Source organism: Amphiura filiformis, chromosome 15 (assembly GCF_039555335.1).
Source record: "Amphiura filiformis chromosome 15, Afil_fr2py, whole genome shotgun sequence".
Taxonomy (NCBI): domain Eukaryota; kingdom Metazoa; phylum Echinodermata; class Ophiuroidea; order Amphilepidida; family Amphiuridae; genus Amphiura; species Amphiura filiformis.
The window spans coordinates 38,580,171-38,651,457 of NC_092642.1; the positions used below are offsets into that span (position 1 = coordinate 38,580,171).

Below are 71,287 nucleotides of genomic sequence, written 5' to 3' on the forward strand. Positions count from 1 at the left end.
TCTGAATTTTTTATTTTTGACCAAATTTCCTGAATTCCGGTAATTTCTGTAAGATTTATATCCGATTCTACACCTTTGCCCCGGGCCCTCGTTACACCATTGTTTCTACATAATACAACACAAGAACAATGTACACACTAAATAGATACACTACAAATAAAACTACAAAAATAGGTGTCAATACTTCTTTGCATCTGTTAGACAGTTTACTATAATACTTTCATATACTATACTTTTTTTTATCTCTACTACTACCAATACATCAATACTTTTTAGCAAAATAGATAAGCAAAGCCTTGTTTTTGCTAATTAAGTCTTGGAGATGTTGCATTGGTTAAAGCCATAATGTGCAATCTTATGATATGCAATTTTTTCAAACCTGATTTTTTTGGCATATTTGTAATGTTTACACATGTCCCAACTTACACCTTAATGGAATCAAGTCCAATTTGTTGTGTTTGTCAGATCAACATAGCAATTTTGACATAATGTCATATTCAGACATTAAGTCCTCCATAGAACTCCATGTAAAACGGACTAAAAAGTCAGTGGGGTTTCTTTCACTCGGCCTTGTTGTATCATCTTAAAATGGACAGAAACATTTCCTGACAGTTATTACTAATATCACTTAAGCATTTTGAGTAAAGAATAGCAAAATTCAAATTTGATGGAAATCGTACATTATGGCTTTAAGAAAAGCTATAACACTTGCAAGTGACATAGACTGATATATCCAACCAGGTCAAAAGGAGGCAATTTTGGAAAATGGAGGTATTATTATGATTATTATCATCTGTATTGATTGCAGATTTATATATTTGCTCCATTGCATTGATACACACTAACCTCCTCTGACAGTGACCGGAATTTGTCCAGAGTGACACCATGTGGTGTCACCGTAGCTGGAACATTTAATACCCGTCTATTTTTTGCAAATTTCAATCAAATCAATGGTACAAAATATAGCCTACACAACGAGCGCCATACAATTTCTACTCGCTGATAACAATATTTTCCTGCGAGTGCCAGTTACACTACAGGTCCATCACAATCCTTTCACAAATTTGCCGACAAAGCAGTCAATCAATGGAATGCAGGCATTTGGTTACCCATATTGTATTTGACCATTTTGCTTACAATAACATCAGCAAGACCTGGGTGGGACCAGTTTAAAATAAGAATTTTCAATACCATCCTGCATAGTTAGCAGGGCAGGGGTACAATTTAAATATACAATTTTCCATGAAATTACAAATGCTAGTTCTCTTTACTACTTTAAAAAATCCCCATCTTGTGACTTTCTTTAACCCCACTTTCTTATCTCATTCCTTGCTTACAGCGCATTTAGCCCATGGTGGCCATCTTAGATATGCGAGTAAGGGAAAATATGTAATATAATTACTTAATAAACATTTCAAATCATTCCTCATTAATAAATTTACCGTTACTGCACATGGCGGCCATCTTGGATGAGAAGGGAATACTCCCCATTTATGGGCTGTGAGCATGCAAGTTATTATTGACAGTAAAATGTCCAGTTTCGCTCAACCTGTGCCTGCAATCTTGGTCAGACTAAGCACCTTAGCGAAGTCCCAAGATTACAAGGCACCAGCGCACCCTTCACTAAACAAACACCAAAGTGGAATCTGTTCCCGTAAATATCAGGTATTTTTTGGTATGATTTCCCCCTTCACTGACCCCTTTATTTGTGACTTTCCCATACCCCACAACTTCATGGAGCTATTCCAACTCCAGACTGGGCTATTCCAGTTGAAATTCATACACCCTGGAAGACATGAAATAATTACACACAAGGAGTGTGAATTTCAATTGAGGTTACCTGAATGGGTGACTCAGGCATGAGATTGCTCTGTCCTAAAAAAAACTGAAAATGTGTGTGAAATTGGGCAAAAAGTACCAAAAACAAACCAAATTGAATTCAGTTTCAAAACTGAAAAATTCTCATGCCTGGTGACTTCATTTGAAATCCATATGAACACCCCCTGTGTGGTAAATTATGGTCATATCTTAATTAGGGGTGTAAGGATTTCAACTGGAATAGCTCATTTATGTCCAATCTCTTTGCTTACAACACCAGGGACTGCCTTTTGAGGAGAGCGAGAGCAATTAAATCTGATATAGGAGAGTGATTTTAGCTCTTCTTAGTTGACCATTCTCTCCTTACATTCTAGTGCTTATGCTCTAAACAGATCTCCTTGAAGGCTCCAGAAGAGCTATTTAATGCTCTCCTGCAAATTCCAAAAGACAGTCCCTGCAACACCTAGCGATGCTCACAACAAACATATCACATTGACAATGACATTCAACGATTATTCTTTATACAATTACACATTAAAAAAGATAAATCTTTCCTCCAATTCACTTCAGACAATTTTTTACCACCAAAAATGCAATCATATTTGAGCTGGTACAGCCAATTTAATGTCCAATATTTAATTGCAAGCAAAAAATAATTTGAAATTAACTTTGACGGGTGCTCTTAAAGCCAACTTCATTTCATACAAAGCTTGATAGCTTAAAAAACTAAAATAATAATAAAACCTGACAACTGAACATTGCAATTGAAATTTTATATTCTTATTATATTTACTATTACTTCTATGTACATCTCTCACACTGAATTTGATTCAGCAAAATTCAAAATGAAATAAAACTTTTCCCACACAAAAAAATAATAACAATCACAACAAAATTACAAGCTCTGTAGCAACCATGCCATGATTGTTCACGGCACAGTCATCGGGCTATTCCACTTGAAATCCATACACCCCTGTGGAAGACAACAACTTAATCTTCCCTACAGGAAGTGTGAATTTCAAATGGGGTTGGTCACCTGAATTGGCGATTCCATTTGAAATTTACACCCCCTGTGTGGGAGATTACGGCCATGTCATCCATATGGAGTCTATGGATTTTAACTGGAATAGTGCATTATATATATTGCAGATCTCATTTTCATATTTTATAAATTGTTTATCAAAGTTTTTGCCATGCAAGTTAGTGGTACTTGTTTTGCTTTGTTATGTTTTCTTATAATTCATTTCTATGCCTCAAGACGAAGATCAACAGCGACGCTATCATGAAAATGAACCACATGTCCCCCTCGTTAGTCTTTCTCGCAGACTTGACATAAAGTGAATTCTTATGGCCCTCGCCACATGCTGCAAGGCAGAAGAATGTTTTTGAAGTACTTTTGAAATTTAAAACATGCCCCTGTTAAAGTGGCAAGAAATTTTCTTGAATTTAACTCTTTCATAACAGGCCTACGGGAACTATAAAAATATTTACATAGGCTTTCTCGACGGGAATTCATACTAAGTATTTCTACGAGTACACCATAGGTTATCACAGTACCGTTGTAGCCAGGGCCTGTGTGAGTGGCCAAGCTTTCCTCTCCCACAATGCTCGTGATCAGTCGTTGGAATGAAAGATGCACTTTGTTATGGCATTGTTTCCAATATTGTTAACATGATGAAATACAGATTTTTGTGGTGTCAAGTGTAAACCCTTCCCTAACCTCCCATCCCTTCCCTTCAATCAATGCAGGGCATTTCTATGCATGCGTGAGCAAAACTGCAGGATTCCACATTGATCAGTGGAATGAGTGTCCTCATTTACAATTGCCATTTTTAAAGTGTCCCAACACTTTTGACGAGCATTGCTGCTGCAACTATTTGGTGCTTACTAACCATACTTAACAGCCATTTTGTCCCCTTATCCTTATGACTAGCCCCAAGCATCCCCTTCCCTGCAGCTTTTCCAAGTAATACCCAAATCCAGCCCCCTTTTCAACATTAATCTCTGATGTACCTAATCTCTGAACATGTACCTAAATGCAGCGCTACGCCATTTATTTCAAAAATTTCACAGGACGGCAGGCCATATAATTATATGCACAGCATAAGAATGCAGGCCACTTTAAGTTGGTTCTTTTGCAAGGAATATAATCAGTCATATAAATAACCCTTCCAGGTTTGCATTATAATTACAAAAGAGAATATTTTTAAGCCACATTGTATGTTCATGATTTCCACAACTTTATGTGAACATGATTTGAACACGATAAAACTTTGATTTGTATCTATACCTTTGATATTCTCAGAAAATTTTCATCAAGAAAATGTGTACACAATCATTAAAGTGAAAAAATATTTGCCCCTGCAAAAAATAACCTCATTTACAGCAAGTACCCATACCACGCTTGTGCGTTTCACTTCACATGCTAAATGACTTGAGGTAACTTTTCATATTGGTCCTAATTTACAATTGGGTCAATTATGTAATTACATTATGTCATTATACTTGAAGTATGATCTGTCCTTCACTTTAATACCCAGTAATATGTAAAACTTTATCTTTTACAGACATGCGCATTTTAATATCAAAACTCGGGCACATCACCAAAAAACCCAGCCTCATTTCCTCACCATATTGACCATATTAAAGGCAATGAACATTTTTTTTTTGGTGGTGGAAAACTCTTTTGGTGAATATTTTTTATGAGGCTATTCAAAGTACAGGGCACAAAAGAAACAAGTATTACGAGTCTTCCTTATCGACTCAGTCTAAGTACAATAATGGTATTGCCTAGCTGTGTTACAACAGAATATAGATACATGGTTGGCAAGGAGAGTGATTCACAGCCTCCTAGAAGACTCACCTTACTCTCCTAATTTACACTCCTTAGGAGTGCAATACAAAGCTCTCCTTAATGCTGCTAGCATATTAATGCACAATTTATATCTTCCTGTTTGAAGAACTCTCTTAAACACTGTCAGGAGAGTAATTGGCAATGAACCCGCAATAATCAAAACCCTGGAATAAAGTTTAAAATCAATTCCTGGACTCACAAACTTTGAATCTCTGGAAATCCAGATCTGAACAATCAGTACTTGCATGTGAAACATGCAGAAATTCCTGGGCTGCCAGATTTGATTCTTTGGATATCCAGACCTCAAAGATCACTATTTGTATGTGAGGCATGCAATAATTTCTGGGCTGCCAGACTTTATTCTCTGGATATCCAGACTTCACAGATCATTTGTAAGCAAGACATGCAACAATTCCTGGACTGCCAGACTTGATTCTCTGGATATCCAGATCTGAGTATTTGCATGTGGGGCATGCAGCAATTTCTGGGCTGCCAGATTTGATTCTCTGGATATTCAGACTTCAAACATCATTATTTGTATGTGAGACATGCAATAATTGGGCCTGCCAGACTTGAATTCTCTGCACATCCAGATCTGAGTATTTGCACGTGGGACATGCAGCAATTTCTGGGCTGACAGACTCGATTCTCTGGATATCCAGACTTAAAAGATCATTATTTGTATGTGAGACATGCAATAATTCCTGGGCTGCCAGACTTGAATTCTCTGCACATCCAGATCTGAGTATTTGCATGTGGGACATGCAGCAATTTCTGGGCTGCCAGACTCGATTCTCTGGATGTTTCAGAATTCAAAGATCATTATTTGCATGTGAGACATGCAACAATTCCTGGGATGCCAGACTTAAATTCTCTGCACACCCAAACTTCAACAATTAGTATTTGCATGCGAGACACACAACAGCCAGATGTAATTCTCTGGTAATCAAACCTTAATGATCAGTTTGTGCATTCGACACATTCAGTAAATTCATCACAATATTCAGATTTATAGATTCTTACAATTATTAATCTGATCGCTGTCTTTCTTAGTTTCTGAATTTACTTTGCAACACTAATGCCCACTAGTTTTGCCACAACTACCTTGGGCATTGGAATATACTTTATATCCAATACTCCCATACTTCAGGAGCATTACTCTTCAACATTCTCTCTAAAATAACAACTCTCTCACAAGTTTAGTGTATACCTTGTTTCAATAAGAGTCTATATATATATATTAATATTATATACAATATAATTGGTTCTTAGACAGCCGTCTGTATGGGAGTCTGTTTGTTGGCTGGTCTCAGTCCTACCGCCTTGCATACCCAGCCGGCAAAGTTCACAGCTTGCTTCTCGGACATCTTGGCAAATTCATGGTTCTACAAAAATACAAAATACAAGAAAGATTTGTCAGCTTATTTACACCAATGAAAGTTAATGTTTTAAATAACTTTCTGACTTTTCAGCATGTTGTCTTTCTGCCATTACTATCCGGACATTGGTTATTATGGTATCGTCTACTGCTTTCATGACCCTTGGAGTCCCAATATCAAACACTCTAAAACTACTAATGTGCCCAGTTTTCATTAATAGTTCGGCGAGTCTGACTACCAGGCACTGTATAGACACCCCAAACATTAAGATAGTCAAAATGAGAACATGACTCTGAACAGCAAGATCAAGGAGTCCATAGCAATCAAGAAAGAAGAACAAGTCAAATTAAACAGAGACTGGGGCTGAGATCTTCCTAAAATTTATGAAAGTCTTCTGGAAACACCAAAACCATCCAGGTGTGAAGAAGACCATCAGTCAATCACTACTGCCTGAGGATGGCAACAGATTGTTATCGAAAATATTTGCAAGGTAAATGAAAATTTTCCTTCACTAGTTTCTCTTGAAAGTTTCAAAACTACTGTTGTCCTTCAAATGTAGATGTACTATAATTATCACTGAGTAAGAAGGGCAAGTCTACCCAGGGACCTTGTATGGAGGGACTGGAAACGCCTTCCATCCATTGTACCATGCGAGTTGCTGGTTTACAAATTATCCTCAGTTGAGCAAGCATGAATAATACGTTGATCAATAGACCCTAGTATGAATCCAAGCACTATTTTTACAACACTGCGCTTGGCTTGTCTTGTACATTGCGAAATGAACCTACATGTTTGCTAGTATAATGACAGACTCTAGAAATGCCAACATAAATCTTCAAAGAACATCATCTTAAGAATTATATCGGTATCGAAATCAGTAGGAATACAAAGCATACGGTGTACACATTCCAGAAAAAATATAATTTTGTTTGTTCTAGCATTCTGTATCTCCACAAAATTATCACATTTTGTCTCCAAAATCCTTTGTAAATGATTCTCGATGCTACACAGAAATTATTTTCGATAAAGGATAGACATTTTACACAATTTGTCATAACTTAAAAAGATATTGGAATACTTTGATGTGTTTTTGATATTTTGTAGAGCAACATGAGTAAATAATAACCGCATACAATCGAAGGTCGTGAAAGATAATCTGATAACAATAGCTTGACAATAGCTATCAATAATCCCGTTTCCAGTCCCTTTATACACGGTCCCTGGTCTACCCCATGAAATTTGATTTCTCATTTTTATCTGCAGAAAAAAATATTCAGATGTGCTAATTCAATTTTTGTCTAGACACCCCACTTGTAAATTACAGGAAGTTTTACTTACCATCAGGTATTTCAGATCTGCTCTTTCTTGTGGATTCTTTATTAGACTGAAAACAACAATAATCATAATAAGAATAAGTTAAAAGGAGAAAAATGAAACACATGCTCGATATTTAGCATAACAAAGTTCATCATATTGGTCTATTCCAGTTGAAATCATACAAGAGAGGGCGAGATGGCCGAGTGGTTAAGGCGTTGCGCTGCCGGCCGGGAGATACGATCAACGAGGGTTCGAGCCTTGGGCTTGCCTTAGGTGAAAATTCTCTTCCTATATGGTCGAGAATCCTTCAATTAGGTTCAGTTATTTAATTTCAGAATTTAATTGAAGAATTTCTTCTCGCCCCCATACACTGCTTAGCACGTGCAGATATAGGTAGTGTATGTGCTTCGTCCGTGATTCGGAAGTCACGTAAAGCCCTTGGTCCTGTGTACAGGAAGAGTCAAACCCTGTGCACGTTAAGTGTCAGAGCTATTTGAAAAGAGAAGGGGACCATCCCCGGTTCTGATATCTGCAATCAATCCTAGGTTCCAGGAACGTGCATAGGTAAAAAAAACTGTGCACGTTAAGCCTGTGCGACAATACTCAATTTGAGGTATGCACGTATATAGGGAGAAGAAGAACCCTATGGAAGATATGACCAGGGGATGTAGACTTCAAATGGAGCCAAATTCTCACTCCTTGTGGTGTGGGAGATCAGGGTCATGTTTTCCATAGGGGGTGTATGGATTTCAAATGAAACAGTCGAATGAGTTAGCAACACCAGATCATAAATCAAGCAATTGCACACAAGTGCAATATCATGGCTTATAAATGACATCGTCGCTGGGCGGGAAAAATCTCATATGACAAAGCTTTATCCATGTTCAAGGGCCAAAAGTACATGCAGGAAACATCTCATTTTTACTTTTGGCCCTGGAAAATGGATAAAGCCTTGTTTGTGTAGACTTTACAGTGATAGGTTTGCTTCATCCATGTTCAAGGGCAAAAAGTACATACGAGGTTTTTCCCGCCCAGTGACGTCATGACAATGGCAAGTACACAAGTGGACATTTTTGATAATCTTTGCCCTTTTCACACTATTAACACGGCAAAAATAAAAACATGCAAACTTTCCCTTTTTATTTAAAAAGTAGAGATATATGTAGAAATCTCCCATATATAAACATAAGTTTGGCGATGTTTCAGGCATAGTCATTAGCATTACTACTAGGTTTAATTGAAATTAATTCTGCATCACTTTCCCCACCAGGTCTACATTAAAGGTTACCGGAAAATATCAAACTTACCATTTGTCCACAAAATCTACAAATTCATCTGAGAACACTTTGCTTGGTAACTTTGGTGGTGACTAGAGGAGAGAAGGAAGAAAAAGAAAAACATAAACAAATTCTCTTCTCAAATGTGCTACTTATTTTAACACAAAACACACCATATTTTGTGACATTAAAAGGATTTTGTCAAATTTTGCTGATGCCCTCAACATGGTACTCATCATAACTGCTTAACCCAAATGTCTTGAACATCATTTGTATATCCACTACACAGCTGAAAACATCATCAGGTGCACATTAGAAGTCAGTATTTACAGGCAAATGGTCAAACCAGTTTTGTCAGGAGCCGTAACATAACTGGTTTACAGGACTGGGGGAATTTCTCCTGGAAGTTACAAAAAGTTGATTATTAAAGGAAGAATAAGGTCTCTCCATGGCACAAATTAAAGCTGAAACATAAAGTATTTAAATCCTACCAATTTCTACATTCTCGATAAAATCTTGATAAATCTCAAATAGCACAACATAGTCAGTTTAGATGACTTCATGTACACTACTAGAAATCATTATACCGTACTCTGATCAGCTCGTAATAGACGGAACTCATAACATCATGGAGTAATATTGAATGGCGTACACACAGCTGGCGCATCGCCTATGCAAATTGCCCTTTGCGTATTGCATGTTTTTGTGAATTTACGCGAGCGTAAGTTAGGGACTTTATTGACATAAAAACGAATAATTCTAAAAATATGAACTGATATACTAGTTTGGACAAAGTAACTGCATCATGCTATATCCAAGGTGGCATGACATTGACCTTAGGCCCTGGTGCTCAATCTCGCCGATTAACTCTGCGTCGTCTCGGAGCATTTCGATGGCTCTCAAATTAATATTGTGTAGCCATATCCCTGGTTGCGAAATCGCGAGCAGTTATGGGCATCGAGTTCGCAACATCTTGCCATCTTCTTGTTCTGCGGTTTGTCATTCATTACACAAAACCTTTATATTAATGTTTATTGTAGTACCTAACGTGAGCAATTTGTGGTTCAGTCAATATAATCCGGCAAAGAACCAACACACTCAAGGACACTAATTTGTAAGGCTATTGTTGTCAAGTGTTATAAGCCGGTTGTGAGAAATGCAGGAGTTGGGTCGATCAAGCCGATGAACGGGTGACTGAACATGGCTTTTCATCGAACAGACTCACATTTTGTTAGTGCATTACTGCATATCGCAACAGTATTTTATTTCTCAGCATATGTGCATCGACGTGGTCTGCGGGTTAGGTTCCAGGCACGCCGAAGAGTTAATCGGCGAGATTGAGCACCCAGGCCTTAGCTGTCACATCAAAGATTACACTTACCTCATCTACAATATATTCAAGTAGCTCAAATATGGCCATTGGTCTTGGTGCATCCCCAATACCTCCCATACCCATACCCATCATTCCTGCACAAACATATAAGCAAATTACATTCAAATATCATTATCTTACTAACAACAATGAGAAAGAAGTTGAAACAACTTTTCAGTACTGCGAGAAAGTACATTTCCTCTTCTGCTCTGCAGTCTGCATAATGGCGGTCATAATGCAATGACAAAAAAAAATCAGGGATTTGAATGTTAAGGCAAGTCATGGTAAATTCAAACAGTGCAAGAATCACCAATGTTATTATTACTATAAGTATACCAAATTTTAAATCAAATTAAAGCCTACATTTTACAAGGAATTACCTAGAGCTTAAAATCGATCAGTCCTGTTGTTGCTACATGTATCGGTTGAAATAGCGAGTACGCGTATCGCGTCCATGCACACATGCTGAACCGTGTTATATCGTGTCATATTACCTCGGGCAAGAACCAATAAGATTGCAGGAACATTCTCAAGTGTTTAAGAATGTTATGTTGTGTCTAGTGGAATTCTTTACTGTACATCAGACTTGTAGTACCCGTACTCGTACCCGTACCCATACTCGAGTCCCAATTTCTGTACCCGTACTGGTACCCATGGCTTCCGACCCGTACCCGTGCTCATGCCCTATCTGCACTACTTACCAGGGATTCCTTGTCTTCCTGGCGCCCTTGGAGTCTGGCTGGCAGGTTTCTTATTGGATGCATCATACGCTAGGTGGAAGATGTGGGCCATTTCTTTCTCATCTGGTGGTGGATAGGGTATCGCCAATTGCCATCTCGACCAGTGACAAGCCCATGCTCCAGATGTCGGATTGTACGGAATAGTGTGTACCTTGTAATCTCTCCGCTATGGAGGGGTGAAGATAAAATAAAAAGTAAATTACATGATACGTAAAATGTGTCCCCACCAAAAGGCAGTTTTCAGGCTTTCACTCCATTTAGAACAACCATTTAAACAAACATCTTTAATACCTAAAGGATAAAATGTTTTGCCGAGTCCTTTTAAGTGTTAGACGTTAGTCCTTGCATATGCACATGGACCATCAAGCATTTGCATATGAAATGGTGCAAAGAAATACATGCTGGACAGTAAGTAGCACGCTTGATTTGGAAAGGAATAGGAACAAGAGCACCAATGGCGCTGTGGCTCTGCGCTTTTTCGTAACAGTGAAAGTAATTGTTCTTGGAGTCGATTGTGCAATGTGACAGATCACATTCAATGGGTACATCTCATTTGCAGAGCATATATGAATACATCAATCAATTTAGGGAATTACAATTTAGCGACATGAATCAAATCGGGTGAAATTGGATAGAAATGGGTCCAAGTGGACCGAAACTGATCAAAATACATAGGCCAATGTCAAAAATAGTGTTGTCTGTTTATACTAATTTGATTAGGTGACCCTGAAATGGCCTTCCAAAACTTTGGCTCTAAATAGTGACTGTACCCACCAGGTTTCATGCCTATCCAACAGTTTTTACTCATTTGACCTCAGATAACCCCTGGTGACCCCAAAATGACCTTCCAAAATGTGACTGCAAATGTTGACTGCATCCACCAAGTTTCATGTCCGTCACAAAAGTTTTTACTAATTTGACCTCAGATGACCCCTGGTGACCCGAAATGACCTTTCAAAAATTTGACTCCAAATGTTGACTGTACCCACAAAGTTTCATGCCCATGTGACAGCTGTTACTAAATTGACCTCAGATGACCCATGGTGACTCTGAAATGACCTTCCAAAAATGTAGCTCTAAATGTTGACTGTAGGCCCTACCTACCATGTTTCATGCTCATATAACAGTTTTTACTAATTTGACTTTAAATGACCCCTGGATGACCTCAGGTGACCTTGAAATGACCTTCCCAAAATTGGGCTCTAAATGGTGACTGTACCCGCCAAGATTCATGGCCATCCGACAGTTTTTACTAATTTGACCTCAGATGACCCCTGGTGACCCCGAATTGACCTTCCAAAATTTGACTCCAAATGTTGACTGTACCCACCCCAGTTTCATGCCCTTATGACAGTTGTTACTAATTTCCGAAAGTAATCGGGTCAAATTATTATTTTTTTGGTAACTTTTTCTGATATTGGGGAATATCTTTTTAAGTATTTTCCCCTCCCCATTCACCCCCTCCCCCCGGCTGTCATTGATTGCTTGACATTCCTTTTGATTTCTCTCAAAAACTTAGCTCATGATTAATATTGCACAGCCTAGAGTAAAACATTAAACTTTGCAACTTTCAATCAACATGATCAATGATTTCTGAAACCACTAATTTCAGTCACATTTGAATTCAATAATTATGATGACACCTGGTGACCCCAAAATGACCACCAAAAAGTTTAACTTCAAATGTTGACTGTACCCACCAAGTTTCATGCTCATCCGACAGTTTTTACTAATTTGACCTCAAATGACCCCTAGTGACTCCAAAATGACCTCCCAAAATTTTGACTCTAAATGTTGACTGTACCAACCAAGTTTCATGCCCATCCGACAGTTGCTACTAATTTGACCTCAAATGACCCCTGGTGACCCCAAAATGACCTTCTTAAAATTTGGCTCTAAATGTTGACTGTACCCACCAAGTTTCATACCCATATGACAGTTTTTACGAATTAGACCTCAGATGACCCCAAAATGACCTTTTAATAATTTTACTCCAAATGTTGACTGTACCCACAAAGTTTCATGCCCATACGACAATTGTTACTAATTTGACCTCAGATGACCCATGGGTGACCCTGAAATGACCTTCCAAAAATTTGACTCTAAATGTTGACTGCACCCACCAAGTTTCATGCCCATACGACAGTTTTTACTAATTTGACCACAAACGACCCCTGGTGACCCCGAAATGACCTTCTTAAAATTTGGCTCTAAATGTTGACTGCACCCACCAGGTTTCATGCCCATACGACAGTTTTTACTAATTTGACCTCAAATGACCCCTGGTGACCCCGAAATGACCTTCCCAAAATTTGGCTCTAAATGTTGACTGCACCCACCAAGTTTCATGCCCATACAGTTTTTACTAATTTGACCTCAGATGACGACCCCTGGTGACCCTGAAATAACCTTCCAAAAATTTGACTCCAAATGTTGACTGTAGCTACCAAGTTTCATGCCCATCCGACAGTTTTTACTAATTTGACCTCAGATGACCCCTGGTAACCCCGAAATGGCCTTCCAAATATTTGACTCCAAATGTTGACTGTATCCACCAAATTTCATGTCCATCCGGCAGTTTTTACTAATTTGACCTCAGATGACCTCTGGTGACCCCGAAGTGACCTTCACGAAATTTGGCCATAACTGTTGATTGTACCCACCAAGTTCCATACCCATACGATAGTTTTTACTAATTTGACCTCAGATGACCCCTGGTGACCCCGAATTGACCTTCCAAAATTTGACTCCAAATGTTGACTGTACCCACCCCAGTTTCATGCCCTTATGACAGTTGTTACTAATTTCCGAAAGCAATCGGGTCAAATTATTATTTTTTTGGTAACTTTTTCTGATATTGGGGAATATCTTTTAAGTATTTTCCTCCCCATTCACCCCCTCCCCGGCTGTCATTGATTGCTTGACATTCCTTTTGATTTCTCTCAAAAACTTAGCTCATGATTAATATTGCACAGCCTAGAGTAAAACATTAAACTTTGCAACTTTCAATCAACATGATCAATGATTTCTGAAACCACTAATTTCAGTCACATTTGAATTCAATAATTATGTACATTTATTTCAACTTTTCTATTTCTGCCACCCCCTTATGAATTATTCATTCATAACTGTGATGACCTTGGGACCGTCCAATCAGAATCAACATGATCAATCAATACGCCGTAAGGTCATGACCTCTGTTTGGTGAAACCAAAATAAACAGTCAAAAATGGCGAGATTGATCGGCACAGTCGATGTAACATCGATCAAATAAACCGTAGTCTTGAATTTCTTAAGAAGTCCTGGCCTAAAAACGATGTTGTTTTTCAGGAGAAAACATATTAATCTTTGATATTCTGAAGTATAAAATTGTTGGGCAAAGTGGAACATCATTTATTTAGACTGTTTTTGCTATGGAAAAATACGAAAAATGTTCAATTTTGCGAAGAGGGGTAAATCAAATTGAAAATATAATTTCTCCTCAGAATCATGTCCACAATATGGTTTAATTGACCGTTTCTAACAATTAAATCTACAAAGAGCGTGATGAAATACGAAGAGCTTGCATGACTTTCGGTCCGTGTTCAGATAACAGGTGCACTTGACTTGCCAAAGAAAAATAGTGCAATCCGTCTATTTCCGTCATCTTCTCGCAACTTAAATTATACAGACCAAAATAACCTCTAGCACACACAGGGAACCAAGCAAAGGGATTGAAATTGCTTGTTTCTCATGACGATTTCGGACTTTTCTTTCATAAAATAACTACTTTCCCCACCTCATTTCAACCCAATATGGAGTGCAATCGATTGAAAAATAACTTATAGAAAGTTAGAACTCAATTTTAAAAGCACATATCGCACACAGAAATAACCTTAGCATAAAAAAGCACCATCGGAAGTGGCCGAAAAATAAAGCAAAATACAGCGTCCACTTAGCGCGATCACGATTTCAACCCAATATGGAGTGCAATCGATTGAAAAATAACTTATAGAAAGTTAGAACTCAATTTTAAAAGCACATATCGCATTTTAGAAATAACCTTAGCATAAAAAGCACCATCGGAAGTGGCCGAAAAATAAAGCAAAATACAGCGTCCACTTAGCGCGATCACGATGGCTCGTCAAGCAAGCTTGGAGCCAAAAACTATAAGACAGGTTTCAAGGCAACAACAAAATATAGCAATGATCTACAACTTACCGACATGTACGATCTTGTGCCCACAAAAGAATTGGCCATGGAGTCGATTAGTTGGCCGCTCACGCCAAAATCGCACATCTTTATCTCTCCTCTGGAGTTGACCAATATATTAGACGGCTTTACATCTGAAAAAGGTAAAATAGCATCATTTTATTATTTCCTCAAATAATAATGATTTAAATATGAACCAGAAGGTAGATTACAGCCTGATCCTTTAAAGACCCATTCAGTGATCCTAGTGCAAGTATAAAAAAATTAAAATTATTTATAAATTGCTTAAAAGTGAAGGACAAGTCATTCAAATTTTTATTTGCTATATTTGAAATGACAAATTTGGCAAAAAAACAAAGAAAACAGCAGTACTGACGAAGTTGAAGCCCCATTCAAATACATGTAGCTAATTTAGATACTGTTAGTATCTAAATTACAGATTTCATGTAAAATGACTTATTTTGTCTTAAATACATGGCTTTCGGCTGAACCACTCGCAGGCTATGTTAGCACATCTATGACAATGACAAAGGTTTATGATTTTTACGATCGTCCGGATCAGCAAATCACTGAATGGGCTTTAATACAATCATAGACATTTTCCTTTTGGTGAGTCTCTGCCCCCACTTCCCCAATTCAAAGTTGTACAAAGCCATGTTGTCAACAGTCATTTAAGACCTTCCAACATTGAGATATGGGGGTGGGGGTGGGGGTGGGGAAGGGGGAAACAGGGTGAAGTTTGTACTTCAATTGGCATACTTGCTTCACTCGTCTTCATACATTTGGAATGTAAATTGTTTTGAACAAGTGTGCCAATTGTTTTGAGCAAGTGTGCCAATTATTTTTTTTCGCTGATTGTAGGTAATTTGGACAAGATAGCAAAATGCATGTTAATCAAAATTCCCCCTCCCCCGCACACTGGGGTGGGGTAGTGTGGAGAGGGGAGGGAGGGGCTGCAATTGATGAGCCACTTTACTGTTTCCATGCTATCTCCATACACCTTTTCAGGAGAACTTTTTTTACAAAAAACACTAATCATGCGCGAGCATCAGAATATATTCAACCAATCGATTTCTGGAGATTTCAGCGTGTATTTGATCACACAGTGAACACCGTCTTTAACACGCTGCATCAAGTAAGAGCAAACGCAGTAGTTTATTGATGGGGCGGTCGCTGGTTTGTAATTTGTTGTGATGTTTTTGTTTATTGCATGTGACATCTTTTTTAACTAATTACCGAAGATTTGGCAAACAGCTGAAGGAAGAAACCACAGGATTGACAAAGGCAGCAATAAAATGTTGATTACCTTTAATGTATGTCTTATAACAACATGAACATTACATTAGTTTTTCCCAATCTCATTTTCATTTAATAAATGGGGAGGGAGGTGGTCAGGCTTGCACTGTAATGTAACATGTTTTACAACTTTTATCATTTTTTTCTTCTTTAACTCCAACATGCTCAGCTGCTTATCAGAATCATTCACACCAAATTGCATCCCAATAGGAAGTGAACCCTTGGCCCAAGATGAAATGGCATGCCTACTTTTGGCATAGCTCCATACAATCACACACATAGTAGCATACCATGGCATTTTCCAAAGCAGGTATAAATATACATTTTGGTACATAAATGAAAAATATTCTCTTAAAACAACACAGCCAAAGTGACAGTACTTATGACAATGATTTGATTAGGTGTAAGAAAAAATATTGTTTGTTTGTTTGTCTTATTCAAAATAACATGTGACAGTTTATGCACATTTCTATGAAAAAAATAGTCAAAACATGAATGTGAAAATTGATCTTTCGAACAAATATAATTTTGTTTTTATTCACTTGGTGCTAGAAGAACTGGAAACGTGTATGTGGGTAAAATAAGCACTCCGTAGTTTTTGGATTGTTATTTTCTTTCTTTTAGGGTTGGTCGAGTTGCAGCAAACAAAATTTTTAACCCCACACCTTGTTGCCGATTCAGTCAATAAGGCAACTAGTAACTTGACAAACAAAGTGGCACTCATATATACTGACAATGATACTATGATAGTGACAGATTATTCAAGTAATCACTACTCACCTCGATGCATTATTTGATGCTTTTCACGTAGATAATTTAGACCTTTCAGAACCTGCAAAAAATTGATGATATTATCAATTAGACAATTAATGTATTAAATTATATAGCCCAGTTTTATAATATCATCAGATTTAAATGCATAGCACATTGCTTGTATGCCTGGAAGATTTTTTTCTCATACGATTTACGGCAACACTTTCAAATGAGTTGGCGAGCTGATCCAGGCTGCAATGGTTATTCTAATTAGGGCACTGCATCTGCTTATGCATTGTCCACAAGCCTTACACCACTGTGATCAGCAATTCCAAATAAATGTGCTGAGGCCTTGTGTGTTTGGTGTACCGCACTACTTTTTGCTTCAAACGTGCAATCAGCTTTCTTTTGAGGAATAGATCACAAAGTGCTCCTTTGATGTAAGATAAAAATTAGGTCACTCCCTGTACTGCTACTGTGACTTTGCCTAAGATCTTCTCTGGTATTTATATTGGGTCTGTCTCTATACTTACTGCTACTGTGACTTTGCCTAAGATCTTCTCTGGTATTTATATTGGGTCTGTCTCTATACTTACTGCTACTGTGACTTTGCCTAAGATCTTCTCTGGTATTTATATTGGGTCTGTCTTTATACTTACTGCTACTGTGACTTTGCCTAAGATCTTCTCTGGTATTTATATTGGGTCTGTCTCTATACTTACTGCTACTGGACTTTGCCTAAGATCTTCTCTGGTATTTATATTGGGTCTGTCTCTATACTTACTGCTACTGTGACTTTGCCTAAGATCTTCTCTGGTATTTATATTGGGTCTGTCTCTATACTTACTGCTACTGTGACTTTGCCTAAGATCATCTATGGTATTTATATTGGGTCTGTCTCTATACTTACTGCTACTGTGACTTTGCCTAAGATCATCTATGGTATTTATATTAGGGCTGTCTCTATACTTACTGCTACTGTGACTTTGCCTAAGATCTTCTCTGGTATTTATATTGGGTCTGTCTCTATACTTACTGCTACTGTGACTTTGCCTAAGATCATCTATGGTATTTATATTGGGTCTGTCTCTATACTTACTGCTACTGTGACTTTGCCTAAGATTTTCTCTGGTATTTATATTGGGTCTGTCTCTATACTTACTGCTACTGTGACTTTGCCTAAGATCTTCTCTGGTATTTATATTGGGTCTGTCTCTATACTTACTGCTACTGTGACTTTGCCTATAAAGATCTTCTCTGGTATTTATATTGGGTCTGTCTCTATACTTACTGCTACTGTGACTTTGCCTAAGATCATCTATGGTATTTATATTGGGTCTGTCTCTATACTTACTGCTACTGTGACTTTGCCTAAGATCATCTATGGTATTTATATTGGGTCTGTCTCTATACTTACTGCTACTGTGACTTTGCCTATAAAGATCTTCTCTGGTATTTATATTGGGTCTGTCTCTATACTTACTGCAACTGTGACTTTGCCTAAGATCTTCTCTGGTATTTATATTGGGTCTGTCTCTATACTTACTGCTACTGTGACTTTGCCTAAGATCTTCTCTGGTATTTATATTGGGTCTGTCTCTATACTTACTGCTACTGTGACTTTGCCTAAGATCTTCTCTGGTATTTATATTGGGTCTGTCTCTATACTTACTGCTACTGTGACTTTGCCTAAGATCTTCTCTGGTATTTATATTGGGTCTTTCTCTATACTTACTGCTACTGTGACTTTGCCTAAGATTTTCTCTGGTATTTATATTGGGTCTGTCTCTATACTTACTGCTACTGTGACTTTGCCTAAGATTTTCTCTGGTATTTATATTGGGTCTGTCTCTATACTTACTGCTACTGTGACTTTGCCTAAGATTTTCTCTGGTATTTATATTGGGTCTGTCTCTATACTTACTGCTACTGTGACTTTGCCTAAGATCTTCTCTGGTATTTATATTGGGTCTGTCTCTATACTTACTGCTACTGTGACTTTGCCTAAGATTTTCTCCGGTATCCTACCATTCTCTGCCTTTTTCAATACAAGATCCAATGAACCACCATCCTGTCAACATAAAAAAAACCACACAAAACCAAAAATTTATTAACAATTACCCCTAGTGAAATTACAGAACTTCTTCCTGCATTGTAATGAAGACAGGTAATCGAAATCTGCACTTTTTTTTACATAATGAGCCATTGTGGATGAATGCAACGATGTGCAATATTATAAATTAGGCCAGTTGTGTTTTAGCAAAATGTACTACCATCAGGGTTATAGGTAGGCAAATTTTAGTGCCAGGTGAAATTTATATGAAATGGTAAAAAAAATTGAAATTTTGATAAGAATTGCTAAATTTTTATACTGATTGTTCATTGATTTTGAAACATTTGAGACTGGAGTGCCGGGTATCTGGGTCAAAATTAACTTCAGTGCCGGGTGGAAATTAAAGAGTGCCAGGCGGGTCCGCCCGCCACCGCCCAGCGTACCTACAACCCTGGCTACCATTAACTTTTATCATTTCTTACTTTGTAAAAAACTTTCTGAATTATTGAAAAAGCCTTAAGGGGAACTTTATAACACATTTAAGACCCCAATTTGATTGTACCTTTAATCACACACATACAAAGACATTGTACAGTCATGTAAATAGTAAAGAGTGATTATATAGGCTCTTCCTGATTAAACCATGTCAGGGTGACACGTTGTTTTAAAATTTTACATCCCCACTTACATAGTCTCTTTCTGACTCACTGAGGGCGAGACAAAATATTAACATAACATTGTCATCAATTAAAATTATTTAATCTCTTATCGACTTATGTATACAACCAAGGCCATTAACGGAGGCCCCCTTCAATTCAGTGTTTCATTTTTTTATTTTTTTTTGCTTTTTGAGTATCAAATCTACATCAACTTTTGAGGTGGTTTTGCTAATTTTTTTAGTAAATTTCTAGTGTTTCATTATTTTTGTTGAAAATCTACATCAAATTTTGAGGTGTTTTTGCTAATTTTCTTAGTAAATTTAAAGTGTTTCATTTTTTTTTTGCTGAAGTATCAAATCTACATCAGGTGTTTTTGCTCATTTTCTTTTATTTGTAATAACTAAAATTTCCATAATTTGGAATCCTATTGACACTTGCAAGTAGGCCCATATACCTGCATTTACCCGAATGTTCAACAAAAATATTGAAACTTACATACAAAGTATATTTACACTGCATGTGTTCAATTACTTAAACACATTGTGTCACAAGTACAATGTAGATTGTATATAGAGCAAGCAATGTTGTGTGCCCACAACACTTTTCACTAAATGTCACAAATCTGTTTGACACTTTTCTTTCCATATACCGTATTCATTCCAATAAGCGCCCATGCCCCAATAAGCGCACACCCAGGCTATTTTCAATTTGCTAAAGGGTATCATTATTTTAATGTAAGTGACAGATAGACGTTGATACAGTGAAATAGCTGGAGGACTGCACATCCTGTGTAAACTTGTAATGCATTTTCAACATCAGAAAAGCTACTAGAACGTGTCAGGACCCTTTTATAACATACGTAAATTCGTCTCTAATAAACGGCCCTCACAAAAAATTCGGTAAACCAGGTAAAAAATAAGCGCCCACCCAAAATGATTTTGTTAAGCCCTGGGCGCTTATTGGAATGAATACGGTACATGATTTTGTTTGAATGTCTCGTTTGGACCTCGTCCCATTAGGACCCAAGTGTGTCTCCACATGGAAAGACCATATAACCCCCTGAGAAATACCTGCAGATCTAACATTGCCTCTGATTGGTCAATTACATGATATCTTCACTTTAATCACCAATCAGAATGGAGGTTTGCAAATAATTCACCCCAATTTTTTTTGCATAGTGAAATTATTCTTACAATGTTGCTGATTGGGCCAATTGATAATGAAAACTTCTTTTTGGCCAATCGGCAGGTAGTTCTCATGGGGTTAAACAAACATAACATTTCATGGTAATTAATGAGAAGTTCCTTGGTCTTACAAGTGTTTGTATTTGATCTCCTTGCATGTACATTGTATGTATGTATGTTAGTCATTGTGAACCTTCACTGTAATGATAATGCTTCAGGTAATGGTACTAATTAATTTACCGGTAGCAGATATTTTTCCTAAGTTGCTGACAACTTTGGCTACAGATCTATACAGAATCCATTTTGCGAGTCTTGGGGACATATCTACAAGTTTGCATCATATTATATAAAATGGATACGGACTTGTGGGTCACAAACAGAAGGTAGGCACCGTGTTCGCGACCCAGAATAGCCCCATTTTACACTAGATTTGTCCAGCTTTGCTTTTAAATTATATTTCACTAATTATATTTCACCAACTGGTTTAAATTTTTGTTTTTTTAAACCACCAATTATAAATCTGTCCGTTTTCTTAAGCACATTTTTTTTAAATATACTTGTTTAAGGTGGGTCAGAGGGGAGCATGACTTAGCTGTGTTTGCACTCAAATATTGAGACAAATAAAGCTGACACACAAGAGTTAAGGTGGGTCAGAAGGGAGCATGTACTAACCGTGTTTGCACTCAAATATTGAGACAAATAAAGCTGACACACAAGAGTTAAGGTGGGTCAGAGGGAGCATGTACTAACCGTGTTTGCACTCAAATATTGAGACAAATAAAGCTGACACACAAGAGTTAAGGTGGGTCAGAGGGAGCATGTACTAACCGTGTTTGCACTCAAATATTGAGACAAATTAAGCTGACACATAAGCGTAATGGTATTGGTTCTAGAAAGGATATCCCTAGGCATAAGGGATGCCATTTCAGCCCCATGTGCATGATTTTTCGGGGGGTGGGGGGAATGGCCAAAATGTGATCATTGGGTTATTTCCTTCATGTAATTTTACACAAAATTAGGGTTAGGGTTAAGGTTAGGGTTAGTTTAGGGTTAGGGTTATGGTTATGATTAGGGTTAGGATTTATAGCTTACACTAAATAATTACATGAAGGATCGACCGATTATTGGCTTCCTTGACATGTGCCCTTTAAGATCAAACAATGTATTAATATTAATAAGTACACTGCAGTTTCTTAGTTATATGGTTCAAGGTGGAAAAAATGTGGCTCCTGACGTCCCACTTGTCTAAATACTATACCCTGAATACCATCCAAATATCTGATAACCTTTACAATCTACTAAACCCGGCCTATTTATAGATAATTTTTTTTCAATAGCACATTGTCTCTATTATTTATGAAGGACATCACAAACTAGTACAATACATTGTTATTGTGAGCACCTGTTGTACTTGACAATAAAAAAGTGTTAAATGCTGGGATGTGAATGCAATTTACAACTGTTTTCATTTTCACACAATATTTTAGTATTTATACATTAATGATTGCACAAATTATTCTGTCCAAACACAAGCTCGCACCTACATACATTTTTTGAACAGTCACATACAGTTGCAAGCAAACATGCTTGCAATAACGCAATTCTGTAAAACCACAGATCTATTCAAGATCTATGACAAAAACATTGGCTGAATGAAACACTGAAAAAAGAATTCACATGCAAGTGAATCATTTTGTTATGTATATGCTATTAAGGGTATACGAGGTATTGTTGGTCGAAGCAGCCAATTCATTATCTGAATCAATATATTATTTAAAAATAACACTTTGGTGTTTTGCAAAAGTTCATTCTACAAATCATATACCGGTACTTTGAAAACTTGCTTAATTTATTGTTGTTAATGAGTTATGTACGTTTTACAATTTAAGTGTTGTTGTTTCAGCCCTCTTTACAACATAACTCAAGAACCACAGGACCTACAAGAGTATATCTGTGATATTTGAATTCTTCTAAACGCTCGCTATGAATTGAGCAATGCAATTTTTGCTAAAGCTCACTACCATTTGCAAGATGCTGTGAACTACATTCTTTTGTTCGACCAACAATACATCGTATACCCTTAAAGCTTCAATCGTGCTGAATGACATAAATTTTACAATATTTGGATTAAGAATTTCTACACTTGCTCAAAGCTACAGGTAAAAATTTCCCAGGAAAAATTAAGTTTCAATTGATTTATTTAGGAGTGCCTGGTCGGAGTGGCCTTGTTTTCTTCAGTCTACAGGTACAGTATTCTACCTAATTTTACCCTTCTCTAGTCTGGGTTCTAGTCTCCTACTGAATTGTTCATGTTCCAATTGTCTACTTGCCCCCTTTCAATGCACCAGTACAAATAATTGGTCAATGTCTTAATGTCATTAAAACCTTCCGGCTTAGGATATGATCATTTTGACTTCAGATACATGTAGTGTAATTCCCATTTTGCTCTCATTTCATCATTTTTAATAAGCCGCCACCCCCTCAAATATCTCAAATAATGTGCGCTAATTAGATTTGACCAGCCTCCCCAATACTGGCTTTAAAGCGCAGTTCCCCTGCTTGTGTTATCTTGTCAAGGGAAGTTATTAAAGCAGTATTTAGAAGAAGAAGGTCACTAATTAGATTGAATATGCTGGTATCTTCGATCAATTCTTTTCTGTCCATTCTTTTTAATAAATTCAATTCGCGCAACCTGCATGTAACATGTAAGTTTTTAAATCTTGGCTTCAATTTGATCAAGTCTGGTCCTATCAGAACCAAAGAGTATTTCCACACAGAATGACCCATTCAAAAGCAAATCATTGCATTTGTAAACATAAAATTCAAAATTTAAATCCAATTAAATTTGAAGTACTGGTAATGAATAATTACACTGCATGTCTTGTGTTGATTTGCATTGAAAACCTATAAAGTGTTACTTAATTGAATTCACATGTTTTTTCAAAAAGCAAATATCTTCATAAAAAATAATAACAAAATAAATTGCAAACTGTGAAAATATCAACATGGCAAATATTACGTGGCGTTGACACTAAATCTGCACTGATATTATAGCTTATTAAAACGTCTCAATATATTTCCCTTAGATGTGATGACCACTTGAAAGAATGCCTTTGGGCTCCATATGGGGCAATAAGGATGTCACTTATATGCAAATAATTGTATTCATATAACGAAGACTCGTCAGTGTTGACTTATAAGCTGCAGAATCACCTGGTCCATAAAACGCAGGACACATACATTGTAACACTGGATTGGGTGAGTCGTTCAAGACTTAGTTCCAACGCTGACTAGTAAATCTTGTTAATAACATTAAGCTGTGACACAGACACAACCAAATTGCATCTAGGAGGATCTAAGTGCACATGCAGAAACACACAAAAATGAGCACATAAAATACATGTCTGCAATGTCAAATATATTGGCGTGATGAGGTGGGGTGCGAGGAAGAGACAGATATTAAGAGATGGGAGGCAGATATTAAGAGATATTAAGAGAGAGGGAGACAAAAAGAGAGAGAGAGAGAGACAAACAAAGTGAGAGAGAGTGAAGATGCAAAGACAGGGACAATGAAAGGAGACATAGAAAGAAGGAAATCTTATTTACAAGCCCGGGATTTACAAGTTGAAATTTTGTCAGGATATGAAAATTATCACCAGGTTTAAAATCCTGCTTTGCTACACATAGAGCCCTACATATTTATAAATTATATTAAAAAATCATAAGATATCAATTTGTGAAAAAGGGAATAATATAATACTACAACAAGCAGCATTATCCAATAGGTACTTTTTTATCTAATTTTTGGCTATTAAAAATTGTACAGAAAAACCCCAATTCAGTATAAATAGGCTTATACAAGAAATGTACAAATAGCTTAATTTCAAAATTAAAAATATTTTTAAAATAAAATTTTGCACTTCACATTACTAGTATATTGTAACACTAAATCAGAATAACAAAGCACAAATTGCACAACATACATGTAATAGCCCTAATGCGTATGACCTATGGAATGCAAAAAATATAGGCATTTTTCCATCTGTCAGATCTCCATCATGCATAAAAATTAATTAATTACTTCCAAAGTACACAATGGTCTACAATGCGAGTACATTTCCCCATGCACTACAAATCAGAAGTCAATCCAGATTTCCAAATTTTACTTTCTGGAGCGTAAACTTGCTGTAAGTAAAAAACCCCAATTAAGACAGATAAAATTTAAAGTACCCCAATTAGGGCTGATATTCGGTACTATCATGACAGTGGGGTTTCCCTGATTTGCTGGATATGTGTCTATTTATGGCTCCTAGATTCATCCAGGTGCTTCCATTTAATCATTCCCAGGGTAGCAGAGCTAATATACTGAGACATATTTATATTGAATTTCCATCTGTTTAAAATGTTGCACACATTGTACACATGACAGGACTATATGTACATATTTAAACAGGTAACTGCGGTAAGCATGAATTTTTCCCCAAAACGATTTCCCAATAAGCTCAGGTTATTGAATTTGGTTATTTTGAGTTCAAACATTTTTGGACAAATTCATGTTTGCAACTATATCATTTACTTATGTTTTTCTTTTATGTTTTATTTTAAATTTCAATTGCAAAACTTATTTACAGATTTTTATGATTTTTAGAGTCACTTGCTACAAAAACAAAAGCCCGGTTGAACCTGTTTGTGCACTCGTAGAACAGGGTGGGGTGTTTTTTGACGCCTTGTGCTTGTAACAGTACCACATTATGGGGTCAGTGTGATGTGCATTACTCAGATATGTATGGTCATAATTTCATTTTGTCACTTTCATATTAACAGTTTTAGTTCCACATCCACATCCATACCCCACCCCTATCATATTTCATTACAAATGAGTGGGTTTATATACCCAAGTCAGTAGGGTACCCTTTAATAGTAAAATAAAAATAGGTCAGCGCCCCTATCATATTTCATTACAAAGGAGTGGGTTAATATACCCAAGCAGTAGGGTACCCTTTAATAGTAAAATAAAAATAGGTCAGCGCCCCTATCATATTTCATTACAAAGGAGTGGGTTAATATACCCAAGCAGTAGGGTACCCTTTAATAGTAAAATAAAAATAGGTCAGCGCCCCTATCATATTTCATTACAAAGGAGTGGGTTAATATACCCAAGTCAGTAGGGTACCCTTTAATAGTAAAATAAAAATAGGTCAGCGCCCCTATCATATTTCATTACAAAGGAGTGGGTTAATATACCCAAGCAGTAGGGTACCCTTTAATAGTAAAATAAAAATAGGTCAGCGCCCCTATCATATTTCATTACAAAGGAGTGGGTTAATATACCCAAGTCAATAGGGTACCCTTTAATAGTAAAATAAAAATAGGACAGCGGTTCCAAATAGGTCAACCGAAGATACAGTGAACACCACCATTTATAGAACAGCTACATGTACATGTATCTCAAGGTTTTAACTTTTAAATAGCAATGATGGATTGAGCGCAAAACACAAATTGGTCCAGCTACATAATGTGTGAGTTTTTAAAGTACAGTATTGGGTGAGAGAAAATTTCAACCTGTTTTACAAGTTGTCCTCTAGAGACCTTTGATCTCAATGCGACCCAGTCTGAATGTGACCCAAAGTCGGTTGAAATTGTATTTTAAATGTTCATCTAAGACTAAATTGGCAGATACAAGATCATGCGACCATTTATAAAATAGAAGAAAATCAAACTTACCATGTGCTCCATGCAAATACTGATTTCGCCATCGCTGTAAAATGCTCCATAGAAACCTACAATATATGGTGAGTTGCATTCGTGTAATACCTTCAACTCCCGGATAATTTGATTCCTGATCGCAGGCTTGATTTCTAGACGAATTAACTGAAAAATACAACAAACAAAACATCCCTAGTATCGCACACACATATTCTAATTAATAATATCAGAGATGTTTAATCAATATTTAGACACAAATGAAGTTTGGTACCCATTGATATTGCTGCGTTTTCTGATGATCTTCTCACCCAAGGTGTGTAGCTAGCAGAAATTGAATGTCAGGCAGCAATTTACAGAATATGCATGATTCAGCAAAATTTCAACAAAAGTGGACAATTTAAGGATAAATTTGGTATAATACACATGTATGTATGGGTTTTTTTTAGCTTGAGCGGTAGGCTCTAGCATCAAAATGAACCTTCAGTGGTGGGCGCCAGAAGTGAGTGGTGGTTTTACCGCCCACTACCACCCACTGTAGCTACAACCCCGTTCTCATGCCTATCTAATTTTTGACTGTTATGTCTCTCTGCCATCCGAATTGCCTCTCTGATCTCTTGTCTTCTCTTGTATCTAGTCAGCAAAAACATCCAGTGGACGCATCACATCAATCAACTTGACCATAAATGGTGAGCACTACGTATTAATTCTGGCCTTGTTTTACCTTCCATACTACAGAGTGCCTTGCATGAATTGCTCCATGACTGCAAACTTGAATGTGTCCAGACTCCAGACCAGGGTTCCCGCTACACCGAGTTTTGGGGTCTTTTAGTACAGTAAAATCATAAGGGACTCCATATTTTTCAAATGTTGAAAATTATGGAGTCCACCTGGACCCCATCATTTGAGACTAACATGTGATAATCGTGTCAAAATTTGTGTCTAATAAAGACCGCCAAAAATTGTTTGGGATCCCATAGTTTTCAAATTTTGCAGATTATGGGGTCCAACTGAACCCCATAATATTTGGACCTACATTTTGTAGCGGGAGCCCTGCTCCAGACTGGTGCTATTGATCACTGATGCTGGAAACACATTCCACTTCCGGACAGATGAAGGGAAAAAGAAGTATATCTCCAAGCGGCAAGGCTGATTAGTGGCTCTGGCTGATCTTTCCATCAGTAATTCTTGAGCTTGATATTGGTTGTTATGTTAGCAGGTTTGTATCCTTCTTTTTTAGAAGTAATTTGGCCACTCCCAATTCATTTTCCATGGTGTTACGGTGTGATAACTGACTGTGGGACATCAGTATTGTCTTGGGAACTCATGCAAGATCCACTACTTAAAGACAACCAAGCAAACTACGGAAGGGACCATCTGGAAAGCATGCCTAAAAAGCTGGTGGATACCAATCATCATCATTATGACAAAGCCACCATCCAACTGCCAAAAAATTAAACTGTTGCGAGTATCAAAATGTACATCACCCAAGTCTCCAGTGTTACAAAGAAAGAACATTGAACATTAATTGTTGGTCCAGCAAATTAAGCTGAGAACTACATGTACTTAAAATGGAACTCGGCCTGGAAAAGGTGTTTATTTTTCTCGAAATGTAAACCAGAATTCCCACAGAATGTATCACTCAAGTCTCCAATGTTACAAAGAACGAACATCGAACATTAATGTTTGGTTCAGCAATTTGAAAAGCTGAGAACCACTTAAAGTGGAAAGCTAGAAACATATGCCTGGAAAACGTGTTTATTTTAAAGGTAACCCAAAATTCCCACAAAATAACAGCTTGTTAAAATTTCATATAAATGTGTTTCTTTATCTGATGAAGCAAAATTTCCCTCCTGATGCCAACATTTGTTTCCCACATTTCTAGGCCTTATATATTCTAGGAAGTTAAAATAAATCTTATACTTCATGTGAAAAGCTAGTTGAAATAGCTCTGCAAAACAGAAAACTTGGTCACAATATCATAACATTTTTTCCCTAGAGTTGGCTGATTCATAATTTGTCACATTATTTTTGTCCTTATAAATTGATATTAATTATAACCCACTTCCATTCCAGTGCAAATTCGTCACATTAACATTCAGGGAACTAGGTGGGTTCATGTAGGTTGTCTGTGGGACCTATTTTTTTCCTTACTTTGCTTATGGCAATCTTACTTTCTTCAATCATGAAAAAAGGGATGACTAAAGGCATCAACCCTCAATACCATGAATAAATATTCAAATGGAATTCCTTTAGAATAATCTAGCACTGTAGGGTTTCAATGTGGGCTTTAAAGAATGGTATACACAATCACAGTAAACAGAATGCATGCTGCTGTTTATATGTTTTAAAATGTTTTCAAAATTATTCGATCATTTCTGTTTCAGAAGAAAGTGCAATAATTCATTATAGCGTGCTACGCTGCGCTGCGCAGTGCGCATGGGCATTAACCCACAAGCCCCAGCATACTTTCCAGTCTTACTTCTTATATCCCTGAACCCTAGTCCTAATTCAAACCCTAAACTCTAACCCAAAACCCAAACCTCAGAATTTATGATAATGCTAAGGTAAGAGGTAGAGCCCACATTCTAGAAAATAATGACCACTGTGGCCCAAGACAGAGCGGTAGCAAGCGGAGCAGCCGGGAGACCATGGCCATGGCAGCCCTACTTTTTGAGAAATTTGTTGTTTTCTAATGTTTATTCCGATTTGGGCATGTTATTTGCATTTTGGCCGCCCCACATTTGTGATGGATGCCCCCCCCCATTTTTCAACCTTGCTACAGCCACGGCGGCCCAAGACATTAAATAAAAACCATTTAGCAACAATTAGGGGCTTGCAGCTAAAACATACCACAATAAACCAACACAGCCAGGATCAGCTCTCTGAGTTCCCGTACATGTAACCAAGACTAAGCAGTTGCAAACATGAAAATTTGAAAGTGGATCCATTAATATACTAATTTTTCAAGAAAGACCCATCGATATACCAAAAGTCAAAATGTTCGGCCGAATTTTACCCAAATTGTCTTAGTTTTTACCAATTTTCCCAAAAATTTTGGTGAACTTTCAGAATTTTTGGCTAGATCCAGGCAAAATTGGGCTATTTGCCAAAAAAATTGAGAAAATTTTGAAAAGAAGGACCCATATCCATATCACCAAAATTGGCCTAGAAAAAGGGGTTATACCAAAACTAAGGCTAAAAATGCTACCCATGTTTACGTCATGTCCCTGTAAGGTCATATGTACTTGGTACCCCCTGGGCACCAATGCATGGAGTGTAATGCCTTACTGACTTAACTTGACTGCTAAATTCAGACTTTGCAAACTTGACTACATGTAGGAGCATTATTTATTAATAAATAAATGGTAGGGTATAAAGTCAACCAAATTTTCTACTCACTTTTCTAGCCATAGTAAGTTTGCTGGGTTTGTGTTTTACTTTGGTGACCACGCCACCATTACCCGCTCCCAACTCTTCTAACTTCTCCAAATCGTCACCGTTTAGCTCTCCTAGCGCTAACACTGTTGCTTTCATTGTCAAGAAGGACTCCAATCTCCATCGTTGTTCTTCATCCATTTCTAATTCATCTAGTTTTTTGGTAAGGGCTTCCACGTTTGGACCGGTCACACTTCGCCTGGAAAGAAAATTAGTAGCAAAATTATTTCACTTAAAACACTGTATCGTATCACCTGAGCATCACAGCACAATTTGTATCATAATTTTTAATTAATGAACGTGTGCATTTTTTGTGTTTCCTACCATAAATACAAAACCCAATCACAAATAAAACAGGGAATCCTGGTCTAAATTGAGCATTCATACATACTCACGATATAACGACGTTTCTGATTGGATTTGGGCCCTTTTTTGCTGGTCATAAATTCCGTTTATGACCAGTACGCAGGGCATAAAAAAGCTGCGTCACGCAGCGTTGGAACCCAATTAACACGATTCACTAGTGTTGCGTACACGTGCATGTCACCGCGCCCATCTCACGCAGAGCGCAAAAGATGACGCGTATCACGCGTTGACTCCCGGCCGTTGACCTCATAAGCCGAGCTGCTTCCTGTAAGTAGGCCTACTCATTTTCTTCCAATTTATGAAGGAAAACGGTATGGAAATGTTATTTAAACTTGTAAACCCTTATTATTTTCATCTGTATTGAATTGCTAAGAATGTTGGGTATGTATGAACGGTCACGCCTCGGGCATAAACAGCGATCATGCCCGAAATCCTATGAATGAACCCCTAATTCACAAGTGCAAATAATGTTTCAAAATAACCAGGTACCCAGGAGATATTTACCCAATGGTCATCAAGGGTCGCGCTAGGCTGCGTTTTTGCATCCCGGACCCACCAAAACCCGAATCTCACACATGAATATTGCAAAAGCAGTGAGTTATTGCGTCCCGTCGTACGCAACAAAAATTCCCACAACTTGCATTATGCACATCATTTTCGAAGCAACTGAACCCCTGAAATACCAGATTATGGCCTCAGGGATTGAGTTTTAAGGCGTGCGAGTGCGATTCGCACGCGCCGCACGCCTGAAAATACGCCGAGGGTGCGATTTTCGCACACCTAAAAAAAAAAAAAAAAAAAAAAATTATTTTTTTTTTAAGTTTTTATTTTTATTTAGAATGTCCCTGAACTTAAAAATGTCCCTGGAAATATTTTTAATTTTTTTAAAACTTGAAAAAAAAATTACAAAAGATTTAAAAAATTATAAATTCATGTTCAAAATAGGCAAATTTATAATTGATGTTCACATTACAACCTATTTATGAAGTAAAGAAGCATACAAAACAAATGCATTTTAAAATCATTCATAGATTATTATGTGAACATAATTTACAAATTTGCCTATTTTAAACAAGGATTTATAATTTTTTTTTTTTTTTTTTTAATTTTTTTTTTTTAATTAAAAAAAAATTCCAGGGACATTCTAAAGTTCCAGGACATTCTAGGGACATTCTAAATCCAAAAAAAAAACTAATTTAAAAAAAAAAAAATTACAAATGACACTAGCAATCAGTCCAAAGTCCAGGGACATCTATGCAGTATACACCATTCATTACCCCAGAGCTTTTACCATGGCCATTTAAAAAAAGTACATGTATGTTGTCACAATTGCTAAGTTTTAGCTGAAAATGAAATCATAGTCATACACCAGTTTTGAAAAAAGCACACCTTGGTTTATTTAGGTGTGCGATTTGCAGCACACCTAAAAGCACACCTCGGGTTATCCAGGCGTGCGATTTACAGCACACCAGTCACATTGCAAAACTCAATGCCTGTGGCCTAATTTACTTCAATAATTAATATTATGCAAAGTAATACTGCTTTGTGATTGAAAATTTTGACAGCAAAACAGCCGTGATATAGCGAAAATACGGCGAGATCTCTGGTTACCATTGTACTGGCAACTACAGACAATAGAGGGCAGTATTAAAAGTATTATTGGGCAGCCAGTGGCGGGCGGTAAATATTAGGTAATTATACTAATTTGATTGAAATAAAAAATTAAATAAAAAAAAAAAAAAGGAAAAGAAAAACAAAAAAAAAAAGAAAGAAGAAAAAAAAAGAAAAAAAAAAAAAAGAAAAAAAAAAAGAAGAAAAAAAAAGAAAGAAAAAAGAAAAGAAAAAAAAAAAGAAAAAAGAAAGGAAAAAAAAAAAGAAAGAAAAAAAAAGAAAGAAAAAAGAATGAAAGAAAAAAAAAATACAATAATATTTAATAAACACCCTGCCCCCCACCCCAAAATAGCATGGTAACACACAAACAGATTGAATTGGCTATAGACAATTAGTACATGTAATAGTTGGGACCCCCGATATTTCTTTAGGGACCCCCCATTTTTGCATTTTCTGTTAGCTCAGGGGTCCCCCCGAGCTTTTGGACCTAGCGCTACCCTTGATGGTCATAACATTTTAGCTCCTGGTCCACACCAAAATTATATGAACCAGGCTCTACATTTTTTTTAAATAGATCTCGGGCGGGTACCCGCAAACCCGCCCGAAAATCTGTGCCTTTAAAAGTGACCAAGTTGCAGTCATTTCCAATTAAGCTTCTAGATGACCTTTGACCTGGTTTGGTCTCTTGTTGAAACTAAAAGCGTATCTCCCACGTCTTCAAATTTATTTCCATCAAGTATTTTTCCAATCAGAACCATTTTTCTGAAATTTCACTAAAATTGTGTATGACCTCTGTGTGACCTTTGACCTTATTGTCATTGATACCTTACATGACCTGCCTCAAAAAGCATGTGAATTTGGGCTTTAAAAATAGGCTGAACAAAATTACTGAAAAGCCTGAAATTCTCATGCCTGGCCTTGACCTCAAGTCCCCCACCCAGTGAACAAATATTGCTACCAAATCTGAGTTCACTAGCAGTCATTGTTTGAAGTTTTTTAAGTGGTTGTCCACCAGACATGCAGATAACAGTTTTTGGTTGCCGCCAACTAGGCCCGTTATCGATTGTCGAAAATATTGATATTCAGAAAATTCATAGACTTCCGACATGTTGGTACACTCAATGGTAGTATCGATACACAAACGATATAACACACATGCTTAGATTATCCCAAATTACCAATCTCCCAATTCAAAGCTGAGCCATCATGTTGTCTCAAACCCCTCCAGAAGACTTTGCAGTCATTTTGTATGTACAGTAGAGGGCCTATTCTACAGAGGTGTTTTGATTTCAATACATCAATGAGTGCAACCCAATTCACTTTAGGCCAAGTAAAAAATAAAACATGTTTCACGTCCGGGTTTTCGAAAAAAAGCAGGAAGAGGGGGCTTTTTATTTTCTATTTTTTATCGCAAAATTGGTGTAAATACCCATACTTGGAGCTGTTTTAGCGTATACATACAATAATGCCTGGAAAAAGGAGGAGGCCCTTTTTTATTTGTTGTTCTGAGAGTTACACCCCTCTAATGATCACAAAACCTTCCTAAAATGTGTCTGGTATCTTAACAAGGCTATAGAAAGCATCCCAACTTCCTAGACATATTTTTTGAAAAGTTATAACTGAATTTCAAAAAATAAAAAGATATTTGAGGAAACCTCTAAAAAGGAAGCGGGAGGGGACGTGAAACATGTTTATTTTTTTATTTGGCCTTATATTGTGTGTTTGGATGCATCGATTGAGTACCTGATATATAGCAAAATTCTTTGTTTAAAATGTTGTTCCAAGCGGAATAATTTGAGACCACTTTGATCAATATCAGAGCATTTTTTACTTTTTTTTTACTCCTGTGGACAATGGTAGAGACCAAAATTTAAAACATTTGATCTTTATGTCTGTGCCAGTAACTCAAACTATACTTTTTCTGAATCCTAGTATAAATGAGAGGAATACATTATTGTATTTGGATGGCTTTAATCCATATTCGCCCCATTTCGCATTACCACTAATTCTGTTGTTCAGGAGGGTGTTGAGCCACTAGCAAGCAAAAACATTGGTGACATTCCATTTTTGTTTAGCTCAAACACAATTGATGACAGCTCAAGGTATTCAAGTTATTATGTAATCATTCCTGGCAAAAAGTGGTAAATGTGTAAGTTGTGTATCATGGGTATGCACTACTCAAGGCTAGCGTATCCATAGCCTTCAAAAATTCTGCATTCAATCAGACGCAGAACTGTAAAACCTGGTCGGGAAATGTGCGTCCCACAAAATTTTTGTGCGTCCGTACATGTTGATATGTTGGGCAACAGGGAATACAATTTTACAAAGCCCCAATTGCCGGTATTGGATTGCATTACATCGCAGTTTGATGCATATATTTGACTATTTCCTTCCACTTTCCTGATGAGATTTTAAAGATTTATGTAAATATTATTGTCAATAACAAATTAATAGAGCTAGGTTGACAAAAATGGGGGTCTGCAGGGACCCCTAAATTTGCAGAAAATTTAAAAACAGGGGGTCCGAACTCTATTTTGGTGGGTCCGGGACCCCAAAAAGCAAATTAGCGCTACCCCTGTCAGCGTGCACAATCGATCGCGCTATTGTGTCATTCCACTAAACTTGCAACATTACAAAAAAAGATGTACATTCATACTCTCATGATCGAGAAACTATTATTTTAGCTATGGTCACGTGTCATATGGTGGGGCACATTTGCGTTACAAACACTGATTTTGATCATTTGTCTTCATTTTCACTTAAATTGATGCATGTCTAAAACTATACATCTCACACCAACAAAACTATACATTTTTGGAAAGCTAATGTTCCAAGGAATCCAACAATGCAAAATTGATGTTGGTATACAGGGTGTGTAAGAAAATATATAGGGTGATGATATCATGAAAAAAAAAATTTTCCTAGAAAATTGATAATTTATTGCATTTGCTACTGATATGGAATACCTCTAATGTAATCTAATTTTGTGGCAGGCAACACTATGAGCTTTAATAAAATGTATACTTTTACTATGTTATGATTGGCCAAAGTGGTGATACAGGGTGTGAAAATGTACGTAACTTTACGCACCAAATGTTGATTACATTTTTGAAAATATTTTCTTTAGAGTGTATCCTACATTTATTTTAACTGCATATTTGGATTCCCTGGGTAAAATGCTTTCCAAAAATGTATACTTTTCCTATCTTAGGGTGTATAATTCTCAAGTAACAACAATTTAAAGCCAAAACGCATGCGTTGTGACTGAAAATCTTGGCATTTGTGTGTAGTGAATAGGGAAAAATTGTGGGTCTTGTGACTTGCGGTTCTCAGTGAGTACTTGAAAACATGAAATAGATCAAACTAATAGTTGAATATGAATAATGAATGAACAAGCTTTGACTTGAGATATGATTTGCATGTATAGCACAGAATTTGGCAATGATAAAATTTAAAATTCAAAAAGATATCATGTTTCCACAACATTTCTCATAGAGATTGCACATACTCCTCTACCGCTTATCCTCTACCGCTTATCCTCCAGGTTTATCCTCGTTAACATTTTAATATTTTTCACTAATTAAACAAATGATAATTTCAAATTGTGAAACATATTTGAAAAGTAGAATAATCAAGCTGTATAATGAGCCCAAACTTTATGCAATTGGACAAAGAATAGCTCTGTACCAACAAGTTAAATCTGGAAGAGGAGAGAAAAATGTAACGCCTCCCACTATTTTGGGGTCCCACCATATAACACATGACCCTATAACAATGAATTTACGAAAAACGGCCGCATGTGATTTGAAAAAGTGAAAATAATAAACCATATAAACAAATGGTATTGGTACACATTATTGTTGTTACTTGGCAGCCGGTCGCCAAGGTTGGAGCTTCAGTATGACTTGCCCTGAACGTATATGTTCGGAAGAGACGGATACATTGCATGAGAGCCTGCCAATTTAAGCTTCCTATATAATATCAAATCAATTGCACATAATATACGAAGTCACAAACTTACAAACTTCAATATGCACTTGAAATACAGCAGACCAGCTGTTAATTATTACCGATCCTGTAGAATAACTTACATAATCGTCCATTTCATGGAATCCTGTTGCTCAGAATTGCCAATTTCATTTTTATCTGTCAAATGCACAGAACATCATCCAGCCATGCCTCTTCTGCTAAAACTGGAGGGAATGTCCTTTAGTGTGAGAATACCCTGTCTCTTGTATACAGTGTGCTTGATGCTATTATAAGCAGCCAGCAGGGATTTCCAGGTTAGATCAGGGAAGGCAGACCATGGTCAGACACATCATAGACCCTAGAAACTAGTCTATGGACACATGAACCCTCAGGCCCCTCTGTGGCCAAAACCAGCATGCTCAGTGCATGCATGGATAGAATGACATCCAAGAATGATTTGGAAATACTTCAGAAAAAACATTGATCTATAAGCAATATAGGCCTTTTATAGTCAATTGGGTATTTAAAGGTTTTGTGTTCAATTTCGAGCAAAAGTAAAGTAATTTTTAAAAAAGGAAGAAAGAAGAGGAAAAAGGCAGAAGCCTTGAATCAAGGCTATGTGATTGGTTGCAAAAGCCATTCTTTGAAATCGTAAGCTAATCAATGAACACAACGGCCTTTTACGGTATTAATTAATGTGACTTGCCAGTAAAGTACGTCTAACCTGATTGGTTTACAAAACTACTTTGATAATTGCTATACAGTCAGCGTGCTCGATGCAACAACCTCATAGAGGTTTTCGAGAGGCGAATTCGCGTGGTGATCCAGCGATCGAGTTTAAATTCAGGTTGACAACTGCTCTCGCGCGAGATCGCAGGTGCAATAACAATACATGGACACAATCAGTGACTTACACAATGGCATAATGAATTATTTATGACATGCATCGGCTGGATTTTACGATCGAGGTAAGGTTTTTGGCCTGTCCCTGCGTGAATATCCTTAGTTTTCAGCATCAATAAAGATACTTGCGATGACCAGTATTTTGCGGACACTTTGATAACAGGTAACTTTTATAGGTCATAGGGTAGAAACTATAGTTGTACAATTTGTACGAAATATACATTTTGTTATAGGCCTAAAATGTTTACAAAAATATATTGGTCCATACGTTGTGCTTGTATTCAGTTGTTCGACGTATACGAGAAGTCTAGCCAAGCATTTGCTCACCGATAGCTTCACATTTAATAGAGACCATTGCTAGGGACAGGCACATCTGAGCGAGGGCGCTATTTATTTTACTTGATAATAAAGCCCTATGTAAATCTGTGCCATTTTGTGCCACTGAAAACACCATTTTTGGAGAAAATGATGAATAAAACCAAAATTAATCTGTTTCAGATGCTCTAGTTTGCATTGACAACAGATTCAATGCTTTAGGAAACAGAATGCAACATTGACTTCACTTCTGAATATTTTTTTCTGTGAGATATGCCTTGGTGAAAATCACCGTTTGGTCAAAAAGGGGGGTCAAAAGGGGCATTTTTGGGAAAAATTCTATTTTGACCCAAAATTCATCTTCTGACAAAAGGGAAACATGGTTTGACAAAAACTTTCATCCTTTTCACATAACAATTCCAGTTTACTTATTTGCTGGGAGAAAGCACTTTTTTGTTATCGCTTGGGTTATCGCTTGGGAAAAAAAACACACTGGTAACAAAAGTTACACATATTATTGGGGCAAGGAATCCAATTATTACACTGAAATTTCAGTGACTCAAAACACTCGGTTCAGTATATATGATAGGAAAAGAGGTACATCCTAGCTGTACCTCATTTCTTATCATAAATAATGAACCGCTTGTCTTGGGTCACTGAAATTTCAGTGTAGTAATTGAATTCCTTGCCCCTATAATATACATAACTTTTGTTACCACTGTGTTATTAGTTTTTGAGAAAAATGCAAAAAAGTCATAAATTTATGGAGGGGTGTACCGTGTAGTACCCCCTTAATAGAATTAATTTGAAATTTTTATGCCTGTCCCTACCATTGCATTCAAAATCTAGTCGGATTCGCTGAAGCATGACACCGTCCGTGTCAAGCAATGGAAGTTCAGAAGTAAACACAGCCAATCACGACAGGCGATTGCATCAAAATTGTTGCTAAAATTACACATCAGCAAAAGTTTAGACTGTCCAAAATAGATTAGGCAAATCCTACTCAAATTTGGCTGTACTCAATTACTTATATCAAAATAACTTTCATTCAAATTTCAAAATTAACAGAATAAATAACCTCTGGTGCAAAAAATTGCACCGCTGTCTGACTGAAAAAAGATAGCAAAGCACTCTAGCATCGCCATTGAATGCGTAACTATCGTGTGCAAAATTCGAAGCTAGAGTTCTCAACTCGAGTAAGACACAACGCTTGGTCATGTTGGTACATTGTCCAAGAACTTAATAAAGTCAACTTAGAATTTATATTTTAAAACTTACTCTGCTGAGCTGCCTGTAGGAGGTGTACTTCCATCGCCATTTGGTTCCGTTACCATTAACGTCAGATTCTTGATGTTCTTTTTCGAAGACATTTTGACCACTGCTGTTGATTTTTCTTACAAATTTACGGAATCAAAACAATTTGTATCAAGTTTCTTTCAGATTCAGTTTCACAAAAGCAGATTTCTGATTCTTAAAAAGGAAGAACTGTCGCCTTGAAGAGACACTTAACAATCAATAACTTAGCTGATCGACTATTATTGGATTAACTGAGCTTGGCACTGCAATGACTGACAGTGCCACTTGTTTCCAACTGAGCTATGTAAATTGAGTATACACAGAACAGTGAAGTCCCAACAAAAATGGCTGTCCAGCCGGACAGCAATGAAAGCCGGCGACGAAAGCGACTCCGTCGTAAAATTTCTGGAGATTCTGAAACTATAGCTATTGCCCGATAATGAACTCGATTCTTCTGAATACAACTATTTTACTAGTTGAGAAAACGTCGATTTTATTGAGCTCATTTTGTTGTAAACATATCCAGATAGAGGAAGCACCGACTGATCCGATCGCTGTCATTGATGATCCAGGTTATAACTTGTTTTTATTCGTTTCATAACTAATTGATTGATTTATGCACATAATTGTTGTTTCCTTTCCTTCTTTACTTACGTTTCAACGAAAATTATCACATAGCTTTTGATACTATATCAATTATATTTAAATGTTGTTCCTTCGATTTCATCATATTTTAGGACACATTTGGGAAATGTTATTTTGACTTTTGTAATACTTGAAACGGATGCAATAAAGACAATTTAGGAAGCAAGGTGTTACAACTTGTAGTAAGGCCGACTATTGCTATTTTAAACAAATTATGCATTTTATGATAAAAGTTTTTACGTTTTCAATTCCGGGTTTGGTGATTTTCTCAGAGCGAAAAAATCCGGGAAAAATGAGGAACTTGAGGAAAAATAAAAACGAAAAGGGGTGCCGCGAGAGAACAATTAAGGGGCTGGCTATTGCTATTTTTAACAAATTATGCATTTTATGATAAAAAAATGTTACGTTTTCAATCCCGGGCCACAAGTTTGCGTTTGATGATTTTCTCAGAGCGAAAAAATCCGGGGAAAATGAGGAACTTGAGGAAAAGAGGACTAAAAACGAAAAGGGGAGCGGTACCAGAAGGGGGCTGGCATTTTCTTCGGAAGGGATGGGTCCCAAATATATGGGGGGGTGTCATACATTTTTGGAGAGAAAAATAGGGGGATCATAACTTGAATTTTTGATGACCAATGTAGTCACAAAATGACCACAGATCCGGGCCACAGATAGTGTATTTATTTTCATAAAGACTAATTTTAATACATACAATTTTAGCCTGTAAGGTGGGGGAGGGTCATTTTGTTGCCGAAATAGGGGTCACAATTTTTGACGCTCGGACTTTTTGTAATTTTACCCCCCCCCCCCCCTTCCGAAGACTGAATGCCAGCCCCCTTAAACTGAGGCGATTTATTTTCAGTAATGAGGCCAAAAAAGTGTTTGGCCTCACCCCCTCACCTCAGCTCACTTGACAAGATAGTAGGCCTATAAATATCAACTTCAGTCAAATGATGAGCTTGTCATCCATACCAGACAATGGGAACAGTTTTGATGGGATCCCGGATACCGTTCCACTATAATTATAGAAAGTCCTCACCTGAGAGCAACTTGAATGATGTATTTTACATACATTTGAAATAATACACAAACACACCATTCACCATGAAAATGGAAAACAATTAGAAAAGAAAAAGAAAAGGCAATTGATTTTCAAAGTTTGTGGGTCGGTCGAGTGAGGTCAAACATATACAATTTTTTTTCGGCCTTTCATATTTGGAACAAACATGAATTTACAAAATTCACAAAAATCGCATTTAGGCCTACATGATCCGTACATCACCGGACTGATTTTGTGAGGTTATAAAGTGGTCCACTTTTCAGCTCCGACTTTTCAGCATGTTTATTGGATCAAATAAGTAGAACGTGAGGGCAGCAGACTACTGCAGACTTGCCTGTAAGGGGGCCGGCCAAGATTGGCTGAATTTTGACGTTGTCATTGGTTTTACACGTAAACACAAAAATGTCTCAAATTATTCCAAAACTGTACGTATGTTATTAAGCACTATTTTATCAGTCTAAATCCGTTGAGGTTCGCCAGTGAACCTCATTGTAAGTACTGTTTTTTTTTGTTTTGTATGAATAACGCACGGTATGTTTATGATATATACCTAAAATTGCCGCCATTGGGTATCACGGTTCGCTTGGTCTAATGGTAACGGGTCTCGCCTGCGGTGCATAGGGTCCCGAGATCGAGTCCCGCTCACTCCCGGTTATAATTTTTTTTTTCTTCACATTTATTTTGAATCCAAAATATTTATTTTTATGTGAAAATTTATACATTCACTGAGAAATATATTTTGTGCATTTTTTTTTTCTGTAACGGGGCCAATAGAGCTAAAAACACAACTCAGCACGGGGCGTCCAATGTCCAGGCAGTGTTGCCGTCATATTGTCTGTTTTGTTTACGATATTGGCTGTTGCCACAGTGAATAATGTAGTCCACCATCGTCTGCCTGTAATTTCTTGTAGCGCCTTGACTGTTCAGTGTATTGGATTCACAGCCTAAAATTTAATGTGCATAGTGATGCTATCATGAGCTTAGGGCCCAATTTGAACACAATATTTATAGCTAAGAACCCCAATTTGAACACAAAGGGGCCCAAGTGTAAATAATAAATTTTAACATTTTGGTAATAGAAATCAGGAAAATTTAATCATATTCACTTAGTTCATGAGAAAGTTGAGTCAAGTATATCAAAAAATATCTTTCATGTAAATTTTTATGTGGGACAAGTTGTCCAAACCTATAATTATAGTCTACCTAAACTTTTTACTTTTATTTCTATACTTACTACAAAAGTTTATTATCACAAGACTAAGACTATCACATTAAGGGGCTGTGCAATAATTATGAGCCCTGGGGGAGGGTAAAATTGGGGGGGGCAAGAAATTTTTGGCGAGCCAAAAGGGGGGGCAAGCAATTTTTGGCAAGGCGAGAGGGGGGGGCAAGCGATTTTTGGCACACATTCATGGGGCGTCTTTTTAATAAAACGCTCTAAAAAGGCTTAGGAAAACAGTACGGAAACGCTTAAATATGCAAATTTTCCTGCTCACAGCTAAGCCGCAACATACATCTAGACCATTTAAGGTTTGCAAATTGGGATCCCAAAAATTGGCATGTTCAAAGGGGGGGCAAAGATTTTTTGGCGGGCCGAGAGGGGGGGGGCAAGCGATTTTTGGCGGGCCGAGAGGGGGGGGCAAGCGTTTTTGGCGAGCCGTTTGAAATTTTACCCCCGCGGGGAAAATAATTATTGCACAGCCCCTAAGTTATCATACCGTAAACGTTCGCCTAATGGCGCTATGGCTCCCTTGATAATTTTAGACACAAACTAAATGTGCCCTTCCATAACAATCCCACCAGCAAATAAGGGCACGTACCCTTAATGTGGCTGTGTACTCTCAGACATGCATGTAGTAAAAGTGCAATAACTTTGTAATTATTCGCGCAAAACATATAAAAGTATACATTTTTATGAAGGCAAGACATCAATAAATCTTAATATAAATACAGATTTGGGGTAAAAACAACAATTTTGAAGAAAATCACAAAAAGTGAGTTTTTGGCAATATTTGTTAGGTACATCATAACAAAAAAACACTCTTTCCAAAATATTTTATTTTGTTTTTAGCTCAATCTTGAGGCTCCATTCCAAAAACGGTTTTTTATTTTTTGATATTGGCCTTATTTTTTGAGATATTGACCATATAAGGCATCAAAATGAACTTTTTAAAATTCAAAAACGCCTATTTGCACAAAATGATGCCCAAAATCGGAAATAGACCAAAATATAAAAAATGAGAAAACCGTTTCTTGAGTCGATCATGCTTTTTACGATGATCATATTTGCTTACCTATAGATGCTGTATTTATTGAGTTATCGTGTACCTAAATCGTCATTTTACCGAGAAAATGAACATTGAAATAATGGCCGTTGAAGTTTAAAGTGGTCACATTTTGCACTTTCATCGAATCTCACAGGAGAATGCGACAGTTTTCGTTTTTGTAACTTATATTACGTGAACATCGGGTAAATCCACAGCCCCTTGAGAAGTTTGAGCGAAATCCATTCATAACTTGATATTTAAATCGGGGAAAGAACTTGAAAAACCCACATTTTATCAGCTAAAACGGAGCCATTTGACCACTAGGTTTTTGTGAAATCAGTGCTTCCGTGGTGTTTCCATAAGATGCGCCGCGCATGCAGATAAGCGTCGCGTATGCGTCGCGTATTTGTGCGTTAACAAATTGCGCGATACGCAACGCGATGAGTTGTTGCGCGCGTGTACCTTGCTGGTACAACAAAGATTTTCTTTCCTTTTCAATTTCAAACACGAGTGGAATAGTGAAATAAAATCCTTAAAATATTGCAGTTGGAGTTTACAAATCTGGATTTTCATTCCTTGTATTTTATAAAAAACATAACAAGGTACAAACATATCAAAAAAACTCAATTTTGAGAAAGAAACAATGGCTAGAGTACACAGCCGCGTTAATAAGGTATATTGCTGATAGCGATTGATAGGTAAAAGTGATGCATGCTGGGAAGGAAAAGGGCTCAAATTTGCAATTTTGGGTGACAAATTCTATAGCTTTTGAGCCCTTTTCAATCCCAGCATGCATCACATTTGCCCATCGATCTCGATCAGCAATATACCTAATTGTTGGGATTTTTTAGAAGAGGGAGCTCTCTATTTGTACATAAACTTTACCCCAAGGCAAAGGAGCCAAGGTGCGCCATTAGGCGAACGTTTGAAAAACCGATGATGCAGCACTTGCTGAATGGGCAATTTGTAAATTGTACTCCAGTTTGAGCATAATTGCTTAGTTTGAGTCAGGCAGCACTGAGTTGAGTACAACGGTTCTATATTGACTCATGTGCTCTGTTCGCTTTTAGGCCCAATCACTTATTTCGAGTGAACTCTGAGTTAGGGTGCAATGAAGGGACCCTTAAATGCTAATATTGCGGTTCCCCCTCCCCACTACTCGGGAGATTGGAAGTTGACAGACTTCAGAGCAGGGGCGTATAGCCCGGGGGTGTAGCCAGCTTTTTTGGTCGGGTGGGGGGCAAAATAAAATTTCGAGGAACAAACGAAAGAAATTACAGTGGCATCATACAATACATAGAGACTGTATATATCTTTGAGGTTCCCAAAAGGCTTTATTTGGATGATGTGCGCGCAAAAAGTTGGTTGTTTACACTATCATGACTATTTCCGCCCATCAGGATGGAAAAGGCTTTATCTGTACAATGTGCGTAATTGTATTTTACACTATTTTGGCCCATGATCGGGCTGAATTTAGGTAGAAAAGGGGCTCCTTGCCCCTTTTCTTTTTCTTTGCCCTGCTGATTTTCTCTTTCATTATATTTTTGTCAGAGGGGCGCTTTTTTCTTTCATGGGGGAACTCTGTCCCCCTCCCACCCCTGCTGGCTACGCAACTGGTACAAGTGAAGAGAGGCGAAAAAAGGGAAGAAAATTTTTCGTTTGCTCAATTTTGCAGCAATCGGCTTTACTACAATGGTAGTTCAAAAAGTTCTGCCAACATCCGCAGCTCCTCCTGTCAGACTCATTACATAGGGGCCTATCTCTCATTATTAATAGGAGCGGTGCATTTATGAGCCCTGGTGGGAGGGTAAAATTGGAGGGAAGACATTTTGGCCGAGCCGAACGGGGGGGGCAGGCGACTGATTTTTGGCACACAGTCATGGGGCGCCCTTTTAAATAAAACGCTATAAAAAGGCTTAGTAAATTTCCCTGCTCGCTGCGCTCGCAACATACCGGTAATCTAGAGTAGACCATTAAGGTTAAAGAAAAATATTTGGGGAGGGGGGGGGCGCACCGCCACTACATATCGAGCTAATCTTGTAGGACTCATATTTTCATGTAAATGTTTTACGAGTTTTTACCGTTTCTTATTTGGGTTTTGCCTGAGGTCACCTATAAAAATAATTTGTAGGTAACCGTGCCGGCCAATGTACGAGGGACGGTCAAAAGTTCGTAGAACTTTGTCACACGGCATTGAATTTGGTCTCATTTGAAAACTTGTTCCTTCAAAACCGATTGCCCCAAAAATATAGATTTTTGCATCACTGTTTATGGGCAGGACACTCTTCTGATATTACAGTGAAACCAATTTAAGAATTTTAAGTCCTATACCTTCATAATATCAGGTTTGCTGGTGATCAATGCTGGTGAGCCTTCCCTGAAGAATGGCTCATGGCAATCATGGAGCAGTCGGAAGACCTCCAATTTCACATTAAGGTTTCAAGAAAAACTTGCGACGGGTGCGTTAAGGTATGCAGTGACCATGTTCAAGAGTGAGATAGAGAATTTGGCTAGTCCTCTTTCAAGTAGGCCTAGGCTTGTTCTACGAACTTATTGATGCTGTTTGAATTGAAGAAGCTATCATGTACAGAATAAAAGTTATCGGCGGCTAGTTTTTGAATGACCCTAAATACACTTTCTGAACATGCTAAACGGCGGGGGGGGGCTACGTAGTGAGTTAGAAAAAGATCCGCTACAGAGAAAAACTGAGGTAAAACGTGGCTTATGTATATAGCAGAAAGTGATAACCCGGAACTTGCTATCTTCAGCCTAGACAGTGAAAAAAATATAGTAGAACGAGAAAAAGAACCGCTACGTGATGGAATAAAACAGAGAAATATAAAGAGAGCTAGAGAGAGATGACGATTCGGGACGTGACACTAATTGCTATCTTCAGTAGATAGCAAAAAACCCTGAAAACCTCAAAATAGACCCAAAGATTTTCCTTACTCGTGTTCAGAAAAATAATGATGCTGAGCTATTTAAAAAAGCAAAGTAGGTCTGGGACGTACGTGATCGTGATTAGGCTAGGCTATACACTTTTTGAACGGACTTACGTAGTAAAACGAAATGATGTGACGCTAATGAGGGCACGGTGGCTCAGTGGATACGGCCTTGGACTCATAATCTGAGAGCTTGCTCGACGTGCGTGGGTTCGAGTCCCCGTCCCGCCACCGTGTTGTGTCCTTGGGCAAGGCGCTTTGCCTCGCTTGCCTCACCCCACCCAGGTGCAATGGGAAGCTGCTAGGGGTAGTCACAGTCGTTGTACTGATGAACCCTGCGCCATTTGTAGGCTGCAAACGTGGTTCCGATTATTCTAATGACGGCGGAATAAATGTAAAAGCGCTTTGAGGCTGTTTACGGCATAAAGCGCTATATAAATATCTACATTTATTTTTTATTTTTAATAATTACGGTACTTCAGTAAATAGCAAAAAAAAAAAAAAAAAAATTAGGCCTAAAGTCTGAGCTATTAAAAAGACTATGTCAGAGGTGGCTCTTAGCGGCTATCATTTTCTTAGGAAAAATGGGGGGGGGGGGTCCCAAACTTACAAAAAGTCGGCGTGACCCCCCCATTTTGGCAACACATTTTTATGACCCCCCCCCTCCCCGTATATTTGGGACCCCTTCCGAAGAAAATGATATCGAACTTGATAGCGATCGATGATACACAGTTGGCCGCTCGCTTCCAGGCCAGGGACTTCATTCAGGTCAGGTGAGTGGAACATGTTAATGGAAATTCATACCAGTCAGGCCCGTAGGCGTACGCAGGTTGTGGGGGAGGGAGTGTAGCGAGCAAAAAAATCAGGTTTTTTTACACTTTTTTGGACAAAAAAAGTCCTAATTTTGGGAAGAAAGTCCACTTTTCACAAAATTGCCTCGCCCTTGGAAAAAAGTTCACTCAGTACACTTTACAAAAAAGAAAGATGCACGCGCATTTTGATATCCATTTGCCTAATTTCTTTCCATACTAACAACACAGCAGCATTTTCAAAGCCAAAAACCCCAATTTAAAAGTTTCTTAACTTTGAATGAACAGGATATCAAAATGCGCCTACATTGTGATAGGGAGAAAATGGGGGCGGCAGACAGTAAAGTGTCCTTTAAGTGACAAATACTGGGACAAACAATTGACAAATGGACATGAAAATTTGGCTTTGCCCCTAACATAAAAATCCTGACAGCTCCTGGCTACCTAACTGTGTGAATACGATTAAAAGTTACAGGCATAATTGTAATGGCTGGGTTACTTTTTATAAAGTTCCCTCCCTTCACCAATCATTTTGTTACCTATAAACTGAAGCTTGGTCAAACAAACACAACAAGGTCTCTTTTATTTCATATATTGTATTTTAATAAAACTCTTTTGGCTGCATACAAATAGCTATGCATACAGTATGGACCACAATGGCCTCATCCCCATGGCATAGTTCAATAACCTTAATTTAACAATCATTCTGCAAAATTTGACCTCAAGTTGCAGAGTATGAGTTTTTATACTCAAATTTTCAAGTTCATTCAATGAATGTACAACTGTATTGGGGTTAAAGAACTGTGCCCTGATAGATGAGCATGTTGTGGATCCTAGTGATACAGTTAAATTCTCTTTGACATTATTACTGAGCAAGGTTTTCTCATTATCCAAGGCTTCCAAAAATAGCTACACATTCAATGCCTTACCGAAACAGTAATATAACACCAGAAAGGTAATTATGAATGCTCATTCAAAAAGTTCTGCCAACAACTCACTCAATTCAGTAACAGTTGATGGTCATTCAAAATATTTTGCCACCAACTCACTAAATTCAGTAACAATTGATGGTCATTCAAAATATTCAGTAACAGTTGATGGTCATTCAAAATATTCTGCCACCAACTCACTAAATTCAGCAACAGTTGATGGTCATTCAAAATATTCTGCCACCAACTCACTAAATTCAGTAACAGTTGATGGTCATTCAAAATATTCTGAGAATTGGATGACCAAAAGTGAAGTGGATTGTCTGGCAGAAAACTGTAAATCTTTCAGTGTTTTACTACACCTTGAACATATTGTGAGTTTACTTGCTTTTTGATATGATGCCACAGATGAAAAAACATATACATATATATACAAACTTCAAAGACATAAAAACATACACTACATGATTTCAAACTATGACTAGTTCATAAAGTGCAACATCTTTTTGATTCTAGAATCTCTTGTAGAATAAACTGTGACATTAATCATTTATTAAATGTTATCATTATCTTCATAAAATTTGGCATGATAAAAACAAATCGGGTGGGTATTTAATGTTAAGTTTTAAAAAATTGAAAAAATTGACCGTAGATCTGGGCTAATGATAACCTAAAACCAAATCAATGAAATCTCCTTCAACAATGACCAAGTCTGCTATAAAGCAATAAATGAACTGGCAACACTAGTTCCCACCAAAGGAGAGCTTCACAATTCTGAAGACATCCAACTGGTCTAAAAATAGAAAGATTAAAACTTTTATCTACACTCACCAGCTTAGATTTGCAGACGGACGAAATGTGAGTTGGTATAGGTTTTACCATCATTTCACCACTACTCTACTGGTTTTGTTAAAAATAAAACAACTTTACGTGACTAAATTAGGTGTAAAAACAAAGTCAAGCTCTTTTAAAAGCATTGTATGTTTCTAGTTCTAAAACACCACTTTAGAAACTAATTGCAGCATCAAATTCTGTCAAAGTAATATCCTTTGACCAACTTCTTAAATTTAAAAAGATTAAAATAATAATAAAATTATAATTATAATAATAAAAATAATAATAATAATAATATTATAATAATCTATAATAATATTAATAATACATTTTGACGATAGATTTACTTTATATAATCTGTTCAGCTACTTTCATTTGTATACTCTTTTCTATAATATTTTGGTGGCATATTACACATCGCTCCATTACAACCGAATCAATAACATTACAATTGTACATTATACACTGTCTACATACAAAATAATAATAGCAATAGTAAATAAATCTACAGAATAAAATTTCAGTAGCAATTTTATGTTTTTGTCTAACAAGTATTTTAAAACACTATGTTCTTGGTCTCACAAACTCACCCCAACATAACAATCAGTTCCATTTTAAAACTGTTTAGTCCAGGTGGGCTACGTACACCTTAGAGACAAGTTGAAAACAATATGATTCCGAAGAATATTATATCCTAAATCTTACATGATTGGAGTCGAGACAAGTAACTGATATGCTTAATTTACATATTTTTTGTAACAACATAATTAACAGCTCATGATGGGTGTAGCATTAGCCTTTTTGAGATATGGCAGACACAATTGAATGGCGCTGCACGAAGTGGGTAAAGTCTTTTGAATTTGCTGGGTTTTACCCAGATTGAAGATTGCACCCTTTTGTGTATGCCATACTTCGCAAAGCCTAATGAATTGCCTTGTTAAAGATTTCATAAAAATAGCAATTCAAATCATGGTTAGCTTTAATCTGTTCACGAGAGACTACAAGATCAGAAGAAGTAAAAGTTGATGTTGGATTTATTTAAAAAATTCCTTTCTCCTTACTGAAAGGCTGAATGAAAGGCTTAATAACATGATTCTTTTCTTTCCATAGGCCAGCAGGGTTTGGCTTTTTTGTTAGTGATAGAGCCTGGTCACATCAGGAACCATGTGTCTCTCTGCACAGAGTGATCGTTTTAGCTTTGTATTTACATACTTGGGAATGACAGTTTAAAATGTTGTACTACTCAATGTACAAAGTTCAAACACCCTTGAAATCTTGTATAGATTTCTACAAAAATCTGCTAAAGGATTGGGACATGTGACCTTAAAGGTACCACATGGTCCTGTGGTAAAAATGAGTCTTGGCAAGAAAGACCTACTGTAAAAATTAATGCATTATGTATCTATATCGTTAGGCTCATCCATTTAAAGACAACACTCATTCTTGCAAACCTTTTGGAAATATCTGCCAGCAGGGAGTTTGAATTTCAAATGGAATTAGCAACCAATTTTACTTGAAACTCACCCTCCATCTGTGGAATCTTCAGGTTGAACCCTCTCAGAGTGTGTATGAATTCAAATGGACCTGCCTAATGTGTTCATTCTATTTCAAATTCATACTCCCCCTGTGGAAGACATTTCTAACATCTTCCACAGGGGAGTGATGATTTCAAATGGAATAACCCAATGATTGATGACAGAGGAGTTGCACCTCATAATGTTTATTGAGTTGCAAGCATGCAAGTGAAATACAATTTCAAAACCCAAGGATCCATAATGTAAACAAAACACTCTGTAGCAGGGAATTCATCTTTGATTTCACACCCATATGAAGTATAATCATTTGAAATATAGCCTTAAGATATGGTTTTAATTCTCAAGACACACGATTAAATCACCCATTCGAGCATTTTACTTTTATGAGTATAATGAATTAAACACCTTTATAATAAATCATTATAAGGGACCGTTCAGACACTTGTAAGGGGGGGCCTGATGCAAAAAAATGTCATCATGAAAATTTTTCGTGCCCCCCCCCCCCTTAAAATTTCAGGGCCCCCCCCTTTTTGACATGAAAATTATGGGTCAACCCCATAAAAAAGCATATAAACTCAATTTTTCCAAGAAAATTTGTGGTCATTTTTTTCAGGGCCACCCCTTACGAGGGTCAAAAATTTTCAGGGCCCCCCTTTTTGCATCAGGCCCCCCTTACAAGTGTTTGTGAACGGTCCCTAATGTATTTACAAAAACATCCATGTACTATCTGGAAAAACACAAGTAAGGATGATTCTGGAAACACAACCCAAATTTTGCTGAAACACAATATGTTTTGATCAAAATTGTTAACCTATGTTTGGTCCATAGACATACCTTTACTTAAGAATATTTTCCTTCACATGCATGCTAACAAGTAAATGACCAAGTGCACCCTCTCCCCTTGTCACAAAAAAGTATGTAGCTACGAAACTACATCTACAGTATGTACAATAGGATTACAAAGCACACCAAGGTATACCCAAAGAGATTAAACTAAGGGAGCGATCGTTATTTATGGCAGGGGGGGGAATGGGTAAATTTAGGGGGGAACACGAAATTTTTTTGTGGTCTTGAGGGGGGAACCTGACATTTTTAGTTGAACCAAGAGGGGGGATTGTTAAATTTTAAATGGAGAAAATTGGGAAAACAAGGGGGAACGCGAAAATTTTGAGCAGACGCGAGGGGGGAACGCGAAATTTTTTGTCAATATTTTTGCCAAAACACCCATTCCCCCCCTGCCGTAAATAACGATCGGTCCCTAAGGGACTACAGACTCTGATACCAATGTGAGTAATAACTATGACATCCACCATATTGAATTGTCAAGCATGGTCTGGAAATCAACTGAAAAGTGTAACCAAGGTCTGAAATGGATCAATATTAAATTTGTGCACTCATTGATGAGCAATACAAAAGTTTATGCATGTAATGCTTACCCAGTTTAGCACATGTGGAACAAAGCATTACACATATATTGCCAGAAATTGAACTTTGTCAGACATGTGATTGTACAATTTCAACAGTTCCACCATTGTGATATTAAAAGAGGACACAGTGAAAGTGGTCCTGTCTGGGAATCGAACCTATGACCTTAGGTTTACTAGACCTGGGCCATAACCACTTGGATCAATGGACTCCGGGAGCTATGTGATTTAGGCAACTGAAAATTCACTATATAAGCGGTCACTTAACCCTAACTCCTAAGTTCACACAAACTTCCCCACAATAGTTTAGGGCCTGAACAAGCAATAGATGTGCCAATCCTCACTGCAGAAGAACATAACATGAAACAACAGAGGCTGTAATGACGGCAATTAAAAAATTTCAAAGATTTCAAACGTTTTTCACTATCTTGACAATAAGGATATGTGTCACAATGGCTAAACTGTCAAAATCTTATGAAATTAGTTAATTCCCACCGTTTAAGCTTCCTTTTTTCATTGAGATACACTATATCCCTCTCTCTGAGAGAGTGATATGCAAGCATGGTGTAGTCTATACTCTCCCAGCCTAACGTCTTTGGGTATGTCTTAAAACTGATCTACCATCATAACATATTCTTCTAATTCCATCTTTTCTACAAACATTTCCATTTAAACAATGTTAAATCTTCACAATATGCCACAAGATACCAACATCACCATTTAACCCCATGAGAACTACCTGCCGATTGGCCAAAATTAATATTGTGTCAAATTTTGAACCAATCAAGGCGGGTATTAATAAGATCATCTGCAAATGCAAGTTAGACCATAAATAGTTTAAAGCCTAGTCATAATTGGCAATTGAAATGAGCATTTCAAGTTATCAACCAATCAGAAATGCTGTTAGATGACCAGTAGTGACCAGGGGTTAATAAGTCTATAATATACACAACAATAACCAACTTCAAACCATACATATAATATTGTAAATCTATAGAAAAAAGACTGAATGAAAAAGAAGCTGAGATATGATCTAGTTTTTATCTTTTTCCAGTTTGGAAAGCTCTGAGATGTAGACTTCTATGCTCTCCTTGTCATAAAGGACTAAGTAGACTTGTTTGAGCGACACGCCATTTTGGTGACAAAGTACTTGCTAATGGTTTGTAAAATTGTTTCAGCTGCAGTCTGTTTTGGAAAGCCAGCCCTGAAAAGGATAAAAACAAAAACACATAATGGTATCATTAATGATGTGTCACCAAGGAGGATAGATAGAAAGGAGAAGAAATAGATTACATAATGCTTTGTTCCTTGATGCCGATTAGAGATTGCGACAGGCTATTCATAAAAGTGGTACCATTGACGCTTTACCCAACAGGCGAGTATAAATAAGTGACCACAATACAGTCATGTGTAAGGGCAGTCATGTGTAAAGTGGTACCATTGTACTCACGTATCCCAAATGTGCGCTTGTGCAGGTCTGAAGTCTATAATGAGGGCTTTAGTTGTCGATATAATCTTTTTTATCACCCACCTGACTTTAGACGCTTCATTTAAATAAATTGAATGCCCCTGCTGATCGACTACACATCATAATGTATTAGCTGCCAGGTTCACATTTCTATAATATTCCATAATGGTAATTGCTGCGTATACATGTAAGTATAAGTATAGGCCTATAAAGGTTTTTGTCACAAATGTCCATTTATCTTGGCATAGAAATAGCGGCGGTGGAAGGGGGTGGGGGCAGATTCTCCCCTGTGAGAAGTCTTGAGAGGGATATGAGGGAGGAAAAGGGGAGGGATATGGATAATGAGGGGGCCTACAGGAAGGGAGAAAGAGGACAGATGAAGAGAAAGAAATAATGGGAAGTAAATAAAATAATAGAAAGATAAGGACATATTTATATTGGAATGACAGGGAGAGTGAGAGAGGACAAAAAGAAAAGAAAGACGCGGAAGAAGGCAAGAGAGAGAAGGGTAGCGAGGGAGTGATAAAGTTAGTGTAGGCCTAGGAAAGAATAAATACAGAGAAAAAAAAGAAAGGAAAATAAATGTAATAATAATTATTATAAAACTTAACACATAACAGCACTAAGCAGCCATTCAATGACATCAATGGCGTTGTGCGTTACGTAATTAATAGAGAGCCCAGTCAGATGTATTTCGCACCTGCCAAGCACAAGTCACCCAATTTCGAAAACTGGACGTTGAATGTACACTCTCATGAATATTTGTGTGTTGTGTGTCACCATCAACTGGCTCATTTCAAAATTGCTCTCCAAAACCTGGAGAACCATTCACTCTCTGTACATTTGGTGGGGAGAACATGGACAACTTGGTTGTGTCCTTCAAATATAGCTTTTACAGGGTTCCCACACCTTGAAACCTTAAAAATTCAAGGACTTTCAAGGTCTAAAAGCATGATTTTCAAGGATTTACCACAACACAAAAATCATGATGCGGCTCTCCATGCAGTATGTAAACAAATGTGACAGCTCCCCAAATGTTGTCAAAAATTCCAATTTTCAAGGACTTTCAAGGACTTTGTGCAAATTTCCAGGACTTTCAAGGTGTTTTCAAATTCAAGGACTCTCAAGGACCGTGGGAACCCTGGCTTTAGGTCAGGTAACAGGTTCAGATCACACATGCTGTATTACTGTTTAAGTGACTTCCATTGTACCCAGTAAAATGCTGCCTTGTACTGTTTCTACTGAGACCATTCCCAAGTTATCACCCATTATTAACCACCTCAAAAGGTGGTTGATTGTTGATGGTGAGGTTACCCCTCACCCGGCATCACCCTTCGCCCAATCTGTTTATACCCGGACCATTACCACATATGACATCAAATCATCCACCAGCCCTTTGCTCAATAGTAGAAACACACATATGTGACATGATCAAGGGGAATGAGTCGGACATCGCTAATATTGTTTTTGAGACATTGGCAAGAACATTGTTCAAATTATTTTGTTTTATATTGTTTTCAACCATTGATAACATGCTCATAACTCAGTAACCAGATCTCCAATTTTGATGGGGTTTGCATCAAAATGTAGCATTTGTAAACTGCCAGAAAATGGTGTAAAACACTTTGAATTGAAAATTGCCGACATGCGACTCATTCCCCTTGTTCACTCACAGTGTCAACACCCTGTATTATAAATATTTTTTCCATATAGCTCAATACTCCGTTGAAATCAATATTCTATTATTGACACAGATAAAGAAAGTTTATATATGCATTGTGTTATAGGACGTGCACCTGGAACTTAACTAAATGGGCTAAACGTGTTCCTTTATACCTATAAAGTATAATTGTCATTCTCAAAATTAAATATATCTCAATTTTTACATTGGATTTCAAATTTTTTTACGTTAAAATTGCAGTAAAAGATATCCACAGCAAGCTGCAAGGCCCCGCTAATTAGTGTACTGCTTTTCGAGTGAGTGTACTGGAAACAAAACCCTGGTTTTACCTGAAAACAAATTTTTTCTTGTAATAGAAACATCATATGGGGTACTAGAGCATGCACAAATCGTAATATGGTGTAGAATATAGAAACGCTGTGGTATCTCATATGATAGTCATGGTATGCTTAGCCTGAGTCGCTCGGCCTATCTCGAACAAAATCGCGATGCGTAGCTGTTAAAAAAGCGAGAGGATTAAGCTGTACTATCACGGCAATTTTAACACAAAGATATAGGGATGATGACGATGTGTGACTCTTACCTTCCACTGCTGACTGACGGTAGAGCGATAGATGTAAGATTCTTGGAATCCGCTAACGTGAGACAATTCTTGATGGCCTTCTCAAGGTTGGCTACAGCATTAGCTTGGCCCCATGTTGGACTGTTCACATGTATCACATATTTGGCTGGGAAATTGTGCCCTGAGCAAATTGCAGCTGTAGAGTAGGTGAGAACATAACAATATGAAATTTTGGGTGCATGAAGGTTTATGAACATTATATTATACAGCCAAGGGAGGAGCTACGTCATGCCGGTGAAAATAATCAAATCCCGGTGAAAACAATATGCGCAAATCAATTATAAAGGCCACTGCACATTGCGCCTACTGCGCATCGCGTGCGTGACGCCTACGTTGAGTGCGTGCATGGAATGTTTTTATTTTGACTCACTTGTTGCTAGGGAATTAAGCTCAATTTGTTGCTAAGTACCCGGATGTCCGCGCCAGCCTATTGTACAAAGTTGTATTTTTGTGTTACATTATCTTGCACATTCTTTCTAAAGAGGAAAATTTTTGAAAATATAATGGTTTTGCTCTAGCTAAACATAGATAAATTTCTGCATTATCAGTAGAGGTGAGATTCCTGATCCAACCTGATAACCACAAAACCCTTGAATAAGCCCCTGGAGGCACTCAATTAATAGTCCTGATTGACATGCAAAACAACATATTATCTGTGCAGAACATTGGTTTAACAAATTAATGTGGCAGTGAATCTGACCATAATAGGGGCAATTATTAATTTGCGACCAATACGTGGTTTTGGCCAATTTTGTTTGCGCAGTGGCACAAATATCACCATTGAGTAGCAAGTGGCATGATGAAACCAGCATAAGGTTCAATGGTCGAACTATAGAATACCTCCTGCATTCTGATTTAGGGTTAGGGTTTAGGCCTAGAGGTTAGGGTTATGTTAAAGGTTATGGTGTATTAAGTATTTGATAAGCTTTGATAGTTATTCCATTCATTGATACATACCTCCTGCAGTGTCCAGACTACCCTGAGCTGATCTCAACTTATCCACCTCATCTCTGAAATCTTTACCACCAACCTTCTCCAAGTTACTACCTGTATTGCAACAACAAAAATATCATTTCATGTACATATCCTTAAAACTTTTGAATCTATGCTTTCTTCAAATGTTTTTAGCTTTGACAGCCAGTTGCCATGAGCATGAAAGTTAGTCTTAAAAACACAGTGGTCAATCTGTCATCCTAACCAGCTGGACTTCACTTGGGTCACCATACTATATGCCCTCTAGCAATTCCAGCCCTGAAACTCCCCTGCCCAGCTGACCTCCAGAGCACCAGGAATGTGTTGACATGCAAAAGGTCAAACATCAGCAGGTGTCCAGGTATATAAGATCAAATTATGAAGTCCAATATCAGAAAATGAAACCAGTGAAACAAAATTAATTACCCTCGCTTTTCTCTAATCGAGGGTAATTTTGCTAAAGTTCTTTAAGGACCCGTCGACGAAATGTGTATTGGACAAGGCAAACTCTGATGTGTGTGTATGTCACTGGAGGAGGAAGCAGTGTACCTCCACATTGTCAAGAGTTGGGTTTTAAGGAGAAGATGAGTGATCATTCCCCATTACTTATTTCAAGGGCAGTGCAAGAATGCCTTATCTGCAATAGCTGTGCCTGCCCTATAGACATTTTAACAATTTTTGCATTCTACTGTACTAAAAATATAACACCAACTATTGCACTTCTAGCACTAAGCACTAACCTCTCGATTTATAGGTTCAGTGGCATATCATTAGTCATCCTATTGGGGGGCACCGACCATGATTGAATAAATAAAAACCACTCTCCTGACAACTCTCCAAAATTAAGATGTACTGTGTAGCATGTCTGTATGTATTTATTTAAACTCAAAAGCCTGGGTACTTCTACATTGTTTTGTTATGCACCCATTTGTGTGCTTAATTGTTACCTTTGTTTCAACAGGGGTCATCCATAGGGTATATTGCTGATCCATTAATTATCCTTTTCTGGTGCATTGTGGGATAGAAAAGGGAGCAAATTAGCGACCGATTTGCCCCCTTTTCTAGCCCACAATGCACCAGAAAAGGATAATCAATGGATCAGCAATATACTATCAGCCTTTCAACATCTTGTGGGTACAAATTGATTTACGTATACACAGGCGCATAGCCAGCATTGTCAGTCCGGGGTGGCAAACGTCAGTATCGTCCCTATTTTTACTCTCCATCTCCTCCATTTCCCTTTTCTTTTTCCCTTCCCTTCCTCCCCTTTCCCTTCTCTTTCCCCTCTCCTTCTCCTTTTCCTTCTCTTTCTCCTCTCCTCCCCTTTCTCTTCTCTTTCTCTCTCTCCTCCTCCTTCTTTCTCTCTTTCTCCCCTTCTTCTCGTCCCCATTTTCCCGCTTCTTCGTCCCCATTTTAGGTGGCAGAGGGGGCAGTCTGCCACCCCGCTGGCTACGCTACTACGTATAAATGAGTCGGGCAAAGCTGTTATTGTACGTTTGTGCATGAAGGATCAAATGCTGAAGGCAATCAAATAAGGCCTGTACCCACAAGATGGCAGACATGTGACATCATATTGATTACCTCTATAAGGGGTGGTGCAATAATATGTGTACCCGGGGTGAATTATAGGGGGGGGCAAAGATTTTTGGCAGGCCAGAAGGGGGGCAAGCATTTTTTGGCAGGTCAAAAGGGGGGTCAAGTGATTTTTGGCAGGTCGGAAGGGGGGAAAGCAATTTTTGGCACAGATATTTTGGGTACCGTTTCTACATTACGCCCTAAAAGGCATAGGAAAACGTTAGGAACACATTCAAATATGCAAAATTTCCTGCTCGCTGCACTTCGCATTATATGATAAGACAATTTAAGGTTTTAAATTGGGTTCCCCAAATCTTGCATGTGTAAGGGGGGGCAAAGATTTTTTGCACATCAAAAGGGGGGCAAAGGTTTTTGGAACATCGAAAGGGGGGCAAAGATTTTTGGCATGGCCAAAGGGGGGGCAAGTGTTTTTGGCAGACCATTTTGAGAATTCACCCCCCAGGGGTACACATAATTATTGCACCACCCCTAACAAGATAAGTAACCAATATTTGCAAACCACTGTTAAGGGGGTACTACACCCCTGCCTAATTTTGAGCCTATTTTTTGCATTGTTCTCAAACATTATAGTGCATTGGTGACAAGTAAGATATGTATATTATAGGGGCAAGGACTTCAAATACTGCACTGGAAATTTTATTTAAGCACAGACAACAGTTGTGGAGTTACAGTAAAAAATGAGGGAAAACCAATATTTGATCAATAATTCAAAAACTACTTGCCTTGTTGCTGAATTTTCAGTGCAGTAGTTGTAGTCCTTGCCCCTATATAATGCACATATCTTGTTTGTCACCTATGCGCTATAATTTTTGAGAAAAAAACGCAAAAATAGGCACAAAATTGGCCAGGGGTGCAGTACCCCCTTAAGGTCATGTTTTCTATGTGCAAGATGATAATTCACATTCAATTTTGGCCTTTGTCAAAAAATACTGGATCAACCACCAAATTCTCCTCGTAATTATTATAGCAGATCTTGCATATCTTATTTCTGTGCTCATCAATACCTACCTACTTCTCCTCCCATGAAGAAAGTGGAATTGGTGGGATTGACTATAGCATCTGCCTGGATTTCACTGATATCAGATTGGACCACTGTCAACTAAAAGAAATAATCATAAATTGTGAGTGCAAAAAAATTGGTCATATCTCATGAAGCTGCCTTTTATTATTTTCACTCTGTACATTTTAACCCACTGAGTACTACCTGCTGATCTAACATTGCCTCTGATTGGTCAATTATGTGATATCTTCACTTTAATCACCAATCAGAATGGAGCTTTGCAAATAATTCACCCCAATTTTTTTTGTGTGGTGAAATTATTCTAACAATATTGCTGATTGGTCCAATTGATAATGAAAACTTCTTTTTGACCAATAGGCAGGTAGTTCTCATGGGGTTAAAATGTCGAGTCTGAGGAAGCGATTTTTGAAAGGCTACATAGTGCAATTTGAAAATCCAACATAAGGCAGCTACTGTTCATTATAAACACCTTTCATCTTTGTCATCCTCACCACTTTCATTGTCGTCATCAGTCTCATCATTATTATCATGACCATGATCCCACCATTATCAATATCAATATCAATATCAATATCAATATCAATATCAATATCAATATCATTATCATTATCATCATCATCATTATTATCAGTATCATCATCTTTATCAACATCATCTTCATCATCACCACCTTTGAAGTTCTCATCATCATCACCATGGTCAATGCTCTAATCGTTGTCATTGCTCTAATGTCATTGTTGCCATCACACTCATTATTTTGTCATCACCACTACCACCATCAACATCCGCATCAACCATCCTTGCCATCTTCTGTGCCTTGGCTTATATTAATTTCTAAATAAATGATGCATTATAAATGATTATTATTATTACAATCTTCACCATCATTCTAAATCATCATCCACCTCCTCCTCCTCATCATTATTATCACATTCACCATCATCATTGACCTCCTCATGATCATCACCATTATCATCACATCCACCATCAACATTGACCTCCTCATCACCATCACCATTATCATCACATTCATCATCATCATCTACCTCATCATCATTAAATCATCACCATTCTCCATCAACATCCCCATTATCATCACCATTCATGATCATCATCCAATTTCTCCCATCATCATTCACCATTCACCTCTTCATCATCATCATCAACATTATCATAACATTCACTGTCATCATCCACATCATCCATCCGCTTTCTCATCCACAACCTTGTCATCTTGTCACACCATTATCATCATCTCCAAGAAATGTGGTTGAGTTTGTACAAATTTAAGAAGCCTGACTCAACAACATCTGTGTGGTATGAATGGGGTTTATTGAGCTATTCCATTTAAAATCCACACTGCCCCTGTGGAAGATTTTGGAAATATCTTCCACAGGGGGAGTATGAATTTCATATGGAATTAACACATTTTTATCTCCATTTGAAACTCACTCTTCCTCAGGGGAAGATTCAGGTTGAATTCTTCTCAGAGGGTGTATGAAATTCAAACAGAGCGGCTTAATATGTTCATTCCATTTGAAATGCAAACTCCCCCTGTGGAAGATATTTCCCAAATCTTCCACAGGGGTAGTGTGGATTTTAAATGGAATAGTCCATTGCAGTTCTTACCTTCTGTCCCAGGAATAACTTCTTTTCAGAAAGCACCGTCTTTCCACCCTGTAATTATGTCAATATACAATCATTGTTATTTACACCAATATTGACAGCTTTTTTTGCATAACAGAAAATAAATAACAACAAAATATCAACCTATTCTAGGCCCCAGGTCAAGGCTATATTTAATAAACATGCATTGTTTTCCAAACTGTATATCAAAAAACAAGATGAAATGGCAAAATCACAGTGCTAAACTTTTATTGTTCAGCCGAAATTTGACCACAAAAAAATTGTACAGCGCATAGAATATTCGCAAGGGCATTATGGTTATCACAAATTTAACAATACACAAATATGAAATTTTGCTATATGATAACACTGGTAAGGCATGAATTTTGCGAAAAATATCAAAGCGCGCTAAAGTTTGTCTCGTTGGAAATCACGAAAATATCTGAACACAAAAATACCCACTTATGCCGAATTACAATTCCGACAAAAATCAACATATACTTGTTGTAGGCACAGACCCTAAAAGGGTATGTGGTTTAATAGTTTGATTCTTATGTCTGTGGAACATGTTTTCCCATGCTACATTGTATTGGGGTAAGGCTACAATTTCATAATTTGCTGCCATTTTTCAGACAAATAAGGGATAGCTTCAAAAAACAACTGCCAGTTGATTCCCAGCACCCTAGCAGAACCGACTGATTATACATTCCGGCGGGGGGGGGGGGGCAGTCATGTATAAAAGTGTAAGCATCCGTGTGAAATGACTTTCAAAAATGACCCTAAGCGAGGATATCGAAATTATTACACAGCCCCCATGCATTGATAAATATATTACGTTCCAGTTGCTTGTTTGTGAGGTAGCAAAAATAAGTAAAAAAGAATTGGATAATTTCTACTGTTCATTTTAGAGAGGTTCAATGGGCCATATCTCAAAACAAGTTCTGCTGACATTACAGCCCATTTGTGGAGGATGGTCACATACGGCCACAGGCCTACATTTGCATAATTTTTTTCAGACTCCTCAGACAAAAAAATATACTACATGTACCTTCTTCTTTTTGCCACCTGCACCAGCCTCAAGTCCTTTCTTGCCCTTGCCCAAATACTTTGGTGGTTTCTTGATGGATACTTCTTTTCTCGCTGCCACAGTTTTTGGTACTTTTGTAAGTACTGGTGGTCCACTATCAAGCAGCAGTTTCGACCGTACTGCTCCTCGCTTCTTCATCAACAACTCTGGATGAATTTTCGGAAGGACGCCCCCGCTGGCTATGGTGACTTGTCGTAAAAGTTGGTGGAGTTCTTCGTCATTGGCAACAGCCAATAGAATATGTCTTGGAGTGACTCGACCCTTCTTATTATCACGGGCAGCGTTTCCTGCTAGCTCAAGAATTTCAGCTGAATTAGAATAAAATTAAATATGAATAAACATTAATATTTCATTTGGATTAATTAATTACCACTCTGTTTTGAAAAGAACACCTTCAAGATTGTTCAGAATTCAAGTTTTTAACAATAAATAAACAATAAATAGTAGGTAACATTTTTGTCTTTGAGGGGGGCAAAGGTGAGGATTATTCTGACCCACTTATGCTGGGATATATGCGCGCTCAGCATGCAAAAATTTCAGTTTCATTCCATTTGAAGTGAATGTTGGTTCATTTCACATGAAGCGTGCAAAAATGTGCGAACACGGAAGCTCTTGAAATGCATACATCTTTACATGGATTGTACCTAACATATGAATTATACCCTAACTTGAAAATTATGAATGTTGCCTTTAAAAGGGCATTTCGTGATCCACAACCTCATCCCCCCACTTTAAAAAAAAAAAAAAGTTGAGATTTTTATATCACTGGAAACCTCTGGCTACATACATGTAATGTTTATGTATCAAAATTTCTTGCAGATTAATTCGTTTAATTAGCAAAAATATCGTCAAATTTGAATTTCGTTCTGGTATACCAGAACGAAATTACAACAGTGGCCTATGGAGTAATGTACATCATGTAATACACATAATCATGCATAACTCGCAAACGCAAAATCGGAATCAACTCAAATTTTGTGAAGCTTTTTCGTGGATATCTTCTGAAGAATGTTATAAAAAGAGGATGCTAGGATAACGAAATCCTCCTTTCAATTATGAATCTTACTCAAAAAGTGTGAAATTTTGCTCTAAAATTATGAATTTTACCCTGAAATTATGAATTTTACCTGAAATTATCGGGGCCCTAGGGTACTTGGGCCCCACCAAAATTATTGGGGGCCTGCCCCTCGGAGCCACTCGAAATATTGCTTTTTTTTTTTTTTTGTGTGGGGGGACAGGCAGTCAGTCAAAGAAAGAACTTTAAGAAGGAAATATTAAGTCCCTGTTGATTTAATATTTTAGTCGGCTTTGTCATGTGCATGCGTCTTGTTCACTTTTTTCAATCCTTCTACTTCTAGTCTTTTTCCTCAGTTTCCTGAAAGCCCTTTTTCCTTTCTGTCATAGATTATTTCTTTCTAAGATATGCCCCCTCCCCCCCCCCCCCCTCCCCGGATTGACGTCCAAGACTTTCATTCAATATTGAAAACCCCAAAATTACTCATGGCTAATTTACATAACATCATGAATACATAATTAGCTATAATTAGCTAATTTGCATAATTAATTACTTTTTGTGTATTTTTTGTAACCAATTGAAAGAACTTTGTATACATATGTGTGCAAAAAAACACGCACCCTGATATCATGTACGGTTTTCTATTGGCATCAATTTTGCATATTTTAATATTAAATTAAAATTACCTGAACTTAGTCATTTTTTCAGCTTTAATTTGTCTGCAGATTGGCCGAAATTGCTAAAATAGTATGGTTAATTTATTATAATTATTCAATGATAGATTTTTTAATTTTGTTTTCTTTGACGAAGTCAGAAAAGATAGGCATTTAACCTGTGATATTTAAATTAACGCTGCTTTTTCAAGCAAGCGTCCAAATAAACCTGTAAAATATCGAAATGTGCCAATTTTGTCATTATAGCCATTTGTGGCAGATTTGCATTCCATTTATGAGCATCTTAAAATTGACACTACATCACAATGCATTGACCAATTTCAATTCCGTTTTTTGATTTTTTAATAAAGCTCATTCATGTAGAAACATTAAATAACGTGTTTCTGCTGCGCTTAATTTTGAGGTGATATGCCTACAAATATCCTTCTCTTTTTTTTTTTTTTTTGCTCTTCACCTTTACAAACCATGCAAAAAACTTCCGTCGGCAAAAAATATTTCCGTTGGTACATTTACAAGTTGTGCCCCCTCAGTTCCAAAATCCTGGCTATGCCACTGCACACAACACACACTTTGGGGAGCCTTATTTTGAGTTGATCATGCAAAGGTTCTATACCTCAACTATTTGTTGGGGCAGAGAAAATTGCCTGCTGGGCATAGTTTGGCCTAATTTTATTGGGATATCTGCATGCACACCAGTGAAAGGGTCAAATGCCAGTCACATCATTTGCTTTTGAGTAGCAATTATCATGCACCAGGTATTTGCAATATAATTATATGGTCATGTTTTTTAAACTGGGACCCTAAAAAAGGTGGTGCTGTCACATTTTGCTAAATCATTTTGTCTTCTTATTCCTATATATTTTTGCTAAAATTCATCATGAACAAATGGTTTTGGTCTTATTTTGAAGATAAATTATTAATCTAATGAATTATTAACAAATATAATTAAACAAATGTATTAATTAATTACAACAGCTTAATTTAGTTAATTAGTCAGGGGTGGTGCGGAAGTGGAGGAGCCGAAGCGGAGGAGCTCTGTGTAATTCCAATGGGAAGTTGGTGTTGCCTAGTAGAAGTGAAAATGCATTTGCATAATGTTAATCTTATTTTTTAACTTTCTATAACTATAATTGCCTAGTTAATCTTAATAAACTTAGTAATTACGGATTTAATAAGCTTTTAATTAATGCAGTGGAATGTGGGTCATGCAATAGAATGGGCTTTAAATTTTGCATGCATATGAAATAAATTTCAATATTGTTTTATATTTGAAATATAAAATAAATCTTCTCAAAGGAGATTATTACAGTCAGAGGATTTAATCTGATGACATATTGATCTCTGGTTATTGTTAAAAGTTTATTGATGTAGGCTATTTGTGCATGTTACTAATTATTCACTGTATATTGATTTTTGGAACACCCTATATGTGACCGTCCACGGCGAATGAGCCGTAAATTCCTCCCCCGGTCAATTTTGTTTTATTTCGTGTTTTTAAAAGTAAACATCATAAAGTTAAAAATGGTATATCATTTGACTTCAAACGATATCCAGAAGCGGAGTTATGGTTAGTTAAACTTTGCTCCTTCAACAAAATTATAGCTTTTTTTCGTTTCTATGTGTGTCTCTTTTTCCACATTGCTGGCAATAAATATCAAACAGTCATAATTGGCGGTCATTTCAAATCATCCCCAAGTCAACGAGGTTTAAGAAGGTTCTCTCATTGTTAATTGTTGGTTATGCATACCTATACAAATAACCCACCACTTGAAAAGGATTTAGCAAAAGCAAACAAAGACCAGGGCTATTAAAAGTTCTATAGCCATCTAAGGTAGAAGCTTATTATCCACTTCAATAATAGGATTATTGATTGGTGTTGTGACTATCAAAATAAGACAGATGTCGCGCCAGCTTAAGTGACCGATGAATACGACCTTCGTACACATTTTACACCATAACTCAGAATACAATTTAGGGAATTTACGGCTCGTTTGTGCTGCCGGGTCACATATAGGAATTGGATATTTAAATTTGATATTATAGCAATTCTTTAAACTATATTGAATATATTTTCCAAATTTAATGGCACTTAGTGAAATTTTACATAAATTAACAAATTTAAAATACAACTTTTTTCACACCCTGTATAACACAATGGGCTTAACAAATATAGTGCAAACTATATATTTAATGAAAGGACTAACTGTGTACATTGCAAATATCAAGTTCATTTTCCAATTTAATATACTATGTAGAAATATTGAAGTGGTAAAGAAATTAAATTTTTTCGGTATTTTTCAATGGAATCACCCTGTATATTTTTTGGTACACCCTGTATATCCACTCAAACTTGACAGATTTGCAATCATGACAATATATATTTTCTAAAAATGTATACTTTTACTAGTTTGGGTGAAAAGTTTTTGAAATATAATCAAAAATACAAAAAAGGAGTTCATTTTTGACAAATTGCAAGATGTGACACAATTGGGTCCCACCTCAAAAAACATGACCATGAGCTGTATACTATACCTAGGGATGAAGATGACACAGATGACACATATACTATCACTTGATCCCTCTTTGTTGAAAAAACTAGTTTCTTCAAGCCCTTAAGGCTGAAAATCATGAATTTGCTCATGCGCTCCTCAAAAACATGTTGTATTCATTTTACACACAATAAATGCTACGCTGGTTGCAATTTTGCTTTTGGTACCGGGGTACAGGTCTTTTTCTTAAAATTATAATATTTTGCAAAGTCCTTTTAAAACGTTAACCCTCACATATTTATGTGCAAATTAAACATGCTGGACAGTTAAAAGTATGCTTAAACATACTGATTTTGATACGCTTAGCCTTTGTTGTTTCGTATATTATTCATTGTCGTTTCGCATACGGTATATGATTTTAATACGTTAGCCTACCATGGATGAGCATTTAGTGTCGTCTTGTTTGTACCTTGCAAAGCATGTATTAATGTGTAAACATGGTAAAAGTGTGCCACACTATTATGTACATTGATTGATTTTCTACAGTCATTATTTTACCTGTAAGATACTCAATAACAGCGGCCATATACACTGGTGCACCAGCCCCAATACGTGTATGGTGAGTGCCTGCACGAAGATACCTATGCAATCGGCTTACGGGAAAAAGAACACCAGCCCTTGCCGACCTGGACATGCCTTTGGTTCGCTTCTTTCCACCTCTGCCCGACATGATTGCGGTAAAATTAAGAGATCAGTGGGAAGCTTGATGAAGAAAACGGAAGTTTATACAGCAACCTTCTTCGCACTAGTGATCGAAATTGTATGCAAGCAGCAGTGAGCATTAGAGCGACGTTCAGAAGATCCGATGTAAAATTTTAGCGTCTCGCTTTGGCCATTTAAATTCAAGGGCGCATATCACTAAACAATACGTTTAGTTTAGACACAACAGATTGCTATTATAATAATATGCCTATACCGTGATTTGCAGGTGATTTGCTCATCCGGATCGTAAAAATCACCAAATTTTTTTGGCACATTTGTTGGTGTCATATATTATGTGATAACATAGCATGCTAGTGGTTAAATAATGTGTGCTTTGCATAAAGAATATATTCCTATTTAAATGTTAGGGGCTGTGCAATAATTATGTGTACCCCGGGGTGGTGAATTTTCAAAATGGTCTGCCAAAAAATTGCTTGCCCCCCCCCCTTTGACCGTGCCAAAAATCTTTTGCCCCCCTTTTGACTTGCCAAAAACCTTTGCCCCCCCTTTTGACGTGCCAAAAAATCTTCCCCCCCCCTCCCTTACACATGCAAGATTTGGGGGAACCCGAATTTAATACCTTAAATTGTCTTATCATATAGGCCTAACATGTATAATGCGAGCGTAAACAGGAAATTTTGCATATTTGAATGTGTTCCTAACTTTTTCCTACACCTTTTTAGGGCATAATATAGAAATGGTGCCCAAAATATCTGTGTCAAAATTGCCCCCCACCACCTATGTTTCAGATGGACATTTTATTTTTGAAAAGACCATACGATACATAAAAATATTTCGTATAGCCCCCCCTCACGAAAACTAGTGCATTGCATACGCACTTGCTTAATTAGCATTTTGTGCAAATTTCATTACACAATTTGTTGCCGTTCTTTTTTTTATGGACATTTTCATTTTAGGCCTATACGTCTATGGAGATTAATATTAGAAAAGGCTGGGAAGGGCGCCATAGCTTCATTTTAGACCGTTTTAGGCACTTAAATACTCATAAAAAATGCTACTTGAGCAAGTACAAATATAATTAAATACTTCTGGAGAGGGGGCTATAGCTAAAACAAAAATTGTCCTATACCTTAGTGGTTATGAAACAAAGGTGCCCCCCCGGCCCCCTTACGACCTGCCAAAAATCACTTGACTTGCACCACCCTTTAGTTTTCACTGATAGCTACTGATCACATTGTCCCCGTTTAGAATCAAATAAATGATGTAAAACGAACTAAGAAATTGCTATTTCATTCCAGCGCCTACAATGCGTGTATCATCTCGCCGATCGTATTAGTATCATGCCCGGGTTATCATGATTAGGCCTCATGATTGGTGGAGCTTCACGCAGCTAATAGGAAACAAGATAGCAATATACACGCAGTTTATGCATCATATCAATTTGTAAGAACTCTTGAGCAAAGTCATAGTTCATTGAAATTACAACCGTATGACAAAACAGGAGAAAGTACCTTTTTGCATTGCCATTGCTCATTCTAATGAGGCTAGTAGCCTATAATATAGGCTATATGGACAATATAAGTGTGCTCTTTCATTTAATGACCGTAGGCCTAGGCCTAAAAATTGAAAAATATTGTTAGGAATTACACTTGAGGTTTTGACCTTTAAAACCTACATTTTGGTCAAAAATTGTGCTGGGATAAGTCGTTTTCAACAGATTTACCACATGCGCCTTGCTCTAAACAATTTAATTCAAGAAACATTTATTTCACAACTTCAAAAATACATGGTATAATGATAAATGCCATCATTTGCAAACCAATTAGGCCTACATACAAAACAAAGTAGTGTATCCGATCACAAGCCCACTGATGACAATCAAATGCGATCACGTTAAAGCGAACCTCCTATTAAAGGCAAGAGACAGGACAAAAGTGGGCCTGAGACAAGATTATAAGAGGGGCATCTATAAAAAAACAAACTTGGAAAATAAAGTTGTGGGGCAACACGCGTGGAGCAAGCTCGTTTGGGTGCGGGATGCCGGCAAACAGTACAAACGAAAATACAAACAGGACAAGACCAGGGCCGTTCCGACCATTAGGCCAGGTAAGGCGGTCGCCTAGGGCGGCAAACGCAGAGGGGCGCAAAAAAGGCGAAAAAAGAAAAACGTGAATGGAGAAAGAAAAGGGAAGAAAAAAATGAGGAGGCGGATAAAAAGAAAACACGGGAGGAAAAATACAAATAGGTCAAAACTGATGAGTTTTCAAGGGCGTGACCCCCTTAACACTTTTTTGGTATGCTTTGGTGGGGCGGCAGGGACAGGCTTTGCCTAGGGCGGCAAAATCCCTAGGAACGGCCCTGGACAAGACAAGACATTACAATAAACTAAGATGTGAACAAGAGTCAAAGACTGTTTAGAAAGCAAATTGCTCTTAAAATGATGTTTGAAGGAGCTTGTGGATGTGGCATTTTGGATGGAAATGGGAATAGAGCTCCATGCACTTTAATCGAGTTATTAGCAGCAAGATTAGAACGAACACGAGGCGAAATTATTCACACGCCTTGTATTATGACTATGAATTGTAGCAATATATTGAAAATAGTTGTCAAAAAGTGCAGGAAGCAAGCAATTGTGAGCTTTGAACATAAAGATAGCAGTATAAAGTTCATTGATATCATCCAGACGAAGAGTTTTAAGATTAGCAAACAAAGGCCCAAACAATGAATTGTGTTTTCTGTTGATCTAATGAGAAAAAATGTTTTTAGGGGGAGGTGTTAGCTTTTGTTCGATATATAAAAAAATCTGATTGGATATGAAGGGAACACTTGAGGTTTTGACAAGAACCAATCACAGAGGCCTATTTTCCAGCTAGAAGCTCACACAGCTCACTATCGTGTAGTGTAATCAAAGACTATGTAGAGACAATTCACCGTGCTTGGAAGCTCTTGGACGAAAATGTGTGATCAGGTGTATCGAGGTGGAAACTGTGCATAAATGGTTTATAAGAGAATCGTTTTTGTATACAAACCTTTCCATATGCAAGACGGGCAGTGCCTACAATGCGTGTATCATCTCGCCGATCGTATTATTATCATGATTATTGGCGGAGCTTCACGCAGCTGATGGGGTGTACGAACAAGACGTAAGATGAATAACGATATGCATACAGTTTATACGGTACGTCACTGATTCAATGATACACACGCAGCGATGTGTTTATCCAGCACTCGATCGGTGAACTCAGAATAAAACCGGAGATCGTCGGTTTTATTATAAATGTTAAATTTTACTATAATTAAAGAACTTCAGGCTTAATCTTTCACAGGGCATTTATGTACACAATGACCATTACAATGGAGCAAAAAGTAGAAATTCGAAAATATTGAGGGCGTTGCTGTAGAGCAAATCATACATTGTGGCTCTAAGATGACAGACGTGTATATATTATTAAATAGCCTTTCGTGATCCACACCCTCATCCCCCAACTTTAAAAGTTGACTGGAAACCTCTGGCTACAAAATGTTTATGTACAAACAATTTCTTGCAGATTGATTCGTTTCACAAAAATATCGTCAAATTTGAATTACGTTCTGGTTAAGACATCGGATAGAAATGCATCGAACTGCATTTTTTATGAATACGAGGAATGCCCTTCTGATAACAAATAATTTTTATTTTTTGAAATTCGCGATATAATACAAAATTTATGGCAAATTATTAAAAATGTTTATTTGTGACATTTAACAGTCCTCGAAGTAAACTTTATAAATCTAATGATATATTATACTTAAATGTACTTAATGTGTATGTAGCTGAGATGAAAAGCCATCCATCATTTGAAAATTTCGACTATTCGTATTGAAGATATAAGCCTACATTCCCCCCCCCCCCCACAAAAAAAAAACACCCTAAAAATTTTACGAACAAATGTATACGAAAGGTCCAAATTTTCAAATGATGGACGGCTTTTCCTCCCAGCAAGTTTAAACACATATCATTAGATTTATAAAGTTTACTTTGAGGACTGTTAAATATCAACAATTTCAATTGTCAATAATTTGCCCTAAATTTTTTTATTGTATCGCGAATTTTCAAAAACAACGACATGAGAGACAAAGAGAAACGAAGAACAACAATTTTTTGCAACGGCATAAAATCTCTTTAATGCTCTGCTTGCTAGCTGTAAAACACCTGATTTCGTGGTCGGATATATTGGGCCACGCTAAAGGTCATTGACCTTTGACTTGTCTCGAACATTATATCTTAAAAACTAAACATTTCAGCTTGTTTTTTTTTATTGACTTTTTTTGTTCTTTGCATAAGGAATTATTTTAAGATACTTTTGAGTTTACACCATCCAAAACAGTCAAAACACCTGATTTCGTGTTCGGATATATTGGGCCATTCCATTTAAAATCCACACTACCCCTGTGGAAGATGGGGGAGTACGTTTTTCAAATGTAATTAGTCAGGGTTAATCATTTTGAAACCCATACTCCCCGTGTATTATGGCTTTACCCATATCTTCCACAACTGGAGTGAGTATTTCAAATGGAATTTACCCAATGTCTATTCTATTCTATTCAAAACGCATACTCCTCTGTGAAAGACTTTAGCTAAATCTTCTACAGGGGGAGTGTGGATTTTAAATGGAATAGCCTATTGTGTCATATACTTTGTCAGCTGAAAATGGAACTCATGACAGCTCCTGCTTGAGTGGACATCACTGCTTCTAGCTCCTCCACGGCGAAAGGTCGTGTAAAACCATGGTCCTTTTTTTCTGCTTTTTTCCACATCTACCATTTAGGAGTAGTTGGTGTCCTTTATATATATTTTGTATGTTGATTTGAATGAAATATTTTGTATGTTGATTTGAATGAAAATAAAATGATGATGTATGATGTGTGCGACTTGGTTTGCGGTAACTTTGGAGTGTGGCGGAGCTGCTTTGGGATCACCTCAGACTTTGCGGATAGTCGACCAAGTTTTCTTGCTATTCGTTGACATGTCTGTTGACTCAATCAAGGCATTCCAGATCTTGCGGTGATCTTAAAAGATATTTTCCATCACTTTCTCTCCTTTAAAACTTGTTGCGTCAGAGAATGGATCTGTCTCAAACATGGCGACATATTCCTCATAGAGCTCTGTTAAATATTCCTCATAGAGACTGTTAAATATCAACAATTTCAATTGTCAATAATTTGCCCTAAAAATTTTTATTGTATCGCGAATTTTCAAAAACAACGACATGAGAGACAAAGAGAAACGAAGAACAACAATTTTTTGCAACGGCATAAAATCTCTTTAATGCTCTGCTTGCTAGCTGTAAAACACCTGATTTCGTGGTCGGATATATTGGGCCACGCTAAAGGTCAT

General features: G+C 37.3%; 2 protein-coding genes across 2 annotated transcripts; both read right to left on the bottom strand.

The window, feature by feature from the left end:
- Nucleotides 1-366: 366 nt before the first annotated feature.
- Nucleotides 367-39,054, bottom strand: LOC140171608 (dual specificity mitogen-activated protein kinase kinase 1-like). Its single transcript, XM_072194893.1, is given in 13 exon segments — nt 367-6,057; nt 7,390-7,435; nt 8,676-8,737; nt 10,027-10,112; nt 10,719-10,840; nt 10,842-10,923; nt 11,177; nt 14,958-15,082; nt 17,025-17,076; nt 18,985-19,068; nt 26,618-26,764; nt 29,999-30,233; nt 38,477-39,054. Coding segments are annotated over 13 exon segments (1,251 nt in total). The 5' UTR covers nt 38,569-39,054; the 3' UTR covers nt 367-5,940.
- An 11,722-nt stretch (nt 39,055-50,776) lies between these two features.
- On the bottom strand, nt 50,777-66,035 carry LOC140171609 (core histone macro-H2A.1-like). Its single transcript, XM_072194894.1, has 7 exons — nt 65,746-66,035; nt 60,971-61,317; nt 59,926-59,973; nt 58,280-58,374; nt 55,665-55,750; nt 54,669-54,843; nt 50,777-52,140 (listed from the first exon to the last, which is right to left on the bottom strand). Exons 1-7 carry the CDS (start codon nt 65,915-65,917, stop codon nt 52,041-52,043), a joined length of 1,023 nt encoding a protein of 340 aa, XP_072050995.1. The 5' UTR covers nt 65,918-66,035; the 3' UTR covers nt 50,777-52,040.
- Between the last annotated feature and the right edge of the window lie 5,252 nt (nt 66,036-71,287).

What these genes read in the sequence shown, in the direction of transcription:
- LOC140171609 (XM_072194894.1), bottom strand. Translation starts at nt 65,917, where the DNA reads ATGTCGGGCAGAGGTGGAAAGAAGCGAACCAAAGGCATGTCCAGGTCG. An exon ending in TGTTATTGAGTATCTTACAG is followed by an intron (nt 61,318 to 65,745) that starts GTAAAATAATGA and finishes ATTCTAATTCAG; the next exon opens with CTGAAATTCTTGAGCTAGCA. An exon ending in AGTTATTCCTGGGACAGAAG is followed by an intron (nt 58,375 to 59,925) that starts GTAAGAACTGCA and finishes TATTTCTTTTAG; the next exon opens with TTGACAGTGGTCCAATCTGA.